At 41.0% G+C, this 71140-nt stretch overlaps 2 protein-coding genes and 1 non-coding gene across 8 annotated transcripts in view; all 3 read left to right on the plus strand.

Moving 5' to 3' along the window:
• The window catches only part of RSRC2 (arginine and serine rich coiled-coil 2), a 19703-nt gene extending 502 nt beyond the window's left edge, over positions 1-19201 (plus strand). The window contains exons 1-10 of one of the 4 annotated variants that reach the window (XM_035016913.1): positions 1-348; positions 4185-4341; positions 5711-5754; positions 8237-8427; positions 9278-9481; positions 11784-11906; positions 14368-14447; positions 16295-16527; positions 17002-17091; positions 18548-19201. The exon at positions 1-348 is cut by the window's left edge and continues 502 nt beyond it. In XM_035016913.1, coding sequence (XP_034872804.1) covers positions 343-348; positions 4185-4341; positions 5711-5754; positions 8237-8427; positions 9278-9481; positions 11784-11906; positions 14368-14447; positions 16295-16527; positions 17002-17091; positions 18548-18727 — 1308 coding nt within the window. In that variant the 5' untranslated portion in view covers positions 1-342 and the 3' untranslated portion in view covers positions 18728-19201. Of the gene's footprint in view, positions 349-4184; positions 4342-5710; positions 5755-6564; positions 6643-8214; positions 8428-9277; positions 9482-11783; positions 11907-14367; positions 14448-16294; positions 16528-17001; positions 17092-18547 lie in introns of those variants that run through there. The other 3 variants (XM_035016914.1, XM_035016915.1, XM_035016916.1) reach the window with 3 other exon arrangements.
• Positions 19202-25719: 6518 nt separating this feature from the next.
• On the plus strand, positions 25720-54133 carry ZCCHC8 (zinc finger CCHC-type containing 8). Of its 3 annotated transcripts, none has more exons than XM_035016909.1 (14): positions 25720-25994; positions 27698-27740; positions 31369-31443; positions 33044-33149; positions 34440-34517; positions 37877-37980; positions 38097-38162; positions 38750-38810; positions 39265-39407; positions 39667-39809; positions 43043-43164; positions 44632-44718; positions 44984-45101; positions 49397-54133. In XM_035016909.1, the coding sequence occupies exons 1-14, from the start codon at positions 25796-25798 to the stop codon at positions 50179-50181; spliced, it is 2130 nt and encodes a 709-aa protein (XP_034872800.1). In that variant the 5' UTR covers positions 25720-25795; the 3' UTR covers positions 50182-54133. The 3 variants fall into 3 exon arrangements, with proteins under 3 accessions (XP_034872800.1, XP_034872802.1, XP_034872803.1); XM_035016911.1 differs by having other exon boundaries at positions 25758-25994; positions 27703-27740; XM_035016912.1 differs by lacking the exons at positions 25720-25994; positions 27698-27740; positions 31369-31443; ... (1 more) ...; positions 37877-37980; positions 38097-38162.
• On the plus strand, positions 31879-32013 carry LOC118018723. The gene has a single exon (XR_004681470.1). It is a non-coding gene; the product is annotated as a small nucleolar RNA SNORA9 (small nucleolar RNA).
• Positions 54134-71140: the final 17007 nt, after the last annotated feature.

The following is a 71140-nucleotide window of genomic DNA, read 5'->3' on the forward strand; positions in this document are numbered from 1 at the left end:
TGCTTTACAATCGAAACAGGAGGTCGCCCCACCCTAAATTCCACCCGTTCCGATTTCCAGGCTACGCAATCTAGGGTGTATTCTTGGCCCCGCCCTCCTCCCTGGCTTTACCCGCCCCCTTCAAAAGAACAACCAATCACCTCCTCGAATCGCGTTGCTATAGAGACTCTTATCACCACCTTTTTTTTTCCCAGCAAGCCGTGCGACGCACCGGGCCTCATCCCCTTTGTGCCATCCGGGTCTCTCGCGCGAGCGATTTAGTCTGTGGTGAAGCGTCGGGGCGGCCGGTACTGTTGAGAGTGGCGAGTGGAGGCGCCGCCCTAGCGGCTACAACTCTGGACTATGGCGGTAGGTGCCGACTCTGAGTTTAAAACCAGGGATATTTTTCTGCTACTTTCCAAAGAGTGGGGGAACGGCTCTCAGAGCTGTTGTCCGCGCGTGTGTGTGTGGACAAAATGGCGCCGCGGCCTTCTTCTGCGCCCGCCATCATGGCTGCCTGCTTTAGGGAGGGGGAAATGAGGCGGTGTCGGTGGGGGTGGGGAGCCGCAGGGAGTGTCTTTTTTTTTTTTTTTTTTTTCCAGAACTTTCCTCATCTCTTTCCTAGTTCTGTATTCCGTTGGACCCACAGACCGGCTTCCAGTTTAGCTTACTCATTCTTATTAGTCGTTTACGTTGAGTTTCATTAGGGCTTGGGAATTTATGTTCGCTTTGGGGTAGGGTTGGGGAAGGGAAAAAAGGGACGGGGGTCTTTGAAAAGTATTGGGTCAGAAAGGCGTTGTCTGTAAGGCGTAGAACGGGAGAAGAGAATCGTCTTGTAACGTTTTGTTTTGTTTTGTTTTTGTTTTTTGCTTACGCTCAGTAGAATTCTGGTTGCATAATTTTAATTAGTGTTCTATCGGTGAAAACCTTAGTTTAATCCTTAGTACAGAGCTGAGGAAGGTGTTGCTTGCTCAAAGGGAGTAAAGAAATCGACTTAATTACGAGAAGGTTTTGGAACTACGAATTCCGACTGTTGTTCCCTTTCCGAAGCGGCTCGTGATGTAATCATTTTGAAGTCTTTGAGAAGCATTAAAATAAAGCCTTCTCATTGGCGTTGTTTCTTAAATTTAAGAACCCTTCTTTGACCCATTTAATTTTAAATAAGCACTATAGTTCTCTAAAAAACCTGCTCTGGGTATAAGATGCCCAATTCTGGTGGATCACATTATTGTGATTACTTAATTTTCCTTAACCGTGTTAAAAGAGAAATGCGAGCATCTTGTATTCCTTTCCGCTGACTAGAAAGTTCTATTTACTTACCTTCAAAAATAAGTAAGACTATAAATATACCGAAAAATTTGTAGTTTGCCCTTGCTAAAAATTGGGGTATCTGGAATTAGGGTGGTTTCTGCACTCCCCTCCCCCGATACCTAATTGAATTAAGAACTGATTTTTCATAAGGTTTCAAACAGTTGGAAGGCTATTTGGTGTTTGTGCAACTAATCGATGTAATGTTTTCCTTTGTTTAAATAGTGTTTGGGGCCTTCTAATGTGCTTTAAAGAATAGCGTTGTTTTACTTGGGCTCAAATATTTTAAAAAATGAAGTCAGTTCAGACGTTTGGTCCTTCAGTGCCTCCTTCAATAAAAAGACACAGTCCCCTGGAGAAGTGGCCTAGTACTAAATCCAGTGTACCTTCTTTGCACTGGGAAAAGATTTGTGTACTATGTCTTGAGCATCATTAGCGTTTTAAACAGGATGTAAATGTTAACAGTGGTGGCCTAAAAAAGCAGGTGCTGGAGTAGAAGACAGTTTTGCAGTTAGCATTTAAGACTTAGTAGTATGTACATCCCTGATAAATTGAAATAAAACTCACAAATTTTCAGAGAAATTTTATTCAATTGATTTTTTGGATACTTTTCATTATACCACAATAAAATAGCCTCATGGAAATAAAAGTTTTGTATGGGAGAAGTGGCCACCTATCACTTGTAGTCTGTTTAGTGATAGGATGCTTTTTTTTTTTTTTTCTCTGCAGTAGATTTTACAGGTGAAAATGGCTATTTGGTGTAAGTTATTATCTTGTATTGCAGGATGCCTGCCTTTAAGCAAAGGGCATTTGACTTCCCTAATGCCAGGCTTCTGCGATTTTAAGCATGTAAATAAACCATTGACTGAAAACTTGTACTGCTTGGTCTAGATGCTTTTTCCATGGAAGGTTTTTTTCAGTTCTCATCATGATCTCTGGAAAAGTGAATGAGATGTGCCAGTGATTCAGGAATGCTGGTTTTGGCAGAGAAGTCGCATGCACTGCGAGAAGTGATAGCAGAGCTTCAGTTTTGTAATTTTATTTTACCAAATGTAAGCTCTACCAGCACTTCACAACATCACAGACATGTGAAGTACATAATAGTGATAATGATGAGAACGAGAATTAAAAGAAAATGACCGGTGTTGTGAAAATCTTAAATTATCCTTAATTGTGTGTGTGATACAGCATCATTTATTTGATAGTAGACAGCAAAGAGCTAGAGTACCATCCTGGGAGAGGCAGGTAATGTTGCTGGATCTCCTTTGTAAGATCAGAAAGTTGAACTTGTTTCTGTGATGAAAGCTTTCATCACAAAAATTTTATGATTCCAGAAATCACCCATACATAGAAAACTGGAGAAGGAATGTGTGGTCACATGAGAGTCTCTCCAGTAATTAGTTGCTTCCTTTGTGCTTGATTGTTTTATTTTGTTTTTTTACCATTGTTAGAGGTTTAACACATTTATGTATTTCACCCTAGCTAAGTGTGTAAATTTCTTTTATAATCAATTTATTTTTTGAGTCTAGCATTGAGTTTTGCACATTTGTGACTCTCAGTAAATAGTTTCTGAAGTAATGTAATCTCTCACACTTCATTTGTTAAATTACTCCCTAAATAGTTCCCTTGGCATTTGTTTTCTGGACTGATTTTCTTAAGGGAAGGAGTTTGTTGTCATATTATTCCTCCTGAAAATCCCTATTTATCCAATCCAGATTTTTTGGTAAACAGCCTGGTAATAAATATTTTAGGCATTGTGGATCACATATAGTCTCTGGCCCATTCCTTGTTTAATAATCCTTTCAAAAATGTGAAAACCTTTCTTAAGTCAAGGGCCAAGTAGTCTACCTTCCACATACTACTGAAATTGATTCCCCTACCTTTTATCAAAATCTGACTTGGGAACATTCAGGTTTTAGCTTCTCAAAGCTTTTTTCTATGACTCATTTAAATCAGTGTCTTTCTTTGTGTGATACTCCTGTTTGTAATTTGGGCCACACCGTTCAACAGAGCCACAGAAATACTTCTTTTTTTTAATTGAGAACTAGTAACAGGAATTCATTTCTTCAATTGTTGATTGATTGCTGTGCTGAGTACTCAGTTATGAGCAAGTAAATGGGAAAACAGGGAACTATTTAGATGAAGGAACCTCCTTTTAAGTAAATCAGGACTCTTGGGAAAGAGTGTGTATACTTGATTATTTTTTACAAAATTTGCATTGTCAGGATTTATAAAATGCTTTAAAGCAGAAACGACTTAATGTTTCCGTAGCCCAGAGCATATGTGAGGAGAGGCAGACCATATTTTGCAGCAGCACTGTGCCAAGGGGCTGTTTTCATTAAAGAGGGTTGATGAAATTAAGATTGGGTTCTCAGATAGGTAAGTTAATTTTGCTTATTCTTTTATAATCTAGAAGCATTCTCTGCTGTTCTTAGATTTTACAGACTTAAGTCTCTTTAAATTTTACTAGTTCGTTTTAAATGCCTTTTTAATGTATTCTAATTTAAAATAAAAGTATTGGTAAAGTCAGGTAAATGACTTCGCAAATCTAAAATGGACAGCATTTTCTCTGCTTGAATGTTTATTGGAAATACTTGGAACCCCTACTCTTCCCCTTCCCCCATTGTTTTGAAAGTTATGAAAATAATGATTTTTAAAAGTTAAAGACATCCGCCTAATTACGTATGTCTCTTTGTTACTGAATTAGTCATTTCAATTTATTTGGACTGATCAGGTACAGATAATTAGCTACTTAGAAATTGGCCATTCTCATTTATTGATTTTTTTAAATTTTGTAAAACTCCAGGATGATTCTCTTCCCTCTTTCTCTTTTAAGAAATTAGAAACATTTTAAATGTAATTAAGAACTTAATAATCATTTCTCTTTAAACTTTTAGGCTAGTGATACAGAGCGAGATGGACTAGCCCCAGAAAAGACATCCCCAGATAGAGATAAGAAAAAAGAGCAGTCAGATGTATCTATTTCTCCTAGAGCCTCAAAACATCATTATTCAAGATCACGATCAAGGTCAAGAGAAAGAAAACGAAAGTCAGGTATGAATTGTTGGAAACTGTAATTACCACTATCCGTGTAGATGTGTGTATAAGACATAGATTTAGTTTTTGATATAATTAATACATGTTCTTCCCAGTTGAGAAATGAATAATGGAAGTACATTGGTAATTTTCTGGAGATTTTTTTCAGTTATGAGAAAAATGTCCTCATGCAGAAATTTTATGACTTGGCCAAAGGCCAAAATACATGTTTAAGTTTGTGTCACAGTCATTATTTGTTAACCCTGAGATGTTTAAATTTCAGTCTTTCAACATTGGTAAAGTCTTTTGAAAGCTGTGTCTGGGCAGTGGTGTTCTGAGCTTATTTAATGTGCTTTTTGATAAAAGTTACAAGACCATTTTTAACCTTGTTTTTCATTTAACTTAATGTTAAAATATTTCTGAAGAGAGGTTTTGGCGTTTTGAGATTTCTTACTCATTTACTTGAAAAAAAATTAGACTGATGTGGTATAGAAAGTAGGATGTTTTGCTGTATATTTTTTAAATTAGTATTGCGATTTAATGAAGAGGTTAACTGAGAAGTAGAATACTAATGAGTTAAGAGTTTTCTTTTTTTAAGATCTGGGCTCCAGTTATTTATGCTTAATGCCCACAGATAAATTATCTATAAAGTAGTTAAAATGTAATTTTATGTATATATTTGAAACTGTACAGTATAAAGTCACTTTTGAATAGAAATTTCTAAACTATAGCGGCCTGTTGACTACTTATGCTAAATACAGTTCAAACTGTTTATTCTCATGCATTCTTGTTTTGTTCTTTTTTACCTCTAATAAGCCCCTTTATAAATTTTTTATGCAATGCAAAACAAAATGGGCTAGACACAGTGTTTTGTGAATTAAGAATCTGTGACAGGGGCGCCTGGGTGGCTCAGTTGGTTAAGCGACTGCCTTCGGCTCAGGTCATGATCCTGGAGTCCCGGGATCGAGTCCCGCATCGGGCTCCTTGCTCAGCAGGGGGTCTGCTTCTCCCTCTGACCCTCTTCCCTCTTGTGCTGTCTCTCATTCTCTCTCTCAAATAAATAAATCTTTAAAAAAAAAAAAAAATCTGTGACAAAACTGAAAGACAGTATATATGTTTTTGATTTGTTGTGGAGGATTTTGGGGGGTTTTTTGTTTGTTTTGCTTACACTCAGTTACATTCTGGTTTTCAGATTGCTTGATTTGTTTCAAATATATACAGTGGTATTAAGTAGAATAATCCCACCCTGCCAAAAAATAGTCTTTAGAAGATATAAGTAGAATTTTAATTTAGTAAAATGGATTGGAAATTGTCTTTTGAGTATTGGAATTTGTGTTTGAGATGTTTCTGTATCTTGTTTATGGTGAATTTTTGTATGTATTTACAGATAATGAAGGAAGAAAACACAGGAGCCGGAGCAGAAGCAAAGAGGTAATTAACACTTTGTAGTGAATAGGCACTTTAAAATTCTTGTAAAGTATCTGGTAGAAATGTTTGTGTGAATATATGATATTATCAAGGTAAGTACCAAAACTTGAAATTTAAAAGGTTAATTGGGTTATAAAATAAGCATGATATGGATTCATCATTTTTCAAGAAGATAGTTGTTTATATGAAAAGTTCATTCAAAAACTATTAATTTTATTATGTTGTGAAAATATTCACAATAAAAATTTCATATGAAGATTATAATTGGTTTTTTTAGGCCTGTCACACAGAGCTTCCATTAATTTGAGGTCCCGAGTCTCCTTATACCTGACAACTGCTCAGGATTTTCATATAGCAATCATCTTTAAGTAGGAATATCCTAGATACCTGGGCTTTTTCTTTATGGAAGATAACGAGAGTCCTCTTCTCATTAGAAAACCAGCTCAGTTTCCCTAAGAATAGTATTGAATTTGGAAATAAAAGTGTCTGTGAGGGACAGCTGGAAAGGTGGCGGTGACAGCAAAACTTGAGGAAAAAGAAAGCAGCTGTATGAAAGAAAAGCAGGAGTTAACTTGCTCGCCCACCTGAGAAGACAAGGAATGAGCCAACAAGGAAGAACAGAAGTAGGAGCCAAAAAGGGAGGAGAAGAGTCTTGTGGGGGCTGGGCAAGGGACTCCTAAAAAAATGTGGGCAGGGACTTCACCTCTTCCCCTAATGGAAGCTCTGTTAAATTTTTAATTTAGGAGAGTTTTTGTGAAAATGACTATTTTGTTTAGCTCACATGATAACATTTCTATAATAAATCATACTCAGCGTGCTAATGCGCGAAGAGACTGAACTGAAGACGCTGCAGACTCAGATAGCAAAATAATAAGCCTACTTCATGATAAGGTAACTATTAGTCATTCAAACTCCTATTTCCCTTAAGTATATCTTAAATCAGTTAAGGGTTTTAATGTCTTTTTTTTTTTTTAATTAATAGTAATGTTATGTTTGGAAAACTGGTTTGAAATAAACTCTAAAACCTTTGGAAGTTGAACCACTTAAAGCTTTTCCAGTTTGCCACTATATGGCAAAATCAAGGAAATACTTTTATAAGCTCATATTACAGAGAACTGGCAATGAGACTAAAATTTAGCTGTGTCTCCAGGTCTCTTTATTTTTCTGCAAAATATTAAATAACATACTATGATTCTTTTCAGATATATCATGCATGTTCCAAAATGTTTGGCCAAGTTTTTGTTTTTAAGCAAAGTTAATCTTGAGTGGAAAGAAAAATGGAATGGCCTTTTGGGAAACATGAATTAAGTGTCCTGTTGTGGTAGAAAAGCAGAGGCCTGGGCATAAGAACAACATGGGGTCTGGGTTCAGCTGCTACCATGTAGCTTTGTGACTTTAGATCTTCGTTTAGTTGTACTTAAAGTAAGGGAAGTTTAGAGGATCTGAGTTTCCTTCCAGCTTTAAAATTGTGATTCTGAGATGTCCAGGTTTTTAAGCCTTAGCTAAAAGATGGATTTGACAACTTAATGTGAGGAGATCTAATGTTTATCACTTCCTAATTTGGTATGTGAGAGTAGGATGGAGACTTGATCATGCAATTAATTTTAGCTCAGTCTCTGCATATGTTGTGAAAGCAGAAACCTTGTTTTTTATCTTTCAGAGTATGGGGGAAGTATTATTGTATAATGGTATAGGGATTAATTATGTTATGCCTAGTGTGATTTCATAAAAATTAAAACAGATACGGTTGCCATTTTCTACCCTAGGTACATGAAATGTAATAGAACGTCTGCCCGTTGGGATATTGCAAGATGAAAAGTGATTGCTTCACAGTTTAGACATTGGGAGAAAAATCAAGAGCCGTCTTTTAGAGAGGATGTGGCAGTATAGCTATAAAAAGGACACTTCAACTCTGCGTAAAGTAATTTAAAATTGCAGAAAATACTAATAATTAGTAAGATTAATCTTATTTAGCAACCTAATTGAAATGCGTTTTCTGGTGCATTTCTTTGTGTCCTGATCATCTTCACTATTGTTAAGTTTTTAAACCTAAAATAATATGTACTCCGGTTACAGAAGTTGATGTGTATATGTATACGTGATCTGTTTCTCTAAAAGGTCTGTTGGAAATTTTTGAAAGTTTTGATACGTGTGTACTTCCCTTACTCCTTTAGATAAAAGAAACATCAGGGATTCCTCTTTTTTCTGATAATAATGGTTTTTTCAATATTATTTCAACATTGAAAATCATTGTTTTAATTGTTAATATGGGGAGGAAACTGCATTTGGGGGATTTATAAAGACAATAAGATTAGTAATACTCATCTGCAACATTTGGGTGATGTGAAACTAGATCATTTTTTTTATTTGCCACACACTCCTAAGGTTACTAATGTTGCATCACAACATTTTTGTCTACTGATACCCATACTAACTCTCTTTGTTGCACTATTTTCCTGAAAGAACCAACTTCTTCTTAAAACAGGCAAGAAGACATGAATCCAAAGATAAATCATCTAAGAAACACAAGTCTGAGGAACATAATGACAAAGATCATTCTTCTGATAAAGGAAGAGAGCGACTAAATTCATCTGAAAATGGAGAGGACAGACATAAACGCAAAGAAAGAAAGTCATCAAGAGGCAGAAGTCACTCAAGATCTAGGTCTCGTGAAAGGTAAGAAGTTTTATTTATGAGTTAATGTCATTGTAAAGAGCTATATTATGTAAAGCTTTTCATGAACCCAGCAATACCCAAACAATCTTAATTAGAAAATAGGTATTTTTTGCTAGCATACCTATTCCTTTGCCAACAACTGCTAATAGCTGAAGTCTTTGGGGCACTGTTTTCTGATAAAGGCAAAAAAGATGTTCAAGACTAGGGGATAAAGGATGATTATGATTAACATGCAATTAGTGAATTTTTTTTAATTTCATGATTTACTTGTCACTTGGCAGTGAAAAAAAATGTAGCTGACTTAGTTTAAGCCAATATGACAATCCTTTTACATTGTCAGTGTAGGATTTGTTTGCTGCTAAACTCTAATTTAGATTTTCCTTTGTGGTATTGAAAACTGGGTCATGGCAGAAAACTTATGGGACTTTTGTTAAAAGAAGCCAGTGTTTAATGTATGTTTGGAATTTTCTGTGGGAATACATATATGTGGTGTATCAGACTGCATCAAAATTTTTTGTTAGTGGAGTAACTTGTCATCTTTAAGTTGCAGAAATACTTCAATAGGGCAGTAATAGACTTTAAATTATTAAACAATCTTAAGGTGGGTTAGGATGCATTGGATTTTTAACATGTAGCTTTATTGTGTTCCCTCTGAGACATTATCAACAAGAATAAAGGCTCATTTGTTGTTACAACTGCTTCCATTAGAAGCCTCAATTAGCCTTTCTATACACAATACAGAGTAGTTTATTGCCTGGCTTGACAGCACATACTGCAGAAAATTCATAATGTCTGTAATTTGAAAAGACGCAGCTCTGAATAACTACACATTTGTGTGTTTTAATTTCAGGCGTCATCGTAGTAGAAGCAGAGAGCGGAAGAAGTCGCGATCCAGGAGTAGGGAGCGGAAGAAGTCAAGATCCAGAAGCAGAGAGAGGAAGAAGTCACGATCCAGAAGCAGGGAAAGAAAACGTCGGATCCGATCTCGTTCCCGCTCAAGATCAAGACACAGGCATAGGAGTAGAAGCAGAAGTAGAACAAGGAGTAGAAGTCGGTAAGTATTCATCATCTTGAATAAAATCAGATGGCTCCCTCACAGGGTCTGTTTATCTTCCCTCAATCTGAGAATATCAAAATTGTTGATACTGAATTTTATTTGAGTTATAAAATATTTTAACAACATTCTGATTAATAAAGAACAAATTTAAATACTTGCATTCTTACAGATACTCATTTAATCAGATCTGTGAGGTGCAGGTAGAAATAGTCGCTATTAAAATTACTTCAGTTGTTTTGGACGTTGAATTATGTTGTGTATAATCAGTAGCTTACATTTATTGAGTGCCTAACACGTGCTGTGTGTTATGTCACAGCTCTTTCCATGTACTAGCTCATCTAATTCTCAAAACAACTCTTTTGTGAGTCAAGACCATAGGGCTTAGAGAACTTAAGTAACTTGCCCAAGAAGCCTCAAATCAGTTATTAAATGGTACTGTCAGGACCAAGTCCCAAGCATGTCTGAATGCAAAGTCAGTATGTGCTTAACCCACCATACTGTATATGCTGTTTCAGGTATTCAGAAAGATGAGTTTAATTCAATATCTTGATTGAGAGGAGGCTTTAATTTGTTGAGACAGGAAGTACAATAAAGAACACGAGAAAAATTTTTAATAATCAGAATATATTTAGTCTGTACTTACTTACATCAGATAATTTTTTTTTTTTTAATTTTTTTTTTAAGATTTTATTTATTTGCGAGAGAGAGAATGAGAGACAGAGAGCATGAGAGGGAGGAGCAGACTCCCTGCTGAGCAGGGAGCCTGATGTGGGACTCGATCCCGGGACTCCAGGATCATGACCTGAGCCGAAGGCAGTCGCTTAACCAACTGAGCCACCCGGGCGCCCCAGATAATTATTAATAGTACATATGCACAGATACTGATATTAAATAATGGAAAAGCTTTTTTTTGTTAATTTGTTGCTCAAGTTTATAAAGACAAATACAGATACAAATAGACTGTTTATTACAGTTAATTTAGATTTTCATTTATTTGAGTGAGAGAGTGCGTGCGCACAGGAGGTAGGGGAGAAGGAGAGCAGACTCCTTGCTGAGCAGCAAGGGGCTCTATCCCAGGACCCTGGGATCATGACCTGACCCGAAGGCACATGCTTAACTGAGCCACCCAGGTTCCCCCAAAATGGTGGTTTTATTAAAGCACAGGGACAGCTAGGGCCCCCTGGGTGGCTCAGTCGTTAAGCGTCTGCTTTCTGCTCAGGTCATGATCCCAGGGTCCTGGGATCGAGCCCCGCATCGGGCTCCCTGCTCAGCGGGAAACCTGCTTCTCCCTCTCCCACTCCCCCTGTTTGTGTACTTTCTCTCGCTGTCTCACTCTCTGTCAAATAAAATCTTTTTAAAAGCGGGGAGGCGCCTGGGTGGCTCAGTCGTTAAGCGCCTGCCTTCGGCTCAGGTCATGATCCCAGGGTCTTGGCATCAAGCCCCACATCGGGCTTCCTGCTCAGCAGGGAGCCTGCTTCTCCCTCTCCCTCCCTCTGCTGCTCCCCCTGCTTGTGCTCTCTCCCTCTCTGTCAGATAAATAAATAAAATCTTTAAAGAAAGAAAAACACAGGGACAGGACCCGTGGGCAGAAACAGCTGCTATTGATCGGTTTTTAATCAATAGTTTAGTTTTTAGTAGTTTACTAATTTGAGCTTTACCGGTTAGGATTTTAGCGAATGTAGGTAAATGATAATTTCACCATTATCATTAATATTTTATTCTCCATCTGGGTATACGGGCCATTATTTCTGGTATTTCTAGGTTTTTTTTTATTTTTATGGCATTTCTAGTCTTGATCACTGCTAGTCTGTTTTATTCTGCTCAGTGCCTATTGTTTATCTTTTCTTAATTCTTTTGTTTTACTGATTTTGTGCTTGGGTTTTTTGTTTTTGTTTTTGTTTTTTTTTGATGTTTACAAACTCTGTAGATTAAAATACTAGGAACATTTAAACTATGGATCTCACTACTAGGGGTTTATCCTACATACTTACATGAATATAAAATGATTGATGTTCAAGGCTAGTCTTTGCAACATTGGGTATAATAGCAAAAGATTGGAAAACATCTTAGTCTATCTGTAACAGGGAACGTTAAATAAACTTACAGAAAAATAGCATATTCAAGGAACTTCCATACCTTGTGGAAACTGTAGGACAGAGGTGGAGAGGAAAGGGTCTAAAATATATTGTCTGCTGTTTGCACTTTTGTTAAACCTCTGTAAATACAATTGATTTTGATAAAATGAACTAATTATTACTGCTTTGCCATATTGCAACATGTGAAATATGATTTATTACAGAGATAGAAAGAAGAGAATTGAAAAACCTAGAAGATTTAGCAGAAGTTTAAGCCGAACTCCCAGTCCACCTCCCTTCAGAGGCAGAAACACAGCAATGGATGCACAAGAAGCTTTAGCTAGGAGGTGCGTATATTTTCTATTTGATGCATTTTTCCTTTTCAATTTGAAGTAGATACTCAATTCTGTGGACAAAGTGAATGCTTTCAGGGTTTAAGTCAACTAGTTAAATGTAGCCATGATACATACTGTGCCAATTTTGATCTAGTACTAAGTAGTTTGTTAATTCTCATTTTAAACATTTACCCATTTGTGCAACTGGAAAGATTACGATGTCTGCAACAGTTTCGGTTTTCCTTCATGATTGATTCATTTTTCTCAAATTTAAGCTCCTAAATATGTTTGGTTTGCAATAGAAACTTTTTTGGAAATCTTAAATCTGATTCAGGAACTCTTAAATTTGGCCTCTGAAATTGCATTGTCCTTTTGTTTTCCTTTTTCAAGAAGACAAAGTCTGAAACAATTCTGTCATCAGGTTTCTTATTTTGAAGGTGGCAAATAATAAACATTACAAGGGGATTTATTTGATCTTATAAATTTTACTGCTGTGATAACAGGGAGATCGTTTTATGTTTTAATTCTGTAAGCATTTCAAAGATGTTCTCTGGTAATTGTGGGACTACACACAGGGCTGTCTGGCTGAAATGTGCAAAACCATTGAAAGAACTGCCTCATAGAGAGGCAAGAAGTACAGTAAAATCCAAGTGCTTGTTTTCAGGTTTTCCCATATTCTGAAAACTATACTCTTGATTTTGGGGTTTTTTCCTTACGAAATTGAGTTTGTATTTTTTTTTCATTACAAAAATACAGTTATCACAATGTAACCTGATGGGCTGCTGCCCTGTGAACCCAGCCTGGCAGAAACTCCAGCTGAACAGCAGCAGCAGCAAAGGTGTGAGCTCGCCCCTTCTTCGTTCCATTCACCTTAGTGAATGGTGTTAATTCCAACCTGCAATGGCCATTTTAAATACGCACCAATAGTAGTGAATCATACTTTCTTTCTGAAACTAAAATCAACAGAATTAAATAATTTATTATATCAAGTAACTTATTAAGAATGGTCTGTTAAGTCTGACCAGTATTTTTTTTAAGCCCTAAAGTCTATTCTTTTATAAGTTCATTGCGCTTTAATTTTTGGCTTTTATTAAAGTTGAAGCTATTACTAGCATCTAAAACTTTAACTTAAAAAAATAATCTACTTAGTGGTTTTCAGATGACAAGTTTACATGAAATAACTCTTTTAAGAAATACCAGATTGCTCCTTGGCTACTTTGAAATTTGAAGGCAGATCTTTTGTTAATAAGATACTACGGTATATAGACCTTTTTGTTGTTCCTTTTTTGTTTTTAAATAAGGACAGTTTTTGAACTGCTTTGAAAATAGTTTTAATATCTGTGTCCCAACATTTTATTTTATTTTATTTTTTATTTTTTTGTGTGTGTACCAACATTTTAATGTTACCCCTAATCAGAAACTTATTCCCAAGGACAAAATCAAGTCTGTACTGTGTCTTTTCTTGCATGTGTGCTCAATAAAAGGGAATAAAATCATATTGTTTTATTCATTTTATGTAAATTCAGCAGTTGTTAAAGCCGATGCCATTTTCCTGCCCATAGTACCCCAAAACAAAAAACCTTTTCCTTAATCTTTGCCCCTTTATACCACATTAAAGGAGGAAGGGGTTGGCTTTTAACTTACGATTGGGAAATCAAGGACTCTTGAAGAAAAGAGGTTTCTCTTTCAGGAACTCATGAAGATGATACTAACAGTTTGCTGTATAAGAAGTAGATAATGACAGTACATTTAGTATATGTATTAGTAAATTTAGTGCGAACTACAGTCTCTCTTTTGTCTGAGGATGAATTTGTGTTTCATGTTTCTAGTTCCATTGCTAATGATAAATTTCTTAAGCTGCTAAAGGTTAATTCCCTAATAATTTTCCCCCATTTTATTAGATTATAGAGAATAGCAAATAGGGTTTATTTGCCCCTTTTTTTACATTTGGCTTTTTAATTTTTATTTAAGGCTATGATAAAGTCTTTTTACGAAAGTTGTAATTGTTACGTTTTGATTGGCTTTATCCTATATCCGCTTCCCCCAAGAAGCATGTAGGTAATTCTGTAAACATTGTTTACTACTTTTAACATACCCGAAGACTTACTCAGTTCTCAGTATGTCATTTGCAAGATGTAATTTTATCCTTACTGCTATAACCAGCACTGATAAAGTTTGAATAATTTTTATTTTTTAAAACTATTCTCTGTGGGAACTGTGTGTAAAAGCTATTCCAGTTTTTTGGCTATTCCATGAATTTAAAAATGTTTAAAACCAGTATTGAAATACTCTTTAACTGTGACTATCTTAAGAGTGAATGCTTTTTTCCCCACGTACAGATACCAATTTGTGTTAATCTTAATTTAAAATTCTACGTTAAGTGTTTTGTTTCTATACATGTGGAGAAATACAAAGATAAATATGGGTTTTATATTGAGCATTATTTTAAATTTATTGAAATTGTCTTTCACAGGTTGGAAAGAGCAAAGAAATTACAAGAACAGCGAGAAAAGGAAATGGTCGAAAAACAAAAACAGCAAGAAATAGCTGCAGGTAATTTATTTTCTTTACTATGGAAGTATGGCATTTCTTTGTAGAAAATCTGAAAAGCTCAGAAAAATACAGGAAGAAAATAATCCATGATCCTTGCTACCCGTCAGTGCACTGTAAACCTGTTGTTGTTATTGAAATGTGAACCTTCATACCTCATAAATTTTTTTTTTTTTTTTTTTTAAGATTTTATTTATTTGACGAGACACAGCGAGAGAGGGAACACAAGCAGGGGGAATGTGAGAGGGAGAAGCAGGCTTCCCGCTAAGCAGGGAGCCCAATGCGGGGCTCGATCCCAGAACTCTGGGATCATGACCTGAGCTGAAGGCAGACGCTTACACGACTGAGCCACCCAGGCGCCCCATACCTCATAAATCTTCATGCATATGTATTTCTTACTTGGTTGATGGCCTGATTTTGACAGTCACTGTTCTTCATATAACACTTCAGCCATCACTGCACATGTCTTTTAGTCATGATTTTATTAAGTTTATTAAAATGATGACTGAACTGGGATAAGAAATCAGGTTATTAGACATAACACAAACGTTGCCTGTGGATGACTGAAGGTGGTCAGAGAGAGCTTATTGAATTACATGAAATGTAGTCTGGAAGGTGTTTTTTTTTTTTTGACATTCCTAGTAAATCGGTGGTACTTGAAATAATCTAAAATTGTACAAATTGTGTATGGCTGGCAGACTCAGTTGGTAGAGCATGCATCTCTCAATCTCAGGGTTGTGATTAGATTGGGTGTAGATTACTTAAAATTTTTTTAAAATTTTAAGAAATTGTACAAATTGCCTTTATTCATTTATTTATTTTAGATGGGGGGGGGCGGGGAGGGTGAGGCAGAGGGAGAGGAGGGGAGAGAATCTTAAGTAGGTTCCACTCCCAGCTTGGAGCCCAGTGCAGGGCTTGATCTCACAACTCTGAGATCATGACCTGAGCCGAAATCAAGAGTTGGAAGCTCAACCGCCTCAGCCACCCAGGCACCCCCACCATTTTACTTTTAATACATGATTACAACAAAACTTTCATAACTGGATTCCCATAGTATTAGTAATTAAAAGAACTTTTCTAAGCTTATATTCTGGGATGACAGAAAAATAATCAGAACAGTCTTTCTGTTTACAAAAAATTGACTCCGTTCCTGACTGAATCACTTAAAATGGAAATACCAGGCAGGGCATTTAACTTCTGTAGGATTTGGGCTTTGGATTTGTTAAATGTGCATCATACTTGTTTAATATCTTAAATGTTTAAGAATTTCAAACGAATGGGGCGCCTGGGTGGCTCAGTCGGTTAAGCGTCTGCCTTCGGCTCAGGTCATGATCCCAGGGTCCTGGGATCGAGTCCCGCATCGGGCTCCCTGCTTCTCCCTCTCCTCCCCACTTGTGCTATCTCACTATCTCTGTCTCTCTCAAATAAATAAAATCTAAAAAAAAAAAAATTTTTTTTAAAGAATTTCAAATGAATGTCTAAAGAACCATTTTGTAAACTTAACCATACAAATAGTATTTATTTTTACAAGTTTAGCTACATACAAGTACCATAATTCATTTTCTTTGAAATCACAAATCTTTTTACTATTTGTAGAATTCTTACTATTTTTAGATATGTAAAGTATTAGTACATATAAGGGATCATATCTGGAAATGTCTATTATAAATATTTTCAATAAATTTTTCCTAAAATGTTAGTTGCTTTATAAACTAACCTCCTTATTTTGGTAAAAGTATTCTGCCTTTTTGTTAGGTTAGTTCTTATATATAAAGGCACTACTGTATTGTAAATCAGGAGGTTGGTTTTGGTTAGTCTTAAATTAAATCTATGCTTCTCTTCTGTCTTAGCAGCTGCAGCCACCGGAGGTTCTGTGCTCAATGTTGCTGCCTTGTTGGCATCAGGAACGCAAGTAACTCCTCAGATAGCTATGGCAGCTCAAATGGCTGCCCTGCAGGCTAAAGCTTTGGCAGAGACCGGAATAGCTGTACCTAGCTATTATAACCCAGCAGCTGTGAATCCAATGAAATTTGCTGAGCAAGAGAAAAAAAGGAAAATGCTTTGGCAAGGCAAGAAAGAAGGGGTAAGTTCTTTAATTCTCCTCTTCTGTCATTTATTCCTAATTAGCAGTTGCTTAGGAAAACAAACTTGGATTGAAAAAGATTGGTTTGTGTTTATTTTTTTTCTATAAACTCAATTGTTTTAATTTACCACAATTTAGTGTTGGAAAAAGATTGATCTAAGAAAACCAGTAGCCAGGGAGTCTGCTTCTCCCTCTGACCCTCCCCCCTCTCATGCTCTCTGTCTCTCATTCTCTCTCTCTCAAATAAATAAATAAATAAAATTTAAAGAAAAAAAAGAAAACCAGTAGCGATTCAAAGAAAAACAGTAGTCCCATACATTTATAATGGGGGAAGATGCTCCTTGGCTTAGGCTTTTCATAAACTGAAAATAATTACAAACTGCATGGCACAATGCTATAAATGTTATCATTTCTTTTAGACCTTATGACGTAGCTAAATTTTATGAATTGTAAAAGTTCAGTGTTTCTTTACAGGACAAATCCCAGTCTGCTGAAATATGGGAAAAATTAAATTTTGGAAACAAGGACCAAAATGTCAAATTCAGGAAATTAATGGGTATTAAGGTGAGTTACACACTTTGAATTAAAATTCATATTAACATTTTCAGGTTAACATTGGTCCTCACCCTAAAAGTTAGTTTCAGTAATATATGAACTCTGGGTACTTCCTGGTGGTTTTTTGTTTTGTGCTTCAGATTAATTTCACAGAATTATGTTGTCATCATTAGCTGACTATACAGATTATTAAATTTAAATTAATGTGGTTGTTGATTATAACCTATTTATACCTTAAATGAACCTTTTTCTAGATCATAAGCTTTTCTTAGTAAATAAAAATGAAATTGTAAATGGGAATTAATGAATTTGCTTTCTAAAAAGTGCTCATTTAAAGCTAACTGTAGGGATGCCTGGGTGGCGGCTCAATTGGTTAAGTGTCTGCCCAGCTCAGGTCATGATCTCAAGGTCTTGGGATCGAGTCCCACATCAGCTCAGCAAGGAACCTGCTTCTCCCTCTGCCTGCCGCTCCCTGTGCTTATGTGCACGTGCGCGCTCTCTCTGACAAATAAATCTTTAAAAAAAAAAACAAAAACTGACTGTACTTGGAGTCGGACCTTAATATTTAATGTTTCCAGAAAGCTTTTTTAAAGATGTAGGGTTTTTTGGTGGCTTTGTTTTTTGTTTTTCTTGGTGTGTGTGTTGTTTTGTTTTGTTTGAATAAAGTGGAAATGTACAGATTTCATATTAAATTTCATATAACACCCCGGAAGAAAGTTCACAAACGCTCAGGTATTGATTACTTAAGGGAGTTGGTTTTTCGTTGAAGGGGTATTTGGCTTAAACTAAGCTTCACCAAACTGGCTTTTTTGGAACATTGCCAGACAACCTTTGCATTTGCTGCTACCTTTCCCTGCTCTAATTCTTTTCTTAGCTCCCAGCATCATTCCTTCCTTTGGTCTCTCTCAAATGTCAACTTTTTAGTTCTTTCTCATTTGCCTTTTTAAAAATAGCAAGCACAGGTAGCCTGGGTGGCTCAGTCACTTAAGTGTCTGCCTTCAGCTCAGGTCATGATCCCGGGGTCCTGGGATCCAGCCCCGCGTAGGGCTCCCTTCTCAGTGGGGAGCCTGCTTCTCCCTTTCCTCCCCACTCATGCTGTGTCTCAGTCTCTCTCTCTCTCTCTCTCTCTCTCAAGTAAATAGTCTTTTAAAAAATAATAGTAAGACAAAAATAGCAAGCACACCGTCCCCATTTTCTGCTTTTCTCCTAGACTTTACTTACATATTGAATGGTATGTTCTACATTTTTTTCCTCATACCCACTGAAATGAAGTTGATTTTTGTTATATCCTGGTTTATCCCAATAGCTAGAAAGAACATTGCCTTGCACTCCATGGGTGCTAAATGAATGAATGGAAGGTAAATACATATCCTAAAAATGTGATTTATCAGTACTGTCAGTTGAGAAGAAGAGCCTATTCTCATTTCCATTTATTTTAATAATATATTTTTTATCTGAAATTTAGAGTGAAGATGAAGCTGGATGTAGCTCAGTTGATGAAGAAAGTTACAAGACTTTGAAGCAACAGGAAGAAGTATTTAGAAATTTAGATGCTCAGTATGAAATGGCAAGATCACAGACCCACACACAAAGAGGAATGGGATTGGGTTTCACATCATCAATGCGAGGAATGGATGCAGTTTGAAAAAGATCAGACTTTAATGTTTGGGACTTTATGGACTTCTGGTTCTGATGTCAGGTCCTTGTTCACCAAACAGCTAGCATTCTAGCTTGCATGGGTGTTGCATTGACTTTAATTTATTGAAAAATACGATTTTTTGTAAATATCAGATCAGTGATACTGGTGTTAGTGTTGTAATCAGGTTAAACACACTTCCATTAAACTTGACAGGACTATAGAAGGACAATATTTTTTAGTTCATGAATTCTACTTTTCAAATATATAAAAGCTGCAGGTGGGATAAAATCTCATACATGGATATTTCGTGTCCGCTGTCTTGTGTACTTTTGTACTTAACCTTGTACAGTTATTTTCATCTCTTGAAACATGAAAGAAATGTTATGTAGATGTTCTTTAGAAGATCTGGCCATTTGGTACATAATCCAGCACAAATACGCTGGGTGGTGATGACAATAAAAATGGTTTTCTCAACACTGGTGTTAATTTAAGTTACCTGGAATTCTTATTTGAATTTGTTTCATAGTTTTTTGTAGCATTTTGCAATTGCTATTACAGAACACTAGGTAGAAATTCCTTTTTTTTTTTTTTTTTTTTTTTAAGAACAGTTAACTGCTCTAGGTAATACCATGGTGAGCAAAACTGTAAAAGGGAGTTGGGAGGAGTAAACAAACTTACTATAATAATACTGTTTTCCTACTACTGTAAGGAACAGAATTGGTGTACAGTATTTGTTCATTATTCCATATGTTATTCAGGAAGTAGATTAATACATTAAAGGGATGTAAGCACTTTTATTTTAATAAAGTGCCTTATTACAAGTTCTTGGTATGCCCTTTGATCATTAAATCCTTTGAAGTCTTCAGTAGCACAAAGTACTAAAAAGTACTAAAATACTAGAAAATCACTTTGTCACTAAGTTAAATAGGGCATAAATTTGGTGGAGGGACTACAGAACTTAAAATTCATTTGCTTTTATTACTACAAAATTCATGATTCACCTTTTCCTAGAAAAATCCTACAACTCCACATTGTATTAGCACAATACAAGGGAAGTGTACTTAATGGTAAAACTTAACACCTTTATTTTTTAAATTTATTTTGAGAGAGACAGTTGGGGGAGGGACAGAGGGAGAGAATCCTTCACAAGCAGACCCCTTGCTGAGTGCAGAGCCTGACACGGGGCTCTGTACCACAGCACATGAGATCATGACCTCAGCAGAAACCAAGAGTCAGAAGACAAACCAACTGAGCAACCCAGGTGCCCGTTACACCTTTCTTTCTTTTTTTTTTTTTTTTAAGATTTTATTTATATGAGAGAGAGAGCACATGAGAGGGGGAGGGTCAGAGGGAGAAGGAGACCCCGCCGAGCAGGGAGCCCGATGCGGGACTCGATCCCAGGACTCCAGGATCATGACCTGAGCCGAAGGCAGTCGCTTAACCAACTGAGCCACCCAGGCGCCCTACACCTTTCTTTTTAAAATGAGTTCATTAAGTCTGGCCAACTTGCTTATTGGGCATGTTTTGTGATCAACGATGTGTGGTTGTACTATAAGATTTTTTAAGTATTTTGGTAAATGTTTACGCTTTCCTAGAGCCAATAATTTTATGAAGAAATGTCTCTTCATCATGCTTCAGTGACGAAGTCAAGTTTCTGGGGGAATGACACTTTTTTTTTCATTCTGGAGTCCCCACAATTCAAGTTTTTCAGGTTAGCTGTATCTTAAATCAATTTCATTAGAAATTTTCATGGGCAGGGTGCATGGGTGGCTCAGTCATTAAGCGTCTGCCTTTGGCTCAGGTCATGATGGGATCGAGTCCTGCATCAGGCTTCCCACTACGTGGGAAGCCTGCTTCTCCCTCTCCCACTCCTGCTTGTGTTCCCTCTCTCGCTGTGCCTTTCTCTGTCAAATCTTTTAAAGAAATTTTCATGGGCTGGGGCACCCGGGTGGCTCAGTTGGTTAAGTGTCTGCCTTCTGCTCAGGTCATGATCTCAGGGTCTTGGGATCTAGCCCTGCGTTAGGCTCCCTGCTCAGCAGGGAATCTGCTTCTCCCTCTTCTGCCCCTCCCCCCTGCTCACATGGGCGTGCACGCGCTGTCTGAAGTAAATAAAATCCAAAAAAAAAATATTTTTATGAAGATTTTTTTATTTATTTGACGGGGACAGAGAATGGGAACACAGCAGGGGGAGTGGGAGAGGGAGAAGCAGGCTTCCTGCGGAGCAGGGAGCAGCCCCATGCGGGGCTCGATCTCTAAAAGGCGGTGTGGAAATGAAAGCACTACCATTAACTGCCTGCTGTGTTTTTCCATAGTACTTGAGGTGCTGGCCATACATAATGAGTGATATGATCCATCCTGCACTCATCTAAAGCAGTAATTTAAAACACTGTAGTAGCCAAGTTTAAACAAATGAAACTAACTTTGCAATATCTAAAATAATTCAACAGGTAATCAGTTAATTTTGAGGCTCAGTCGGTTAGGTGTCTGCCTTCAGCTCAGGTCATGATCCTGGTGTCCTGGGATCAAGCCCCACATTGGGTTCCCTGCTCAGCGGGAAGCCTGCTTCTCCCTCTCCCACTCCCCCTGCTTGTGTTCCCTCTCTCGCTGTGTCTGTCTCTGTCAAATAAAATCTTTAAAAATAAATAATAAAATCTTTAAAAAAAGATTTTACATATTTTTAAAACCCAGGGTGTATGTTTTTAACACATCCCAACTTTGACTTATCAATAGCCAGTCCCACATAGCCTGAGACAACCAGATTGGACAGTGCAGATCTAGAGGGAGGCATGTAGGTAAATTTAAGTTGCATAATTAAACATGAATAATTTTTGGAGTCCTGGGGGGGGGCGGGGGTGGGTGTGTGGTGGAAACTATTTAACTGCTTAACATTTTGTAGCCCCCCCCCCCCCCCCCGCCCTTTTCCCTGGCTGTTACTGTGTTTTCAGTTTCAAAGCCTTGTACTCCATGATGGATATCTTGGGGTTAATCCTTGTAAGCAACATAGTTGCCAAGATATATTCTATTTTAAAATAGACTACTCACAACCTTGATCAAGACCTGAGCTGATGGGGAGCCTGGGTGAAGTGGCTCCTTCAGCTCAGGTCATGATCTCAGGGTCTTGGGATTGAGGCCAGCCTTGGGCTCCTTGCTCAGCCAGGAGCCTGCTTCTCCCTCTGCCTGCCACTTTCCCTGCTTGTGCTCTCTCTCTCTCAAATAAAATCTTTAAAAAAAAAAAAAAAGACCTGAGCTGTGACCAAGAGACGGACACCATAAGGAGGGCACATGATGTAATGAGCATTGGGTATTATATAAGACTGATGAATCACTGAACTCTACCTCTGAAACTAATAATACACTATATGTTAATTAATTGAATTTAAATTGTATTTATTTTAAAAATTTTATTTATTTGACTGAGAGAGACACAGCGAAAGAGGGAACACAAGCAGGGGGAGTGGGAGAGGGAGAAGCAGGCTTCCCGCTGAGCAGGGAGCCCGATGCGGGGCTCGATCCCAGGACCCTGGTATCATGACCTGAGCCAAAGGCAGACCCTTAATGACCGAGTCACCCAGGCGCCCCCTTTCTTTTTTTTAAGATTTTATTTATTATTTGACAGAGAGAGAGCGAGAGGGGGAACACAAGCAGGGAGAGTGGGAGAGGGAGAAGCAGGCTTCTGGCAGAGCAGGGAGCCTGATGTGGGGCTTGATCCCAGGATCCTGGGATCATGACCTGAGCTGAAGGCAGATGCTTAATGACTGAGCCACCCAGGCACCCCTGAATTTAAATTTTAAAAAAAGGTTGGACAGGGCGCCTGGGTGGCTCAGTTGGTTAAGCGACTGCCTTCGGCTCAGGTCATGATCCTGGAGTCCCTGGATCGAGTCCCGCATCGGGCTCCCTGCTCGGCAGGGAGCCTGCTTCTCCCTCTGACACTCCCCCCTCTCATGTGCTCTCTCTCTCTCGTTCTCTGTCTCAAATAAATAAATAAATAAATAAATCTTAAAAAAAAAAAAAAGGTTGGACAGTTAACCAACTGAACCACCCAGAAGATAAGTTTTTTAAAGATTTTATTTGAGGGGCGCCTGGGTGGCTCAGTCATTAAGCGTCTGCCTTCGGCTCAGGTCATGGTCCCAGGATCCTGGGATAGAGCCCCTCGTCGGGCTCCCTGCTTCGCGGGAAGCCTGCTTCTCCCTCTCCCACTCCCCCTGCTTGTGTTCCCTCTCTCGCTGTCTCTCTCTCTCTCTCTCAAATAAATACATAAAATCTTTAAAAAATTTCTTTTTATTTGAGAGAGCACATGAGAAAGCAGGAGGGCAGTGCGAGAGGGACAAGCAGACTCCCCGCTGAGCAGGGAGCCCAATGCACACACACAATTATTGGACCCACTCCTAGTTCTTTCACTCTGGCCATCACCACCAATTTCTGTAGTGGTCCTCAGTCCCAGCCCTTTGAATGTCTCAAGATTCAATCATAGACTCTTCTCACTCTGTATCCTTCATTATGCCTTTACCTTTTACTGTAGTTATATTTAATGTCCTTAAAAATGTGGGCCAGCCAGATGTTAACCTTTAGTTCAGACTTTTTCTCAGAGCTTTACCCAAAGATTCAGCTGCCTAGTAAACATCTCAACTGGGGCTTAGATTTTACCTTCAATATATCAATGTGTAGGGGCACCTGGGTGTCTTAGTCAGTTGAATATCCCACTCTTGGTTTCATCTCAGGTCATAATCTCAGCGTTGTGAGATCAAGCCCCACATCAGTCTCCATGCTCAGCACTGAGTCTGCTTGAGATTCTCTCCCTCTTCCTCTGCCTCCCTCGCCCCCCGCTCCCGCTCGCTCTCTAAATAAAATCTTTTTTTTCCAAAGCTTTTATTTATTTATTTGAGAGAGAGAGAATGAGAGAGAGCACATGAGAGGGGGGAGGGTCAGAGGGAGAAGCAGACTCCCTGCAGAGCAGGGAGCCCGATGTGGGACTCGATCCAGAGACTCCAGGATCACGACCTGAGCCGAAGGCAGTCGCCCAACCAACTGAGCCACCCAGGCGCCCTCTAAATAAAATCTTTAAGAAAAAAAAATATGTATCAATGTGTAACAAAAATGCTTCAAAAAATTTCTTTCACCAGTCCAGTTGCTTCTCTCTTGCCTCTGAGGATAAAATTGCCTCAAGGTACCACATAACTTCCCTCATTGCTACCAAACCTGGTCCACATCCATTGATCATTTATTCAACCAGTTTATCTATCTATCTATCTATCTATCTATCTATCTATCTATCTATCTATCCGTCTATCTATCTATGAGAGAGAGAGAGAGCACAAGCAGAGGGAGAGGGAGAAGCAGGCTCCCCACTGAGCAGGGAGCCCGACCAGGGCTCGATCCCAGGACCCTAGGATCATGACCTGAGCCGAAGGCAGACGCCCAACTGATTGAGGCAGGGACCCCTATTCAAACAGTTTCTTAAGTCAGAATCCTGAGAAATATTCATGACCTGTTTACTCTCATTTCTTGTATCCAACCCTCCAATTAGCTGTTGCTTCAATTTTATCTTCTTTTTTTTTTTTTTTTTAAGATTTTTATTTATTTGACAGAGTGAGACACAGTGAGAGAGGGAACACAAGTAGCGGGAGTGGGAGAGGGAGAAGCAGGCCTCCTGAGGAGCAGGGAGCCCGTCGCGGGGCTCGATCCCAGGACCGTGGGACCATGACCTGAGCCGAAGGCAGACGCTCAACAACTGAGCCACCCAGGCACCCCTCAATTTTATTTTCTAAATATTTTCTACTTCTAAACATCAACTCTCCACCACTATTCCCACTACCCTAATCCAAACATGTATTGGTTCCACTACAAAAACCCATCAACCTACTCGACTTGGAATTTTACTTTTGCTGGATTTTCAATCGTGTTTCTATCACAATCAAGACCATCTTACTAAAATGGAAATGTGTGAATCACAAACACACCACCTGTTTGAAACGTTGAAATGACTTCCCAATTTTGGGGATGGAGAGAGGATCCCTAACTTGGTCTGTGAGCACTGGCCTAATGTACCAGCCTCATTGTGCTCCACTCTCTTCTCATTTCACCTGCATATTTCTTCTAAGGAGGAGGCTCTTAAGTCCATCCGCGGTACTCTCACCACCAACTTTGCCCTCCTAACACTTCATGTTTTAGTTCAAACCTCGGTTCCTCAGTTCACTGATTCCCACAGATTCTGTCAAAGTAAATCGTTACATACCCGTAACTTGCTGTTTTTATTTCACATATTTTTTTAATATGATGGACACCTATCAACATCCACCTGGACCCTAGAGTGGGAGCAGTTAGGGTTATTTTGTTGTTGTTTCTTTCTTCTGTTAGCCTGTAGGTTCCACCAGAGCAGTAACTTATCTATTTTGCTCTCTCTTGCATCCTCGAACTCTGGAACAGTGCCTGGTACGTTGAACGTGGTAAATAAATGTTATTGAACGAATCAGTGACTGAATGAGAGAAACCACCGAAACCAGCAACAGACAAATCTAAAACGGTCTGATTTAGCTAGTTTTTCATGAAAAAGTGCAACAAGCTCAATAAACTGAAGTAGCTTGTCCAAGATCACAAAGGTAATCTGTGACAAAACTAGTGTTCCTTATTCTCTTGCTGCAATTTAGCACGCACACTAGAATCTGTGATAAGACATGCGTCGTGCTCTGATATTTCAGCCTTAGATGCATCACAGGGACAATACATATTGTTTTAACACATTATGATCTAGTCAGACTTTCTGCACATTTAAAAAGGACCAATCCCAGTACGCAATGCAAACAAGGAGTTAACAGTCGCTTAGAAACCACATGTCCCAGCATGCCATTCTCCCGAGCAATCTCGGAAGTGGCTCTGAGAGACGCCATTGCATCCTGGGAGTTGTAGTCTCTCGGGACTGGCCCGCCCCTTGTGCAGCTTCGGCGGCCTACGTCGGGAGAAAACCCTACCGGGTGGCTTAGCGCGACCCAAGCCCGAGCGAGCGGTGCCGCCCTACAACCTTCGCCCCCGGCCCGGCAGCCCCCTCCGCCTCTTCTCGAATCTTACCCACAGTCCAAGATGGCGGCGGAGGTGGATTTTGGCGACCTAGAGCTGTTCGAGGCGTTTGACCACCCAGAGGAGTCGATTCCGAAGCCTGTCCACACCCGCTTCAAGGATGACGACGGCGACGAGGAGGACGAGAATGGGGTCGGCGACGCGGAACTGCGGGAGCGGCTGCGGCAGTGCGAGGAAACCATCGAGCAGCTCCGCGCCGAGAATATCCTTCCCGCTCGCTTGGGCCCGGTCACCGGCGTGCGGTGGGCGGCAGGTCTGGGAGGGCGCGGGCGGAAATTCCAGGAGGGCCACAGTTCCGGGCAGTCTCTCTCTCGCCCCGCAGGCGGGCGGAGAATCGAGGGTTCGGTTTGCGTAAGCTGCCTCGGTGCCCCGGCGCGAACCTGTCCCCTCCGGGGATCCGTGTCGTGGACTAGACTCGCTCCTCGCGCCTCACAAACCGGCGCTGGTTTGGGGGATTATTTCAGACTGCTCGCTCGTAGGTTGGTCACCACTTCCTCTCCTCCTCTGAAGTCCTTATCCGATTTCGTTTTTTTGCAGCCAAGCTTAGGTTGATGCGGTCATGTTATAATTGTCTATGAGGAGACAGCCCGATACTCAGACCTTAGGGTAGATCTGGGTTTTTTTTTTTTATAGCGGGGCAGAAGCTAGTGGTTTTGGGATGCGGGAGTTGGGAGTTTAAGGATTTGAAGCATGCGGAGAGAAATGGTTAATTGCCTGATGATCGAGATTGGGGATTCGTTTTAAAGTTCTTCGACGTTGAACACCTTCCTTCCGTGGGGAGGGTGCGTTGCAAAGCCTTAGGAAAAAACGCGCCAAGTAAGTTTCCGTTTGGCTTAGTTACATGATTACAGCCTTTCTAGCAAGACTTGTTAGTCTGGTTATTTACATTCTTAGAGGTGTTTGGTGTTTTGTTTTGTTTTTTTTTAACTGTATGCAGATGATTTCGGTTCAAATAGTTCCCCGTTTAAAATGAAACCCTGAAAGCAGTTGGCAAATCATCTTTAAAGGTTTTTGAAGTCTGACTTTTTTCATGATGCAGTTTTCCTTTACATTTTAATATGTAAAATTTCCAAATACAGAAAAGTTGAGAGGACTGTACGGTGAACATAGTTCTATCCTGGATTCTTCGTCTTTAACCGTTTGTTTTACTGTATCACTTATCATGCTGCTCTTTATTTTTCTTTTTTCTTTTTGTTTTATTATTTTTTTGAGAGAGAGAGATGCATGAGCGGGGGCATGGCAGAAGGAGAGGGAGAGAGCACCTCAAGCAGACTCCACGATCATCATCGGGGAGCCCCTTGGGGTTCCATCTCAGGACCCTGAAATCAGGAGTCAGATGCTTAATCGACTGAGCCACCCAGGCACCCCCATGCTGTTCTTTCTTAAATGAATTGCTGTTTAGGTTTTGATGGGGCACCTTTGTTTGAATAACACTTTTGGTTCAGTCCGTTAATCTTTGTTTTTTTAAAGATTTTACTTATTTATTTGAGAGAGAGAATGAAAGAGAGAGCACAAGAGCGGGGAGGGTCAGAGGGAGAAGCAGACTCCCTGCTGAGCAGGGAGCCGGATGTGGGACTCAATCCTAGGACTCCAGGATCATGACCTGAACCGAAGGCAGTCACTTAACCAACTGAGCCACCCAGGCGCCCTCCGTCTGTTAGTCTTTTGAACTACATGACCCTGTTTTAGAATATCTATGTTGGAAGAGATGAGAAAACTATTTTAGTTTTTAGGTTTAAATGCCTAGCCCTGCAACAAAACAGGGGCTCAGTTAAGTGTGTCATCCTCAAAATATTTGCGGGTCTTTTAACGTTTATAACACTCTGACGCCGAAACGAATAGTTGAATTTTATGATATTTATGATTTTCTTTAATGAGGGCTTATATTCCTTAACAAGTAATAACATCAAGAACTTAAAAGAAAATTGAACATTCTGACTCGACCAAGGTATGAGATATTGCAATTACAACATTGTCCTTTATTAATATTTAATATTTAGCTATAATTTCTTTGTAAGAAGAGTAGGACTTTTGTATCTTTTTTTTTTTGTATCGTTTTTAATTGTTCAGCGTTCTGTGAAGAAATCAGTAATGGTCCTTTATTTTTAATTTCTGGCTGTAAAATTTGAATTCTAACTACACTAAATTTTTAATTAATTTATTAGTTTATTTTAGGGGGTGTTAACTAGATTTATTGCAGTGATCATTTCACAACATATACAAATATTGGATCATTATGTTGTATACCTGAATAACTTTTAAACTGACTGAGTAAAAATATTTGTGAAACATGTCCAGAAAATTTTGACTTAATGTCCAGAACAGGCAAGTTGCCAACCTAGCTGTTCTTATTCCACAAACATTTCTGGGAAGTTAGAATTAAGATTACAGTATTACTCTAGGTGAAGATTTATTTATACAGTTAAAATATATTTCTAAATAGAAATGATGGGAAATTTCATTTTAGAAAAAGAAATTAGTGTGCTTTTGAAGAAAGTACAATGAGTAGATTTGCGTTCAGACATCTGACTTTAAGAGATAGACGAACAAATGCTCATATCTTAATACAAATTTATCTAACAGGTTACTAAATCTAAAATATTTGTCAAACTACAGACTTATTATGTGAAATGGTATTATCAAGCTTTCAGAATTTGGGGGGCCGTGATCCAGTGTCACATGCACTTTTTTGTCCCTGGTACCAGCTGAAGTAACTAAAGGTTTAAAAATTTCAGAATTTAGATGTATTTTGATTTGTTTTTTAGGATTTTATTTATTTATTTGATAGAGAGAGACACAGTGAGAGAGTGAACACAAGCAGGGGGAGCAGGAGAGGGAGAGCAGGTTTCCAGTGGAGCAGGGAGCCCGATGTGGGGCTCAATCCCAGGACCCTGGGATCAGGACCCAAGCCGAAGGCAGACGCTTAACAACTGAGCCACCCAGGCACCCAATTTAGATGTATTTTGGAAACCTCCCCATGCCCTACCTTCCTTCCTCTATGTGAGCACACTTTGTGGATCTAAACTTGTTTATGGTTAGATATTAAGTGTACTGACTATAACTGGGATTCCTCAAAAATCATAATTTTTTTAATATTTAAAGATACTTAGATAAGCACACTTTCTAATAGTTGATAATTTAAACATTTACAAAGGGGTTATAATCAATCAAGTTTAAATGATAGCGTCATAGGCTTTACCAGTACATGAGATAGGCATTAGTATCCTAAAAAAGGAATAAATTAAAATTTTCTTTTTAGAATTAGTGCTCTTTGTGTTGTCAGACTGATAAAGCATTCTATAGAAAATTTAGAGGGCGCCTGGGTGTCTCAGTCGTTAAGCGTCTGCCTTTGGCTCAGGTCATGGTCCCAGGGTCCTGGGATGAGTCCAGCATTGGGCTTCCTGCTTTCTCTCTCTCCCACTCCCCCCTGCTTGTGTTCCCTCTCTCGCTTTGTCTCTGTCAAATAAATAAATAAAACCTTTTTTTTTTTAAAGATTTTATTTATTTGTCAGAGAGATAGAGAGCACAATCAGGGGGAGTGGCAGGGAGAGGGAGAAGCAGGCTCCCCGCTGAGCCACGAGCCCAATGTGGGACTCGATCCCAGGACCCTGGGATCATGACCTGAGCCGAAGGCAGTCGCTTAACCGACTGAGCCACCCAGGCGCCCCATAAATAAAATCTTAAAGAAAAAAAATTTAGAAACAAAAAGAAATAAAATTATATAGATAAAATCTGTAACCCCGGCCTCTTGGTTTAATCCTTATTTTTGGAACTGTCATGATCAGAAGTTTCTTTCCTTTTTGTCCAATAAACATTTTTAACTATTATGAAAAATTGCAAATGTATGGAAAATGAATAGTACAATTAATATACATGTTTTCATCCCATATGCACATTTTACCCTAAATATTTCAGTATGTGACTTTTTAAAAACAAGATTTTGTCATGCATAATCACAACAGCACTGTCACAATGACTGGCATGATTCTCTTAACACTCCCAGCTCAGTCCATATTCAGATTTCCCCAACTGAATGTCTTTATAGCTGATGGCTCAAATTGGACTCTAGTTAAGGACCATACAGTTGTGTGTGGTTTTTAAAAACATCATGGTTTTTTTGTTGTTGTTTTTAAGATTTACTTATTTATTTGAGAGGGAGTGAGAGAGCACGTGCTTGTACGTGTGCTCACAGGAGCGCAGAGGGGAGGGGCAAAGAAAGTCCTAAGCAGATTCCACAGAGTGCCTCAGTGCTGAGCCCTTCCCCCAGCTCCATTCCCAGAACCCTGAGATCTAGACCTGAGCCAAAACCAAGAGTTGGTCGTTTAACCAACTGTGCCACCCAGGCGCCCCCCAAAAAGTCATGTTTGTTTGTGGGTTTTTTTAAAGATTTTATTTATTTATTAGAGAGAGAGAATGAGTGCACTTGAGAGCGAGCAGGCGGAGGGGGAGAGGGAGGGAGAGAATCTCAGGCAGACTCTGCTCTCAGCCTGGAGCTGGACCTTCCTATCCCATGACCCTGAAATAACGACCTGAGCCAAAATCAAACCTCAGATGCTTAACCAACTAAGCTACCCAGGTGCCCCAAAACATAATGTATTTTTAAAAAAGAGAAGTTTGTACAAATTCAAACAAACTTCTGAACCTCTCCATATTTTACTTTTGGTTCTTGATGCAAGCAATTCCAAATATAGACTGATTTATTTCACATATTGTGCAGGTAAAGGAATAGGAGGCAGGTGGGGAGAGGCGGAATCTAAGACTCAGCTGGTCCAGGTTACCACCAGGATATTGTTCCGGTTTGGGGGCCACATTTTACTTTTTTTTTTTCTTTTTTAGCAGTATTTGAAAATCAAATCCAGGAACAAAATACTTCTTTTTTTGGTTAAGATTTTATTTATTCATTTGCCAGCACGCACAAGCAAGGGGAGCAGCAGAGGGAGAGGGAGAAGCAGGCTCCCCACCAAGCAGGGAGTAGGGAGCCCAATGTGGGGCTCAATCCCAGGACCCTGGGATCATGACCTGAGCCGAAGGCAGATACTTAACCGACTGAGCCACCCAGGTTCCCCAACAGTATACTTTTTATATCTCTGCTTTAGTATCTGGGATTTGAAATACTGGAATGTGCACTGCCCTCTAAGAGGCTGTCCATTTAAAGTGTTTCATTTTCCTATATATTTCTAAGCTAAGTTTACTCTGATTCTTTTAGAAATATCTTCTTTTAACCTGCTGGTTTATCCAGACCCTCCCTTCCCCCAGTATGTAAAGAAACTAGCCATTAGTTAAGGAATTTTTTTGGTTGAAAACTGAAAGATTAACTATAGTTTTAAATTTTTTTGTGAAATATTTGTAAAAATATGTAAGGGATACCTCTATGTAAAACCATTAAAGTAGGTAAAAGTTTGTGAAAACTTAGATTTTTTTTTTTTTGAGAAAACAAGAGTTCTTGGTGGTTTTTAATCTTATTTGTAAAATAATCTATGCTCTTTGGTACTTAATAATTACAAAAGTTGTGTGTTTATACATTTATGAATTTTACTTTAAGATCTTCTAAGAATATGTTTTAACTTCTGTTTTAGTGGAATATTGGTGAACAATACTAAGTTAGATGGACCTTTATTACAGATTCTATTTATGAACAATGTTATTTCAAAGTAAGTAATTTCCCCTTTTCTACGTATAATGAGTTAATGTGTTTATGAAACAATGTCTTCTATAAGTATGCTGTTTTCATTTGTATTTATTCCATCTTTATTCTTTTACTTAAAATTTAGAGAATCATGATTAAGAGCAAGGACATTAGCGTTTCTAAAGCTGAATTTGAATCTGGGCCCCTACTTTCTGCATATGTGAATCTGGGCAGGTCACAACCCTGTCTGCGTATCCGTTTTCTCACTGGAAAACAGGATACTAACGATAACCACTTCTTAGGTAGCTAAATGAGCACCTGTAATAGCCTCTGCTACCACTGCAGCAGGAAGTAACGTTAGTCGGTTCTCCCCCCAAATCAGGTAACTGAGTTTACCCTGTTGGCTGTCTTCAAAGCTTACCCACGGGATTTTGTGTGTGTGAGTGTGAGAATGCGACCTTAGCAAGCCTTCCAGCATGCTTGGGGCTAGGGTGACTCAGTGCATTCCTGCAGTGCTTGCTAGAATGTCCTGAAATGCTTTGAGGCTTTGCCCTGTCCCCCCCTGGGAGCGTGGTCATAGACATTTCAGACAGTTGGCTGCCCCTCTCCTGGCTCGCTGAATCTGTTGTTACTGCAGGCGCTAGGCAAGGTGAAGAAGGTAATGGGAACCATATAGAGCGTGTTAACTGTGTGGCAGGCCCTTTACCGCCTTTCTCTCAGCCCAGCTGGAACCTGAGGCTCTGAGGGGTGGGGACGCCGGTGGTGAGTGTGGCGGTAGCAAGGGGCCGGGCACAGCTGGCCACCAGCACTCAGCACTGCTGTCACCATCGGATTTGACTCAGCGTCTGCTCTGGCTCATGGCACTCTAATTTCTGGCACTGTAAATCTGCCGTTTTGCCGGCAGAAATCTTGGAGTGTCAGAGCTAGAGAGACCTGAAAGATCAAGTCTGGTGAAGAGCAAGTTGGCTGCGCCACCGTAGCCTCATCTGGTCTCCTTCGGCACCTCCGGAGCTGAGTGTTAACGGTTATAACGTGTTGAACGCGGTTCTTGACCTGGAAAGCTGGAGAAAGTGGTCCTCCGTGGTTGTGCTACTTCATTTTGTGTTTTTTTTGCATTTTTGGTTTTATTTTGTTCCAGTTTAACATTTAAATAGGTGTTTCCTTCTATGTGCATAGGGAATCTCTGGGAGGAAGACAGGGAAGAATGCCTTGGTTGTCTCTGCGTTGCAGAGATAGGTGGCTAGGACGCAGCCAGGAAGGAAGCTTTTCATTACGGAACGCTTTTACTTCTTTTGGATTTTGAACCATGTTTTACATGAATTATGTATTCAAAATTTAAATCTGTACAATTTATAAATAAAATCCATCTAGTCTCAGCACAAATGTTTGCCACTGTTACATGCCAAACACTGAGTTAGATTTTCATAATCATTTTGTTAACTCGGCAACAATGTATATTTTTTTCCTAAGAAATAGGTTCCTGAATATTATAGTCAGTCAGTGATTTATTAAACCTTTGAAAAACAAGATAACAGAATTTACTCCTGACGTCTTCTAATAATGCATAAGATTTCGGTCTATTCAGTGTTTACTCTGGGTTCTGACTGTTGTGTCCTCTCATGCAGGCAATATCATCAAGAAATAGAGGAATTTGTATCAAATTTAGTAAAAAGATTTGAGGAACAGCAGAAAAATGATGTGGAAAAGACTTCCTTTAATCTTTTGCCCCAGGTATTTCAAATTTAAGAGACTTTAAGATTAATAGGTTATGCTTTTCACTGCCAACTATTAGGCCACAGGGAGCCTCTTGTATCAAAATGAAAATGATTAAGTGGAACCACTATGTCCTGCACCTTAAACTAATATAACATTGTATGTCAACTACAACTTTAAAAAAACAAAAAAACCCCAAGATTGTTAAGACTGTTCACCTCCATCCTTCAGTTGGGCGTCCTTCACTGGTCTGCCAGTGCTGTCCAGTGCTGTCCAGTGCTGCCCAGTGCTGCCTCAGGGGGTTCTTTTGCTTTGTGGCTCCTTCTCTTAGGGGAGTCATATTCAGACCTGGCTTCCCTCAAAATTAGTCTTCCCCTTCCCCCCCATTTCCTCACTTGGACACATGGTTTGGGGCAGAAAATTAACTTGAAGCCAGAAAAAAAAATCTGTATTTCTGGAGTTTATAAAAGATGAATTCTTTTTCTCTAAAACCAACAGGTTCGCATGCCATTCTTTTTTTCCCTTCTCCTTGTTGGGAAAAAAATCCATAGCATGCACAAAGAAATCTAAAAAATTACACTATGTGACTATTAGAGCATGAATTTATATTTTAAAAAATCAGAACTATGATTTTGGGGCTTTTTTTTAAATTCCAAATTAAGGTAAGTAGAGTCTTTCAAATAGGGTTGTTAGCTGTTTATCCTCAGGTTGGAGAACAGTGTGTTCTGATTAATTAAATTTTCATCACCTTTAGTTTTCATGTATCATATGCAGTTTTTAAAGATTCAAGAAACAAAATACATTTAACAATAAAAACCATACTGATTACCTAATTTTTGATTCAGGGAGCGCTTCAGAGTTTTATAGCGGCCTGAGGTCTGTGAGAGTTATATTATCCATATTAACCAGTAACGTAGAATCACATATTTTTTAATCTTTCTGGTTATCTGACTTGAAGATAAAGTCTGCTTTGCCAATTTAAGTATTGAGAGTTTAAATATTTAATTCATTAAATTTAATGCATGAATTAGTATTCAGTAACACAAAAGCATAGCATACACTAATGCTTCAGAAGGTGCTGTCTTTTGTATCTTCTATAAAATTTTAAAATTTTTCCACTTGGTGAAATTTATTTCGTAAACATTTCTAGCTTCCAAATTTAGCTATCATGACAACAATGAATTAAAAGCTTAATATACCTTAGTGGTATGTATTAGAAAATAAGGGGTGTATTTAAATTTCTAATATTTGAAATTCGAAGTTGGTAAAGATTGGTTACTTTTTGTAACGTGTTTTTCTTTGCATTAGCCATCTAGTGTTATGCTAGAAGAGGACCATAAAGTAGAAGAATCCTGTGCCATTAAAAACAACAAGGAAGCTTTTAGTGTAAGTGTGGACATTTTAGTTTTGAATTCTGTAGATAACATGTTTCCTATCCTTTGTCATTTGGGTATTGTTAAGGTGGTGTAGCCATATGGCCTCAAAGAATCCCCATCCTTTCATGAAATTTGTTATAAACAATAGTGGAGACTTCAGCCTCTAAATAGTATAGTTTGCTTTTTAGTAACTATTGTATACACAGTAGACATACCTCGGAGGACTTTATTTTTGTCCTGACAAACCTCTTTTGGTTGATGTTCAAGAACATGGATGATGATCTAGAACGCGTGCATGTTGCACTTACAGATGGCTGAGGCTGAGAGGGGACGGATAAGTAACTAATATAACAGATGGCAGATAGGAGATTAAAAATGTTGACAAGCTCAAATGGTGGGTGAAAAATAGAAGCAGCATAACAGGGATGAGCCTACATTTAGGCCTTTCCGTACCTATGCGGAATCTCACTGTGTCAGTGCAATGGAGTGGTGTGATTTTGCAACTTAAAAAAAGAGTTCTTTTTTTTTTTTTTTTAAGAGGCTGATGTAATCCTGGATTCTGTTCAAGGCTGACTAGTTTTCATGTTTAGGGAGTATTGTGCCCCATTGACAGACCGCAGTCTTGAAGAGGTGGGGCTGCTGGGGTAATGAAGAGCCCCCAACATTGCTGAAGAGATTGACAGGGGGTATCACATCTCTGCAAATGTAATAAAGGCTGTTATTTGCAAAAGGTGTTATTTTAAATCACTCTGTGTAGTGCCAAGTGGCAGAACCAGGACCAGTGACTGGATGGACTATAAAGAGGCACATTGCAAGTCAACTTTCAGTGCAAATTTCTATCAGAGATGTGAAAATGAAGTAGTAGGTCTCATTTAAAGAAAAAAAAAAAGGCAAATTCCATGTCACTGTAAAAAGGCAAAGCCTGAGATACTGTCGAGGTGCTTTAAAGAAAGAATTGGAACTACATAACTTTTCATGTCCCATCTAACTCTAGGGTTCTGGGATTGAGACTGGCACCTGCCTGGAAAGTGGGAATTTTATGTATTATTCATTTAGTCCTTTAATAAAGAGTAATAAATATTTGCCAAATGCTCCCTTGTGCCAGGGACCCTTTTGGATTCCAAGGACACAGCAATGAAAAAGAAGGGCAAAGTCTCTGCTGTCACTGAATTACATTCTAGTGGGGGACGCAGAGCTCTGAAGAAAGTAAATCAGCTCAAGGAGTTAGAGGGTAGCCATGGGGCATTCAGTTTGTATAGTGAGTAGATGGTGACAGCCTCTCTGAACCAGCCCTGGATAAATTGAGGGCGTGAGCTGTGGTGCAGTTGGAATGAAGAGTACTCCAGGCAGTAGACAGAGTGGAAAGCCCTGGGGCAGAAGCAGACACTTAAACTTGCTCACTGTGTATCAAGTACTGTTCTAAGCTCATTACACATACTGCCCATGAAGGTACTGTTGTTATTCTCATTTTACATCTGCGGAAACAGACATGGAAAGCTAAGTAACTTGCTGTTGGTCCCTTGGCTAGTCAGGGACAAAGCCAGGGTGTGAATCCAGGCCTTCTGACCCTGGAACATAAGATGTAGATCTCTATGTTGCCTTATAAGCCATAGTGAGGGCTTTGGGTTTTACTCTGAGTGAGGTGAGATGCCATTGGAGGCTTTTAAGTAGAAATGTGACATGATATGACTTGAATTTTTAAAAGAACTGGCTTTTCTGTGGAAGATAGTCTGTAGCTGGTTTACATGTGGAAGCTGGAAGCCAGCGGGAAAGTTCTTGTGTTGATATCAGGTGAGGGAATATGGCAAGTTAGTCTAGAGAGCCAGTGGTGGAGGTGAGAAGTGGTTCGAACCTGGAAATACCTTGAAAATAGAACTGATCAAATGTGTTGCTGAATTGGATGTGTAGAACACAAAAGCGAGAGAGTAGTCAGAATGACTCAGGTTTTGGGCCTTAGCAGCCGGAAGAGTGTCCTCACCTTTTCTGTGATGGGAATAACTGGTGGGAGGAGCGGGTTAGGAGGGGAATGGGAATCCAGTTCAGTTTTAAGTAGGTGAGTTTGAGATGCCTTTCACGGGTCCAGGAGAGCTGTCAGTTGGCACTTGAATATCCAAGATTGGAGTTTAGGAGGCAGAACTGGATATTTGGGTGTTGTCAGCATATTCATCCTTCATTCCATGGGTCCGGATAAATCACCGCGAGAGTGCAGGTAGACAGGAGGACTGGGACCAAGTCTCACAGAAGATGGAGAGATGAGAAGGTCTGGTCAGCAGGGTAGAGCACGGTGTCCTAGAAGCAAAAAGGAGCATTTCTCTGAGGAAGGAGGAATCAGCTGTGTCGGTTGCTGCTCATTGGTTGAGATGAAGACGGAGCTGTGCAGTGAATTCAGTTGTTGGGGGGTCATAGGGAGCGTAGCGCCGTGGAAGGAACGGAAGCCTTCCCGGAGATGTTCAGGAGGGAATGGAGGGGCCATCTAAGAAAAAAAAAAGTGGGGGACTATTCCAGATTAAAAGAGACTAAAATGATTTAACATGTAAATGCAACACATGAACCTTAAATCCTGGCTTAGAGGGGAAAAAAGGCATTTTGGGGACAGTTGGGAAAACAGTAGAGATTGGATATAGATGATATTAAGGATTTATTAATTTTCTTAGGTGTGACAGTGGTATTGTGGCTTGTAGGAGAATGTATATTCTTATCCTCAGGAGACCCATCCTGAAGTGTTCAGGGGTGAAGGTCATGAAAAGAGGCTGCAGCTGGTTATGTGTGGAAGCTGGAAACCGGTTAGGAAGTTACTACGTTAATCTCCGGCGAGAGAAAATAAGGGCTTACTTTCTTCCAGTGGTTCAGTGAAAAGTATATGTGCATGTGTGCACGTGCATGGAAGATAGCAACAGTTGTTGAATCCAGGCGGAGAGGAATTAGCTGGGTGTTCACTGTACCATTTTCTCAACTTCTGTGTATGATATTTCCCCCAGAATCGGAGGGAAAAGAAAAGGGGAAATGGGAGGGAGGGTGGAAATAGTAAATACGAATTTTCTGAATTGTCTTTGCCCCTAAGGGAAGCAGAGTTGGGGAATCAGAGGGAAACATACGAGTCAAAGCTTTTATTTTTAAAGTCTGAGGAGAATGCAGCTGATAGTAATGATCTCCTGAGAGGGGAGCTCCGATCTGGGAGACAGGGGCGTTTAAAGAAGCAGCTCTTGCTTACGCTTCAAAATCTGGCTCCTTTAACTAGGGAGCTGATTATGGCTTCTAAGAATTTCCTCCAAAATTAAATTGTTAAAAGAGTTAATCATAGTCTTACATAATTTAATGTCTTTTTTTTTCCTGCTTAAATAGCAATATTTTTTGACTTGTTTTCTGCAGGTTGTAGGAAGTGTCCTGTATTTTACTAATTTTTGCCTTGATAAATTGGGGCAACCGCTACTAAATGAAAACCCTCAGCTTACCGAAGGATGGGAAATACCCAAGTATCCTACATAGTGAATGAAGATCTTTTATGCATCTTGCCATTAAGTTCACCTTTAAAAAAATTTACCAAATTTTGCAGACTATGATAACTATTCCTTAATAAAATTCACTAAAGGTACCAGCAAGTCTTCAGCCACATTGTTTCTCTAGAAGGGCAAGAAATACAAGTAAAGGCAAAAAGGTTTGTGTGGGGAGTTGTTTTGTTTTCTTCTTCTTTTTAAGACTTTTTTAACCAAAACCATAAACTCTTTTAGCTTGAAAAATTAATATTCTTCATTGCTGGCTTACTATAAATAAATTACAGATTAAGCTAGAATTTTAATATATAGACATTTAATATGTTTAAATCAGTCATCTGTTCATTGGAATTCGTTGGTTCACGCCTAGTACGCTTGGGGGGGTGGAGAAGTGTCATTGTTGTTGTCAGTTTGATTGCTGCCTGAGGACCTGCCCCCTCCCAAGTTACCTAAAGGAAACAGAATCTGTTTGCCTCGGTTCTTCTCTTATATTAACCACTGACAAAACCCAGAGGTGACAGATCAGTCGGGAACATAAGGGTCCTTGGTTAAAAGAGTTGGTTAAAAGTACTGTTTGTTTAAATCGCTGAGTACAGGAGGTGAAAGTGTACTCATGACTGCAGATATTAATAATCTGTGATCTGCGTGCTTTCTTGTCTCTCTGATACACTTCGCTGTCATAAAGAATTGCATTGATTTGCTTTTATATCTTCATTTACATTATGCACATCTTTGTTTTTTGACCAAATAGGCCAAAGCCTCACTGTTTCAATTGTGGTTCTGAAGAACATCAAATGAAAGATTGCCCAATGGTAAATTTTTCTCATATAAAAAAAAAATCTTTGAACTAGAACTTTCTAATGTTTTCCACACATTTATGGCATTGTGTGAGATAAAGAAACTTGCTAGTTAACTTTCTTTTGGTCCTCGAATTTGAAACCTTTCAAATTTGTACTTAAATTTTAAGACCTTATATTTAAAAAAGAATTATTACAGTGCTTTGTGTCTGAGATGAATGAAACATGAGAGTTACTTTTTAGAGTTTATTCTAAAAACTTGATTTTATGTTAAGATAATATCGAGGTAATAAAGAGCTTCTTTGCTTATTTTTCTAATATATCCCCTTTCTTTTGTACTTGTTTGTTATATATTAAAATTGGAAAAATCTGTTTGCTTGGCTTAAAACAGAGTGCTTATATTTATTCAGTTCCTAAAATAATTTCTAAACTGCTTGTTTCCATTTTTCTCAAATGCGTTGTGATCTAGCCGCGGAATGCTGCTCGAATAAGTGAAAAGAGAAAAGAGTATATGGATGCCTGTGGCGAGGCAAGTAGCCAGAATTTTCAGCAGCGATACCATGCAGAAGAGGTGGAAGAAAGATTTGGAAGATTCAAGCCGGGAGTCATTAGGTACCTCTGTGATTTTTTCCATAGACTGTCATTTCTCTGTCACCAGTATATGGAGCGTTCTCTGTGTCTTGAGGGTAATCAGCAGTATATGGGTATGCTCCAGCCCCGCTCTGGAGAATACGCATCAGTTCGTTCAGAAATATTCACTGGAATCTCCCGTGTGCATTTGTGAAGCATTGTTTTAAAACATTGGGGACCGTTTGTGTTTTCATCCAAACAAGACTACTATATTTCTTTTTCCTCTTTTGTTTTTCCTTAGTGAGGAACTTCAGGATGCACTAGGTGTGACGGACAAGAGCCTTCCACCTTTTATATATCGAATGCGCCAGCTCGGATACCCCCCCGGGTGGCTCAAAGAGGCTGAACTGGAGAACTCAGGGCTTGCGCTCTATGATGGAAAAGGTATAGTTGTTAAGTTAGATAAGTCAGCTTACATGTTACCTTTTTTTTTTCTCCTTAATTAGAGAATTTGAGTAATATCTGATGGAAATGGTAACAGAAGGGCGCCTGGTTGGCTAGTTGATTAAGCGTCTGCCTTCAGCTCAAGTTGTGATCTTGGGATCCTGGGATCAGGCCCCTCATTGGGGAGTCTGCGTCTCCCTCTCACTCTCCCTCTGTGCACGCTCATTCTCTCTCTCTCTCTCAAATAAATAAATAAAATCTTAAAAAAAAGAAGTGGTAACAAATCTATTCATCAGTGCAGGAGACCTAGAAATATAGATTACATAAACCCTCTTGCAATCTAGAACCCCCCTCTTAGGTATCTACTCTAGAAAAATATTCACACATGTGCACAAGGAAAGTATGTATATGTATTTTTGTAGCATTGAATATGACTATGAAAAGTTAAAAACAACATTAAGACCCTAAAGAAAAATGGCTATAAATAAACGATGGTAGATCTGGGCTGTGGAATCCCTGTAGTCTTTATTTATTCTTATTTATTTATTTTTTTAAGCGAGAGAGGGAACACAAGCAGAGGGAGTGGGAGAGGGAGAAGCAGGCTTCCCACTGAGCAGGGAGCCTGACGTGGGGCTCGATCCCAGGATCCTGGGATCGTGACCTGAGCCAAAGGCAGATGCTTAATGACTGAGCCACCCAGGCACCCCTCCCTGCAGTCTTTAAAGAGTGGAATGAATCTGTGTGAGCTGACATGGCAAAATCTCTGTACAATACTCAGTTTCTGCCTAACTTACCAATGATGCCATTCATCTTACATGGGAGGGAGGGAGGAAGGAAGGAAGGATCCCATATAAATGAAACCATGCTCTATGTTTTTTCTGAGGACATTTATGTAAAATGTATTTTTACAAGATGTTAACTGAGAACCATTTAGATTTTAGGATTCAGACTCAGAGAAGCCTTTCCTGACCATCTTATTTACTTATCTGTTTGTTTATTTAAGATTTATGTATTTATTAGAGAGAGAGCATGCACGCAAGCGGGGCGAGTGGGGAACGGGCAGAGGGAAAATGTCCAGGCAGACTCCCACTGAGCAGGGAGCCTGACTCGAGGCTAGATCTCAGGAGCCATGAGATTAGGACCTGAGCCAAATCCAAGAGTCGGATACTTAACCCACTGAGCCACCCAGGCGCCCCTGACCACCTTATTTAAATATATCTCTCCCTAATTGGCCTGCCAGTCTTTATCACTGGGCCCTCTTTGTTTCCTTCATACCGTATCACAATTTGTATGTATTTACTTCTTGGTTCTATTTCTCTATTTTCCCAGCTAGATGGTAAGATTTGTAATTGCTAAAACCATACCTATTTTATTCACCAGTATATCCCCTAGCATGTAGCACAGTACCTGCAATGTGGTAGATGGTAAGAATACTTTTGAAAAGAACTTCTAAAAAGTCTTAACCAATCTGGCAAGCTCAGCAGTGGTTCCCCCTGAGAAAGAAAGAGGATTGGACTAGAGACTGTAGTTTCTCTCCAATGCTCTAAATCTTTTAAAAATGAAAATGTTTCTGTATATTACTTAGGGAATTAAAAATATATATATATTTTAAAGATTTTTTTATTGTTTTTGTGAGAGAGAGAACACGAGCGGGTTTAGCGGGAGAGGGAGAAGCAGACACCCCTCTAAGCAGGGAGCCAGATGCGGGACTCGATCCCAGGATCCGGGGATCATGACCTGAGCCAAAGGCACACGCTTTACCGACTGAACCACCCAGGCACCCAGTAATTAAAAATATTTTTAAGAACTCACCAAGCCAGGGTGCCTGGGTGGCTCAGTTGGTTGGGCGACTGCCTTCGGCTCAGGTCATGATCCTGGAGTCCCGAGATCGAGTCCCACATCGGGCTCCCTGCTCAGCAGGGGGTCTGCTTCTCCCTCTGACCCTCTTCCCTCTCGTGCTGTCTGTCTCTCATTCTCTCTCTCTCAAATAAATAAATAAAATCTTTAAAATAAAAGAACTCACCAAGCCAGGGACGCCTGGGTGGTTCAGCCGGCGAAGCATCTGCCTTCGGCTCAGGTCATGATCCCAGGGTCCTGGGATCGAGTCCTGCATCGGGCTCCTTGCTCAGGGGGGAGCCTGCTTCTTCCTCTGCCTGCTGCTCCCCCAGCTTGTGTTCTCTTTCTCTCTTTCTCTATGACAAATAAATAAGTAAATAAACCTAAAAAAAAAAAAAGTTCACCAGGCCACCCCTTCTCAGTTAGTGCCGGAGAGCTGTTTGGGACCGGCCTTTCAGTATCTCCCCACATCATGCCAGCGTTCAGGTATCACTCACACCACTTTCTGTAGGTGCTTGCATTTCTGTTGTCTTTTCTTTCCCTCTCTTTTTTAGTTTGTTTGAGTAGAGATTCTTTGGACAAAAGGTTGTGGATGATGGAGAGTCTCTTGAATCTCTTGATCTGTAGGTTCACTTCCTTGTTTTTAACAAAACTGTATTTTGTCCTTTCGAGTTTTCGAGATTTTGGTGCTGCATCCTCATGGTGTGTTGCTTTAGCAGGTTCCTCTGCCCCTCTGTTTATTGTGATGGAACCTGTCACTGATGACCATTGCTATCTGTACCTGTTAATGATGGGTTGCAAAATGGTTATATCCTCATTCTTTCATTACTTCTTAGCTTATTAGCTGGGATACTTATCTAAAGAGAAACTTGTAAACTGATTACCTTATGTATGTAGACATCATAGGACTGGCAAAATAAATGCATGATTTATTCAGTAGTTTTCAAAATAATAAAGTGGTTCCCGAATATCCTTCTGTCATCTGTAAAGTGGCTTTAATAGTACGTACCTCTTAAGGTTGTTAATGAAGATGAATGGAGTTGATACTTATAAACCGTTTAAAACAGTGTCTGGTACATAATAAGAATTACTTGTTTATTAAATAAAGGCATTGGAATAGAGTATCAGGCAAGTCATCAGATCAATGCAGACTAGACTTTTAAGCAACTCACAGACGAACCCAGGTTTCCAAGATTTTAGACAGTTATTTTAATTAAAGTATCCTGTCTACATTGTTTAAAAGTTCTAATCTAATGATTCAGAAAAATTATAATCGAAGCCATTCTCAGAATGATTCTGTTGCCGTGGATATAAGCACGTGACCAGCCCACTTTTGGTCTGGAGAGGGATTGACCTTGGTATCCAGCAGTACGAATGCTCTTGATGGTCTGCTGCAGATGGTGCTGATGGGGAAGCGGAAGCTGGGGAAGCCCAACAGAATAAAAGCGTCACCTACGATCTCTCGAAACTGGTAAACTATCCAGGTTTTAATATATCTACTCCCAGAGGAATTCCAGATGTAAGTATATTGTTTTTTTTACTCTTCTGGGGATGGGACATTATTATAACAATTGTTCAAAACATTAGCTTATGTAGCAGTTACTGTTATGTAAAGAAGTAAATATGTTACTTGTGTGTTTAACTTTGTAACTTCCTTTTATGTTGACTAGAATCTTTTTTTTTTTTTACTTTTTTTTTATGATTTTATTTATTTGAGAGAGAGAGTGAGTGAGAGCACAAGCAGGGTGGAGGGGCAGGGGGAGAGGGAGAAGCAGGCGCCCTGAGATCATGACCTGAGCCAAAGGCAGATGTTTAACGGACTGAGCCACCCAGGCGCCCCTATGTTTGTTAGAATCTTAAGTGAAATCTTGTGTTCATTTAAAAAAAAAAAAGTTTTTTCTGATTTTATGCCTTATGAAAAGGAGCTAAAAAGAATGGTTAGATTCTGTAAATCTAAAACTATTCTAAAATTAAAAGATTATGTTTTTAAAACATGGGATCATTCTGAGGTAGTATTGTCAGTTCTATGGAATTACTTTGAAAGTAAAGCCTTTTATAAATCTAAGTTACAGCGACTCATTTTTCTATGTTATAATTCCTTTCTCTCCATTTTTTCTTTTCAAAGTAAAATTTCTCATTCTATATGAGAATGGTTTTCTACATTTAATCTCTTCCAACTTTATTTTATGTTTCAAGACTCGACAATGGCCTGTTGTGGTAGCGGTGGTGGTGGTGATATTTCAATAAAAAATGCCTTCGTAGGTGTTCTTAGGAACTGGGCAGCAGAGAAGAAGGCAAAGGTTGAACTTAGAGTCTAGGAAATAGATGTGAAGACAAGTGTGTAATTAATTCAGGGCTAAACTGCATGGCACGAGCCGTGCGTGCCTCTAGAAATGGTCCCAGGACCGACCTACATCAGAGTCACTGGGGGCGCTCAGGAGAAAGGCACATTGTTGAGTCCCACCCTCAGATTGAACTGACTTGGCCCGGGAATCTGTAGGTTTGACAAGAGCCCAGAGTGATTTTTCTTGACAACCAATGTTGCACGTGCTCTTGAGAAGAGAGAGAAGTGATGTTGAACCATAAAGATGAGTGCTGGGTTTGGAAAGGGAAAGAACAGAAGGTGGAAGCTTAGCGTGAGCAAGTGTGTTATGAGCGAAGGCGCTGTGGGCAGTGCGGGGCCTGAGGGGAGGGAGGCCTGCCGGGAGTCCACGGCCACTGCCTAGAACTTCTGCTTGGAGTAGGTGGGACCCTTTTGGGGCAAGTGATTTTGTCAAGTAGGCTTTTAGTATTCAGTGGGGATCATTTTGCAGGCAGAGTTGGTTGGGGTTTTTTTCCCCTTCAGTGCACCATCATTTTCATTAATTCCCCCCAAAAGGAGAAGTCAAGGATGAAGCAGAAATGTCATTTGAGACCTCCACTTTACAAAATCTCAGAAGTATGATGTTTTCCAAATCCAGGCTTGTTCTTTCCTTCTCTTCATCAGGAGTGGAGGGTGTTTGGGTCCATACCGATGCAGGCCTGTCAGCAGAAGGACGTGTTTGCCAGTTACCTTACTTCTAACTTCCAAGTGGTAAATAGCTTTTTAGGGTGTGGTTGATAAGAATGTATTGCCTTTATTTGTGGGATTTTGTAACTCATTAGCATCTTAGTGCTCTTTTGTTTTGTATATAAAGCACTCTGTGTTTTCTGATGAGTCATAAGGAAAAGGGTAGCTACATTCACCATTTACCTACACTTAGCTCCAGACTGGTTTTCTGCGGGTATTGGAGGGAAGGCATGGAATCTAATTCTTTGTCTACCCCATTAACTCCTGCTTGGCTTGGCTTCTCCATTAGCCAAGTGTGAGGTCTGGCGGCAAGAGGTCTTCGTCCCAGTCCAGCCCTAGCAGCCCAAAGAAGCAGAAGAAGGAAAGCGGCTCAGCAACCTCGCCTGCAGACATGGAGCTTGACTCGGGTAGGTTTCGTCCTGAGGTCTTGATTTCACTGAGAAGGTAGGGTGAATGTGCGTGCTCCTGAGTTCCATGGGGGCCGGCGGGGGCGGGGGTGCCTTAGGAGCACTAAAAGGCTTTGATTTTGTCCTTGGAGATGAGAGCATCACCTCTAGTACTGATACAGGGTCAGGTAGGAGACCTCTTGGAGTGAGGGCCGGCTTACTACGTTCCTGAGTCAGGCGGTCCTACCCACCCAGCCCCAGTGGTCCTGGATCTGGATCTGGACTGGCCCTCGAATAGGGGCAGTGCTCTGGGACAGGGGGTGGAAAGTGGTCTGCTTTAGCAGCTCCATCCCAAGAGGAAAAAGGACAGAGCCAAATTTCCCCGGTTATTCTTCCCATTCTTCTTGCCCCAACTCGGTAAGTTGCCCCTCCTTCCAGGGAAGAGAGGCCAAGTCGCCCCTCCTTCCAGGGAAGAGAGGCCATGAGGAAATTTGTCCTTTTGGAAACCCACAGGGGAACAGAGGCCTTGCCCTCCGATAGTCCTCTGGCTTTTTATTCTCTTAATCCTCTGGGCTTAACTATGGAAGCTGTGGCCAACCAGGACTGTGACAGGCCTCAGCAGGTCAGTAGTGGATCAGGACAGGCACGCACCCACCTTGCTGTGTCCCTCACCCCCTGATACCAACCACGGGTCCTTTGGGCTTCCTCTTGGGACTGCTGGTGAGTAGCCTAGATTTTGCCCCCAGAAAGCTCTGGAATGAATCTGAACTTCAGGTGAATTTGATAAATCTTTAGCAAAGCTACTCTGAATCCAAGACTGAAAAGTCACTCCTTGCGCTACCTCCTATCCCAAAGTATGCCCAGCTGTTTTGGTCCTTTTTCCACATCAGAGGTTCTAAAATGAGATTAAATGGCAACGTGAAGATGAAGTGCATTTAGATACCCTGATGATAAGATGCTAACAATACAAATTGCCCCAATGTGATTGTGAATCCCTTTCTTATTTGTAAATTCCCGGGGAGAATTCAAAGGTCACAGATTAACTTCTCTTAAAATCCAAAGTAATTAAAGTCCAAAATCAAAGCCCCCCCGCCCATTTTCCCAAAATTTTTGCTCTGCTTAGTCTCAGCCACCGGAGTTCTTGCTGCCAGAATCACGTTCACAGCCCGGGCTTTTAGTAACGGCAGCCTGATTTCAATATCCAGTCTCACTGTTCACAAGGTCAGTGAGTTCACGACAGAATTAACGACAGTCTTTGCCACATGTGTGAACTTTTGAAAACAAGCAATTCTCCAAAAGAATTACTTATTATTACTTCATACTTGTTGACTGATCACTTAAGTTGTTCAGAACCTAGGTGGGAAGGCAGGTTGCTCTTAGCAACCCTCAAAGACCCTGACCGGACATCTGGTGGGTTGAGAGGAAACCCTGAAGGGACTGACTGGGGATGGAGGGATGCATGGAGACACATGGTGGTCAAGACATGGGCTTTAGGCTTGAGCTTTAGTGTGTGGTCAGCGTTCTGATCCTGGTATTTCGTAGAGGTTCATGCTGGCTCATCTTTGAAGCCTGCGGTCTGGGCAAGGGAGCTCTTGCCATGTGGTCCTTTGTCCTCAGGAGGTCAGTGCATCTTTTAGCGGCTTCAGTTACAAGTGTGGTTCTTCTAAAGAGGCAGAGGCTTATCAGCGAAACCAGCTGCTGTTGCCCATGGTTGGGACCAGAGGGCCTTTAGCAAGTAGCCCGTGACCTTGAACTACCCCTAGCAAGTGTGTGCAAGCAGGCAGAAGCGCCAGCAGCGGCCCCGCACCAGGCCCGCCCTGAGGAAGGGATTCAGTTCGAGCCGCCGAGGCGAGCGCGGCCTGGCGAGCTGAGGCGGGGCCGGCAAAGCAGAGGTGAGGCTCGCCGTGGGCACCACCCCAAGTAATAATGTACCAGGTTATCAGGGCCAGATGTTAGAGCTGCTTCTGCGGGAGCCACGGTGGCCTGCTCACTGAACCAGGCTGACTTACTAACACCCAGGTGTGTGGTCCTAAAGCAAGGCAGGCCTTCCCACCCCCAGTCCCGGCACAGCCCCCACCCAGCTGCTTCCTGCCCTGCACCGACCGAAGTCCGGAAGGAGGAGCAGAGCCTGTGACCTCTGGGGACGGCTCACTCCCAAGAAGAAACATTGAGTTGCTGTAATTATTTTCCTGTGGAAAACTTCTGTCACAAACGCATGGGTTTAGCGATTTGGTTTGGAATTGTGAACCAGAGCTGCCTTCGTGTCTTTTCCTGGTGTACAAGGATGTTCTCCCGTCAAGAATACATACCCCAGGGCGCCTGGGTGGCTCAGGTGGTTAAGCGACTGCCTTCGGCTCAGGTCATGATCCTGGAGTCCCGGGATCGAGTCCCGCATTGGGCTCCCTGCTCAGCGGGAAGCCTGCTTCTCCCTCTCCCGCTCCCCCCTCTTGTGCTCTCTCTCTCACTCTCTCTCTCAAATAAATAAAATCTTTAAAAAAGAAAAAGAAAAAGAATACATACCCCAGTAGTCTATGCTAATCAAGCTCCCGTTACACTTTGGAATGGTTTGTTCTTAAACGCGTAACAGGCATTGGTTGTTAAAGACATAACTTACTGGCGGGTGTTCTGTCCTCCTGGCCGCCTGTCCCCTCCTCCTACATGGTGTTCATTGTAGTGAAGAGCACCAGTGGTATCCTTGGGATTCCCAGACTGAGAGATGCCGTTCATCTGTACTTGCATCCACTTGGCGCCATTTCTAGCCGGGTGCCCAGATCCCAGCAACACCTCAGTAATGGCGTCTTCGTTCAGGCTTCTCTCCTGACGGCTCTCCCTGCCCTTCTCACTGGTGTTCATCCTTCCTTTCAGCCCTTAGCTGTTCTTTACTCACCTGAGTTGATTTCTTAAAATCTAAGGGACAGTATGTTACCTCACAGATCTTACTGCCCGAAAGAGAAAGTTCAGGCTGGTTTTGCATAGCTGTCAAGATCGTGTTAATTCTGTTGAATTTGCCAAATTTTTAAAAACCTGTGCTGTTTTCGAGCCTCTACTAGACCCTGAGGACAGGAAGATTCGTGAGACTCAATTGCTGCCCTTAGTTTCCAGTCTGTGTCGCCGAGGGGGTGCGGAGGTATCAACGTCATTTTACTATAGATGTGGCCCGTGGTGAGACACACAGAGCCACAGAGCCGGTTACAGGCTGTCTTGGTGTCACACAGGAAGAGCCGAGCCGCTGTGCTGGATGAGGTCATAGACCCGAGCAAGGACAACTTGGAACTGCATCTTTAGGGATAAACTCAAGGATTTACCATGGATGTGAACAGGGCTAGGGCATTTGAGTCCATGGGAAACGTCGGTGCAGAAGCGTGAGACACTCCGGCACACTGGGCCAACAGAAGAGTGACACCTGGGTCTAAGCCTGCCCGTGAGAAATGACATGGTGGAAGCAGGCAGATTCTTGGTCATAGAGGGTCTTGTAAGGCACAGAGGAGATCAGCCTTTGTCCTGGGGGTGATGGGAGCACTGAAGGGTTTCGAATGAGTTGGGAAGGTTCATGGGACCAGATTCGTGCTTTACAAAGGTAAGTAGTTTGGAGAATGGATATAAGGAAGCTGAGTCCAAAGGCACAGATGACCGGGGGCCGGGGGGCAGAGGGAGAGGAAGGACTCAGGTGATGAACTGGTTCAGTTTGGGGGACTTCGACCAGACACCACCGGTGGTACCATTAGAACAGCATGTGGGAGCAGAGCCCAGGTTTGAGGAAAAGATTGTTTGGGGCAGGTCGGATCTGTTCTGTCTAGGACATAGAGGTGTGAGGACCTGTGACCCATGAGCCGCACGAACCCACCGTTCAGGCGGGCAGTCTAGACTAGAGGTGCAGAACTGGGAAATAGGCCAGGGGGCATCCCACCCTGTCTCCTCAGCTTCGTCTCCTTCAGCAACAGCTCACCCAGCCTGCGTTTCCCGCCATTGTCCCCTCCGCTTTTCCATGGACCCCAGTCTGCCATGCCGGCCGACTACCTGGAAATTCCTCTCTGCCTCTGTGCTCTTGTTCCTCACTCAGCAACGATGCACACAGCATACAGATGGATTTTTCAAGGGGTTTCCCTCAAGTTCCCGGTGCCGGAAGAGCCTGTAGCTCTTCTTGCAGGTGTTCTTCTCAGGTGGTGAGGGTTGTGGTACCTGAGCCTCCAGAGTGTTCCCCTCGCCAGCCAGCTTATTTGGCCACTGAATCCCTGGATACACCTGAGTTCAAATTAGAAATGTTGGTAAAACCAAATGCTGCGACGACTTCAAGTATCCTCACTGTTTTCTTTCAGATGCGGAGGTCCCGCACAGCTCTCCAAGCAGCGAAGCTTTTCAGTTTCAGCCCCCATTGCCCCCCGGCACCCCTCCCCCGCTGCCACGGGGGACTCCTCCACCCATCTTCACCCCTCCGCTCCCCAAGGGCACCCCGCCACTGACTCCCAGCGACTCCCCCCAGACCAGAACAGCGTCCGCAGCTATGGATGAGGACTCGCTGACTCTGGAAGAACTTGAGGAACAGCAGAGGCGGATATGGGCGGCCCTCGAGCAGGCCGAGAGCGTGAACAGTGATTCTGACATTCCTGTTGACACACCTCTCACCGGGAACTCGGTCGCCTCTTCGCCTTGTCCAAATGAGCTAGACCTCCCTGTTCCAGAGGGGAGAACCTCTGAAAAGCAGATGATGCCTGATGAGCCCGAGGTACCAGACACTTGTACAAAGAAATCAGAAGTTGAACGTTCTCTGAGCCCAGATTCTGAGCCTACCTTGCTTTGTCAGAAGGAAAAGGAAGAGTCTGCTCAGGCGGACTCCAAAGATGCTCCTCTTGATAATGGCAGTGTTGTGTCGGACTGTGACATTAGAAACGGAGGCAGTCAGAAGCGCCTTCATGTGGACACCAGCCCTTCAACGGCCACTACAATTCATAGTCCTGTACCTGACATGAGCAAGTTTGCAACTGGAATAACGCCATTTGAATTTGAGAATATGGCAGAATCTACTGGAATGTACCTCAGGATAAGAAACTTGCTAAAGAACTCGCCCCGAAACCAGCAGAAAAACAAAAAGGCCTCTGAATAGCTGCTTGACTTAGCACGAAGAACCATTTAATTATCTATAACTTTGTGTTCTGTTAATTAGTACCAAGTGGAGATAAAATTGTTTTCCGATTTGTCCCTCCCATGTTTAAATCTATCCAAAGCTTAATTGTGGCCTAAAGTCAGGCCTGTTTTAAAGAACAGAAAGACTGGGCTTGCTGGTTTACTCTATTTTATTCTTCTATCGATAAGAACTTGGCGGGAATGTAAGAGCTGGTTTAGAGATGGTTTGCTAAGGTTTCTACTACTTTTGGATTGTGTCTGTCGGGAGTGATGGTTTTTATCTGTCTTTTGTACATTGTTTTCCCTTTCTACATTTTGCTAATTATCCTGTATATAAGTTTAATATATCATTTTTTAAAAGAAAAAATTCTAACCATTTTAAATTCATACTTCAACTCTGACAACCAAATGAGAAAAATCAGGGATGAGCAGCTTTACCCCATTTGGGGTATTTTTGTAAGTGATTTACACGCATCAATTTTAATAACACTTTTACTTTTTTGTAACTTCATTCCTCATATAAGTTTGCTATACAGGTATGTTCATCTTTGTGTACAAAGGCTTAATAAATTAGCTTTCATATACATAATCTAAGACTTTGAATACAAAAAAAACGATTCACAGTTAAATTAGTGTATACAACCCTGTAAGTTTGGACGTAAATTATGTGGTAACAAAGAAAATCTAGTAAAATGCAAGTTTGAGGATTTTTAGTGTTCTTTCAGCCTTAACTATAGAGACAGCAGAATCTTTTAAAGTAATTATTTTGAAAAAAAATGGAGGGCAGCTAACCTTTGTACAAAAATAACTTTCTAGATTTGAACCCTAAGATAATTAATACTTAGAAATAAAAGGTAGACAGAAACAAATGGCTTTTAATTGTCAGCTATGTAAGATAGTGCTGGACTATGTGTTTTGTCTTTAAGTGGAATGCCATTACATTGTTACAGTCTCGTCCCTGAAAATCAACAACTTGAACTTAGTCTCAGGTAGTGTGATCCTGCTCTCAGGCCAGCAGAGGGAGCAAACTACAACCATTCCAGACCATTCCAGATTTCGTTTTCTTCGTTTTGAGGACTCGAATAACCACATCTACTCTTCCATAAACAGGAAAGGGAAAGAAAATCCTGGGAAAGAGGCAGTTTATTTTCAAGGCCCTTACAGAACGTGCTAGAAATTGAAGAAAATGTTAAATACTTTTGGCTCTTCTCTCTGAGTGGAAGTATATAATAAAAGTAATCCTAGGTTACGTAGTGTTTTTATGTACACTGTCTTAATGTTTCTGTTAGGGGCATATAATATCACATCACCACATTATGTCTGTAACCCGAGGAAACAGGTGGCATTGAGAGGTTCCAGGGACTTGTCAGCATGCAAGAAGTGGTTGTTGACAGGCCAGTCTTCCCCTGAGGACTTGACTATTCCCTAAGTCATACAAGTAGTGAAGGGCTCCTGTGTGGACTGCTGGGAGCACCGGGGAGAGACACCTGGCAGTTCTCTCCTTAGCACGAGCCACAGGTCTCACGTTCAGGTGTGTGCGTGGCAGTCCTCCGTGTTCACAGTCCCCATACTAGGCAGGTATGGTTAACTTCATGTTTTAGAGGAAGTGCCTAAAACCGGCTGCTGGTAAATCACCCAGTGACCCTAGCTCCAGAGCGCTCTGACCCCCCACATCCACGCTTTTAGCCACTGGGCTGCCTCCTCCTCAGAAGCTCTAGAAAAGCCCTGGCTTCTCCAAAATTGGCTTCCATTTTTAACTTGTTCAATTACTTACCGAGGACACACTTAACGTAGTTCGATGTACTTTGGGGCCGTAGAAGGAGAAAATGATGGAATCTGCTGCTAGGAGCTTACACAGTAGCAGAAGACGATGGCTCCCTCTTAGTCACGAGATCCACGGAGTGGCCAAACGGAAAGGACAAGGTACTTAGACCGTCTCGGGTAGTGGGAGAAGCACCTAGGGAGGACTGGCTTCAGATTCACAGGGCTGTGGGTTCAAGTGTTTATTTGAAAGGTACTTAGAGAAACATTGAGCTAAGCCTAAAGGGGAGGTAGGATTTCCATAGATGAAGCGAGCATTGAATGTACAGGAAATGACAAGAATAACACGAGCAGAAACTCAAGAAATGTAGAGTGGTAGAAAAAAGGACTTTCAAAAGGGCCGTTGATTCATCGACACTGAGAACTCTTGTTTGCTATATTATGGGGTTTGAATTTTATTAGGGAAAAGGATCTGCTTAAAGATCTTTCGGTGACGAGTGACCTCATCCAAGTGGTATTTTAGGAAGATGAATCCTAAAGCAGAACTGAGAATGAATTGGAGAGAAGAGACATTTCATAGAAGGAAGCGTCCCCCAAATGAAAAGTACTTGCCTTAGGAAGGTGCCCCATTTTTAAAATCTGCTCGACCTGCTGTATTTGAGCATGATGGAAAGTGCTGGGCGGAACAACAGGTTGTATGGACTTGTCTGCTCAGTGACAGATCTCGGGGTGTGCGTGGGTGAGGTCATGAGCAAACACTTGTACTTCAGGATGGACTTGGAGCTGGGCCGGGGACTGGTTTCTAATCTTTGCCTTGGGTTAGAAGGAATGTGGATTATAATACGGGTTGCTAAAAAAGACCAGGTGTCATCTCCTTGGGCAGGTAAGTGGGAAAAAGGCACTGCCCTTACTCAAACCAAATAACTGATTTCTTCTTTCAAAAGCTTGCATTTCCTTAAGTGGTCAAAAATAGCCTGCTTTCTACCGACAACAGGCTTTCTTCTAGTTGGTTCTATTCTTCAAGTTCTCTGCTGGAACCATTTTGCCCGTCTGTGTCATACTTTGTAGCTTGTCATTAGCACGCAAAGTCAACAAGGGTGTTACAACAGTTTTAAATACCCAAGTGGTTTGTAAGGCATGACTCAGTTCCCGAGAAACTGATGTGTCCACACAACCTGTGTTTTTCTTCAGCAGTCAGGAAAGTCCTTTTTCCTTCAACCTAATGTATTCATTGATTTAATGGTCTAAATTCACTTTAGAATGTTCAGGGTGAAATTATTTTGTTGAAGTGTTTATAAATTGTTCTTAATTACAGAGCCATTTCTATTTTAATAAATCGGAAGTTTCTGAACAGGCATGTTTTGTGAATTACCAGCAATCTAGGCAGAATGTTTATGGAATATTGGAGTGGAGGGAAAATGTGACAGCTGTCTAGTCTAAAAGGGAATTATATATATATATATATATTTAGGCTCCTAAAGAAAGAACTGCATTTGGTGGGGGGGGGGGGGGGATGGAGGGAGACTGTAAAATTAAATTAAGCAGAACGACCTCCCTCCCTATTTATTAGTTGCAGAGCATGTGTTTGTCATTCATATTTGGATTTTGAATTTGTGGATTTTATAATTTAGAAAACCAGCCCTCTGTAAAATTCACATCCCATACCCTTCTACTAGCTGATGTTAACTGTCTATGCGTTAGGTTTAACTTCTAGTGAATTTCCATTTGCAACTACACCCCTTAGTAACTATTTAAAGTATATATAAAGTGAGAGACTTGATTTTTCTTTAAAATCTTTACTTTTGGAATTGTAAGCAGAAGGAGTAACAAAACCATCAATCTGAAGGGAAAATCTCCTGTAAAGGAGACCCACGCCATTTTTCTTCGTACAGTATAGAAATTTATTTTTTTACCAATTTTCTAAACCCCCAACTTTTTTTTTCTTTCCCCAAATAGAAAGTCTTCATTTTTTGTTGATTATAAATGTAATACATATTTGTTTTATAAATTCAAACAAAACAGTAGTATAAAGCCCTTTATAATCACAACTTTCAGAGAAAAACCATCGTTCGTGGTTTGGTATACCTTTTTCCTGAGCAAATACATGTAACTAAGAATTTTTAAAAATGTTTTGTATACGTGTGTTTCAATAAAAGTGAGATTATACTGTACTCTTAAGTATTTGAGATCTAGTTAATTCTTTTTTTTTAAGATTTTATTTTTGGGGGCGCCTGGGTGGCTCAGTCGGTTAAGCGACTGCCTTCGGCTCAGGTCATGATCCTGGAGTCCCGGGATCGAGTCCCGCATCGGGCTCCCTGCTTGGCAGGGAATCTGCTTCTCCCTCTGATCCTCCTCCCTCTCATGCTCTCTGTCTCTCATTCTCTCTCTCAAATAAATAAAATCTTTAAAAAAAAAAAAAGATTTTATTTTTGTTTGGGAGTGCCTCGGTGGCTCAGATGGTTAAGGTTTTATTTTTGTTTTAAGTAATCCTATACCCAATGTGGGGTTTGAACTTACAACCCCGAGATCAAGAGTCCCACACTCCATGGACTGAGTCAGCCAGGCACCCCTCCAGTTATTATTCTTGATGGCTACATGGTAGCACACCATATTTATTCAATATCGTTTATGATACGTTCGCTACAAATGCTGCAGTGAATATATTTTTTTAAGTTTTTGGTTTTGTTTTAGAGAGCGAGAACGAGCATGTGCGTGAGTGGCGGTGGGCTGGGCAGAGGGAGAGGGAGAGAATCTCCAGCCGACTCCATGCTAAGCCTGGAGCCTGATTCAGGGCTTGATCCTACGACTGTGAAATGGAGCAGAGACAGAATCAGATGCTTATCCAACTGAGCCATCCAGGTGCCCCTGCAGTGAAGTTTTGTTTTTGTTTTTGTTTTGTTTTTATTTATTTGAGAGAGAGAGAGTGCACAGGGGGAGAGGGAGAAGCAGACTCCCTGCTGAGCAGGGATTTCCCCCCCCCCCACCGCCCCGCAATGCCGGGCTTGATCCCAGGACCCTGAGATCATGACCTGAACTGAAGGCAGACTCTTTTTTTTTTTTTTTTAAGAATTTATTTATATGAAAGAGAGAGAATGAGAGTGAGAGAGCACAAGAGGAGGGAGGGGCAGAGGGAGAAGCAGACCCCCCGCCGAGCAGGGAGCCCGATGCGGGACTCGATCCCGGGACTCCAGGATCATGACCTGAGCCGAAGGCAGTCACTTAACCAACTGAGCCACCCAGGTGCCCTGAAGGCAGACTCTTAACAACTGAGCCACCCAGGCACCCCTGCAGTGAACTTTTTTTTTTTTTTTAAGATTTTATTTATTTATTTGAGAGAGAATGAGAGAGAGAGAGCATGAGAGGGGGGAGGGCCAGAGGGAGAAGCAGACTCCCTGCCGAGCAGGGAGCCCGACGTGGGACTCCATCCCGGGACTCCAGGATCATGACCTGAGCCGAAGGCAGTCGCCCAACCAACTGAGCCACCCAGGCGCCCTGCAGTGAACATTTTTAAAGGTAAATCCTTAAGTGGCTCAGTTGGTAAAGCCTGCAGCTTGATTTCGGCTCAGGTCATGGTATCCGGGTTGTCAGGCCCGCATCCACTTGGTGCTCTGCATGGAGTCGGCTTGAGATCTCTCTCCCTCTGCCTCTGCGCCTCCCCTGGCTTGTGCACACACTCCCTCTCCCTCTTTCTCTCTCTAAAGATACATATATAAATAAAATCTTTTTTAAAAAAAGTATTAAAGGTAAATCCTTTTGTTGTTGCTGTTGTTAAAGATTTTATTTATTTATTTGAGAGAGAGACAGAGCATGAGCAGCGGGGAGGAAGCAGAGGGAGAAGCAGGCTCCCCGATAAGCAATGAGGCGGATGCGGGACTCGATGCCAGGACCCCGGGATCATGACTTGAGCCGAAGTCAGTCGCTTAACCAACTGAGCCACCCAGGCGCGCCTAAAGGTAAATCCTTAAATATTTGGTAATATGTTTATAGGATGCATTCCTAGATTATCAGATTGGATATTTTATGGGTGTGTTTTGGCAATTTTTATTCTGTAAATTGTCTTCATATCCCTTGCTCATTCTATTTGTTTACTTAATGATATATAATAACTCTTGATTAAAATGTATATCTTTTTTTAGGTACACTGCACAATTATGTTTTTAATCTGTCATGTATATTTTAACTTGTTTATGATACCTTTTGTAGTAAGGAAGTTTTCAGATTGTTACCAGTCAAATCTTTGAATCTTTTCCTTCATGAATTAACAATTTTGTTATGATGTTCTATTTTCCAGAAGACTTTTTATTTTGCACACTCACCATCTGATATCCAATAATGGGGTTATTGTTGAAACTGATATTGAAAAATTATTTCTTCCCCAGTATTTAAATTGTGTGATTGGTAAGACTGTCTCTCCTTGTAATTCTCTTGTTTATTTTCATGTGAATAAGTTTATCAATTACTATCCACATTTGGTTCATATTATGACCTATATATGTTACTATATTTGGGGTTTTCTTTCTGAATAAACTGGAAAGACAATGTTGTCTTTCCTTTTATTGGATTATTTTTTCACATATGGATTAAATGAAAAAAAAAACGAAAGAATGACTGTAGCAGAATGCAAAAAATAATTTTATAATTTAAACAAATAGTTTTTGTAGCACTTTTTTTTTTAAAAGATTTTATTTATTTATTCATGAGAGACAGAGAGAGAGAGAGAGAGGCAGAGGGAGAAGCAGGCTCCCAAGGAGCAGGGAGCTCGATGTGGGACTCGATCCCAGGACCCTGGGATCATGACCTGAGCCGAAGGCAGACGCTTAACCATCTGAGCCACCCAGGCGCCCTAATTTTATAATTTAACCAAAAAACCAGATCATCCAAAAAAATAGAAGAATTCTAATCCTTTTATTATATTTTATTTATTTATTTATTTATTAGATTTTTAAAAATTTATTCATTTGAAAAGGAAAGAGACAGCACAAGCAGGGGGAGAGGCAGAGGCAGAGGGAGAAACAGACTCCCCACTGAGCAGGGAGCCCGACATGGGGCTCGATCCCAGGACCTGGAGATCATGACTTGAGCCAAAGGCAGATGCTTAACCATCTGAGCCACCCAGGTGCCCCCTATTGTGTTTTATTTTTAATAAAATTTATATGGTAATGGGAAATTTTATATATCACAAATTCTAGATATCAGAAATGCATTTTTTAAACAATTAAGTATCAATGATCTGGCTATATTTGGAATTTTTATAATACAAGGAATTACAGAAAATGCAAGAGGTTTAACCCTGACTCAGCTTTCTATCATTCAAGACAGCTGAGATTGCACCTCTCTAGGGGTGACATCATACCAGAATGAGGTCTTAGTGTTTTCAGTGGCGGAGGCTAGTCCATTAGTCAGAAGCAAGAATGACAAATGAAACTGGATTAGGACAGGTTGTGGGATTAGACCCAGAGCAGATTTCTCACGGGCTCCTAACAAGTTTCTCTTTGTTCCTACCACGTGCCTTCCATGCCTGTCCTGATCTGTGGTTCCCTAAACCAGTTACAGTTCTATTCGTTGCACTGGTCCAGTGTAAAGTCTTCATATTCTAACACACGGGGAACTACTGCGACCCCACTGTATGAGGGTGGTTGAAACCTAATATGGTTTCATGACTTACAGCCTCAGGGATGAATACAGGGGTCACAGGCATATGAGAGGAGCAGAATGTGTTGCCTACATTCGTAACTGAGAGAAAGGTAAAGTTCTTCCGAATTCTCTCCGAAAGGCTTATGGACTCACCGGGAAGAACCTGGCATTAGACACCCAGAGGAGAGGTTTCTCAGGCCCTTGCAGGGCATTGGCTCCAGCTATTTCCGCCGCCTGGCCATTTTTCTCCTGAAATCCAGTTGGCTGAGGCCCTCATCACCGTGAAGTGTGGGCTAATATCTCATCTCAGTGAGACTACCCTAACCACCTGGTTGAAAACTCCACACACACACACCCCACCACCAAATTGCTCCTGACGTCCCTTGATCTACTCTCTCTTTTCCATAGCATGTTTCACTCTCTAACATATTACATAATTCCTTACGGTGTATCATCTGCCTTCCCCAACTAGAATTTCAGTTAGACAAGGCAAGGATCTCTCAGTCTACTGATATGTCCCATGTGCCTAAAACAGTGCCTGGCACATTAGTAAATGCTCAATGAAATTTTTTAAATTTTTTTAAGTGGTTCTTTTTTTTTTTAAGATTTTATTTATTTATGGGGGAGGGGAGAAGCAGAGCGAGAGGGACAAGCAGACTCTGCTCTGAGCACAGAGCCCAACATGGGGCTCGATCCCACAACCCTGAGATCATGACCTGAGCCCCAACCAAGAGTCGGACACTTTAACCAACTGAGCCACCCAGGCGCCCCAAAGTTTTGTTGATTAAGTGACTAGATTTGAAAGTTGAAACATCCCACCTGTTTATGATAATAGAGACTGGCTAACACCCTGGTAGAGACGTAGACTCATGTGCAGGTATGAGTTTGAATTTTGACCTTAGTCCCTGTGAACTCAGGAGTTTCTGTGTGTCATCCTCACTTAAGTGTCCTTCAGCATGAACTGCATTTCATTTTTGGTGAACCAAAGCAATTTCCTAATCTCATTCTTTATTCTGATATTCAGAGCAAAATTATCATCATATTTAATATGCTTTGTGTGACTGATTCACTCCTGGGTATATATTTATCTGGTGTATAGGCAGACGTAAGCCTCGTTGTACTCTTACGAAGAAGTTGTGGGGCGCCTGGGTGGCTCAGTCAGTTAAATGGCCAACTCTTGATTTGGCTCAAGTCATGATCTCAGGGTCATGAGATCAAGCTCTGCACTGGGCATGGAGCCTGCTTGAGATTTTCTCTCTCCCTCTCCCTCTGCCCCTCCCCCCCCCACGTGCTTGCTTTCTCCCTCTCAAAAAAAAAAAAGGTTGTAACCAAGTGTATTTACAAAGGAATACTTAAATTAACTGCAGGCACAAAACATAATTGATCTACTGAATATTCACCGGTTATGACGGGAATGGGTTGTGTTGATTTCCTAGTTGATTGTTTTCTCATGAGGTGGTGTTGAATTTTGTCAGATACCTCTACTGTATTGAGATCATTGGTAGTTTTTGTCCTTTATTCTCTTGATATAGTGTATCCCATTAATTGATTTTCAGATGTTAAGTCAACTTTGCATTCTTGGGATAAATACCATTTGATCATAATGTATAATCCTTTTTCTATATTGGTAGATTCAATTTGCTAGTTTTTTGTGGAAGATTTTACGTCTATGTTCATAAAGATACTGGGGTATGGTTTTTTGTTGAATTGATTTTTTTAAAGTTTATTTATTTAAGTAATCTCTAAAACCCAACATTGGGCTCGAACTCACCACTCCAAGATCAAGAGTTGCATGCTCCTCCAACTGAGCCAGCCAGGTGCCCCTGTTGTATTGATTGTTTTTTTTAAAAGATTTTATTTATTTATTTATTTATTTATTTATTTATTTATTTGTCAGAGAGAGAGAGAGCTCATGACCAGGGGGTGGGGCAGAGGGAGAAGCAGACTCCCCGTTGAGCAAAGAGCCTGATGTGGGACTCGATCTCAGGACTCTGAGTCCAAGGCAGATGCTTAACTGACTGAGCCACCCAGGCATCCCATGTTGTATTGATTTTTAAAGTACAAGGAAGATTAGTAAGTTTGTGGGTAGTAATCCAATTATCTGAGAACTTATATCCTTGAACAATTTTTAAAAAATAACTTTTCTTATCCTTTCATTATTCTGAGTTATTATTAATCCTAAGGGCAAGGATATGTTCCACTCCTAGTATAAAGTGATCATATATACATGCAAAGGGCACCTAGTAAATTTATTTCTAAATTTCACATACTTACTATCTAATTTAATTGATTATTTAAGTTCTTTAACTTTCAACTAATTTTACCTCAAATTATGCTTTCTGGGCATGTTACTTCTTTTTTTTTTTTTTTTTTTTTTTTTAAGATTTCATTTTTAACTACTCTATACACCCAGTGTGGGGCTCAAACTTATGACCCCAAGATCAAGAGATGCGTGCTCCTCCCAACTGAGCCAGCTAGGCACCCCATGCTTAATGATATATTAAAGATTGTGTCTGTGGAAGTTATCTTTCGCTGAGTGACAGATGATCCCAAAACTTAGTGTCTTATAACATCAATAATTTATTATTTCTCATGATTCTGTAGGTTGGCTGGGCAGTTCTGCTCATCCTACTTAGATTCACGCATGAGGTTGCATTCATTTGGTAGCTCGACTGGGCCCCTCTTTCCATGTGGTCTAACATCATTTGGTTGTCTAGACTGAGCTTATTTATAAGTAGCAAAAGCATTTCAGGAAGGCAAAAACAGACACCACAGGCCTCTTGAGGCCTAGACTGTAAAATCCACACAGTATCACTTTCACCACATTCAATTGCAAGTCAGCAAGACCAGCTCAGATCCCACCTCTTGAGGACTTGAGCTGCAAAGTACTGTGGCTATTTTTTCAAAATCTACTACTATGCAGATTTCAAGCAAAGTATTGTAAGTCCCTTCAGTTCTTTGAGAATTTTCATGCATCAGGTAATCACTTAGTATAATCTGTATTCTTGCACTATGAGAACTTTTTTTTTTTAAGATTTTATTTATTTATTCATGAGAGACAGACAGAGAGAGGCAGAGGGAGAAGCAGGCTCCCAAGGAGCAGGGAGCTCGATGCGGGACTCGATCCCAGGACCCTGAGATCATGACCTGAGCCAAAGGCAGACGCTTAACCATCTGAGCCACCCAGGCGCCCAAATTAATAAAATCTTAAAAAATAAATAAAATCAGAAATCACTGAGATAACAACGACAAATAGTAATGTTAACAAACCAACCTAATTTTAGTGCACTGAAGTTTTAAAACACTCTACTCTTATCCATTTGGCCTACAAGAACAGATCTCTCTTCCAAGGAATTGTTATATTATTGGCCCAAAGTACCATATTCAAGTTTAACATTGTATATTTTTGTGTCACAGGGTTCATGATAACTAATAGTCATTGGTTTGATAAAATTCAAAGTTGGCACAAATTGAATCCTATGCATATGAATAAGATAGGAGATGGAAGGGGCACCTGGATGGCTCAGTTGGTTAAGCATCCGACTGGATTTGGGCTCTGGTCATGAGCTCAGGGTTGTGAGATCAAGCCCCCTGTTGGGCTCCTCACTGGACCCCCAAGACCCCATTATACAGAGAGGAATAAGACCTCTCGCCCCCAGAGGAAAGAGAAAGCACATGATTAACTACTAGATGAGGCAGAACATGGTAAAAATCCTATGGTCACTATAGAGTACGACTGAAAATTTAAAGTAGGCTGAGAATACTACCACCTAATCAGAATGCCCTTGACTTAGGTCAAATAGAGATGAGAAGCCCAAGAATAACCTCAGAAAAAGATTAAACTTCCTGAGGCCATAATACAGTGGACGATAAGCTTGTTGAAATAAACATCTTTAGCAATTGGAATTGGTCGTTGGATACTGGGTGCTGGGCTGCATTCCTGGATAATATCCTGAGAGGGGATATACATAGTTGGTGCCAGAATCAGAGTCCATTTAACTTACATTTGAAGATGTTACCACTGACTTACCCACTGTACGGGGTTGAATAGTGTCCCCGCCCTCCCCCATTCATGTGATCCAGAAACTCAGCAGGTGACATTATTTAGAAATAGGGTGGTTGCAGCTATATTTGGTTAAGATGAGGTCATACTGGAAGAGAGTGGGCCTTTAATCCAATATGACTGATGTCCTTATAAGAAGGAAATTCGGACATAAAGACAAAGACACACAGGGAGGAGGCCATGTGAAGATGGAGGCAGGGATTGGCATGATGTGTCTACGAGAAATGCCAACAGATAGCAGAAGCAGAAGAGAGGCATGGAGCAGATTATCTCTCAGAGAGCCCATAAGGAATTCACCTTGCCGACTTCCTGCTTCCAGACTATGATAGGATAAGTGTCTGCGTTTAAGCTACCCAGTTTGTTGTACTTTTTACAGCAGCCCCAGGAGACTAATACAGTTAGTTGATCAGCATGCCTACAGACTTCCATTATCAGGGATCCACGATCCTCCGCTGTTGGTGCTCTGCCAGTCACAAGTAGTTTTCCATTTGGGGTCAGTATAATGATTGCAGCTCCAGCCATCATGTCTGCATTCCAGCCAGTGTGAAGTAGAGAAGAAAGGCAAGGGGTTGCTCTCTTCCTTTAAGAACCCTTCCAGAAGTTACACAGGCCACTTCAGCTAGGCCAGAACTTAGTCTCATGGCCACACCTTACAACACAGGCAGCTTGGGAACATAAGTCTTCATTCTGGATGTCCATGTGCCAGGGAAAATCAGGTGAGGAAACAGGGAAGAATGGCTTTTGTGGGGTGGGGGGGGACATTTCATAGTCTCTGTGATAGTCTTCGAAAACCAAACCAGTGTAGTGAATGTAGTGAATGCAGTATTCACTTTACCCTGATTATAGTATGTTCAGAATGGGCAGACCTGGGGCCCTGGGTGGCTCAGTCCGTTGAGTGTCCAACTCTTGATTTCAGCTCAGGTCATGATCTCGGGGTCCTGGGATGGAGCCCTGAGTCAGACTCTGTGCTCAGCAAGGAATGTGCCTCAGATTCTCCCTCTCCCTCTGCCCCTCCCCCAGCTCATGCTCTCTCTAAGATAAATAAAATCTAAAAAAAAGAATGGGCTGACCGGGGCCAGTATGGGCCAGTCAGAGGCAAAGAGAGGCATGCAGGAGGATGTGTGTGTTTGTGTGTGTGTGTGTATGTGTGCTTAGAAAGCCACATGGATTACATCCACTGCTCTGGCAACCATGTTACAACCAGCCTTAGGATGAAACAGACTCTGCAAATGGCAGGGAAGGAGAAGCAAAGGCTTTGTTTTGGGTGCTTGAGAAAATTGTCGAGTCATTGAATCGACCGACCCTGAAGCTCAACCCCACTCCAAACTTCCTGTTTGCGAGCTAATTATTTTTCTGATTCTTTAAGCCAGGCTCACTTAGACGGGGTGCTGAAATCATGCTCACTGACGTAAACGCTATTAAAATGTAGGAGAATTTTTGAACAGCAGAATATGAACGTGAACATCTGAGCAGCCTTGGCAAATTTAAGAACTCTTATCTTCTTTCTGCTTTCGGAATTTCATTTGAGACTCAAATAGCTTTATCTGGCAGGAACATATGCATAGTTATTTCCAGGTAGCCTGTGATGGTCTGTCTGTGATGGAGAAATGTTGGTTTTGTTTTTAGGAACAGTTCAAGTGTGGGGTTGGGTGGAGGCAGGGAGAGGCAGACATTCTCATGTATCATTGGTGGGGATGTGAACTGGTTCAATCTTTTTGGGAGGGCAATTAAAAAGAAATCTAGGGGCGCCTGGGTGGCTCAGTTGGTTAAGCAACTGCCTTCGGCTCAGGTCACGATCCTGGAGTCCCGGGATCGAGTCCCGCATTGGGCTCCCTGCTCGGCAGGGAGTCTGCTTCTCCCCCTGACCCTCCCCACTCTCATGTGCTCTCTCTCATTCTCTCTCAAATAAATAAATAAAATCTTTAAAAAAATAAAAATAAAAAAAATAAAAAGAAATCTAAATGTGCATCCTTTAGATTTAGCACCTATAATCTGAGAATGAATCCTACAAATATATTTGTATAATGTGATTGTTAGAAAAGAAACAACAGGCTCCAAATGGAGTCACTTGTGCTAAGTCCATGTCAGCAAACCAAAACTTAATTCCTAACCTGATTGCAGTTTCAGCCTCTCCCAGGGACACAACCTTTAACCACTCAGTCTGGAATTACCTGGTCAGCACTAGTGAGGTAATCTGCTGGAGAGACTCCTGCAATCCCCCATAGGAAAGTGACCTTGCCTGAAGCAATGCATTTTGTGCTAGAAACTTTCTTTTCCTACCCCCTTCTGCTTATAAAAGCTTTCCAGAGCTCTTTTCTTGCTAGATGAGATGCTGCCCGACTCATGAATTATTGAATAAAGCCAATGAGAGTTTTAAATTGTACTCAGTTGGATTTTGTTGTTTAGCACAAGATACATGCATACACTACTGTTCATTGCAGTAGTACATGTAATTGCAAATACTGAAAATAGCCTAAATGTCTGTCAGTAGGGGTCTGGGTAAATCAGACTGCACTCAGAATCCTTCAATGAAATCATCGGGAAAAAAAAGGAAATACTCTATATCTTCTTTTATTTTTTTTTAAGATTTTTAAAATTTTATTAATTTGAGACAGAGAGATACAGAGAGAGAGAGAGCATGAGCAGGGGGAGGTGCAGAAGGAGAGGGAGAAGCAGGCTCTCCACCAAGCAGGGAGCCAGATGCGGGACTCGATCCCAGGACCCCGGGATCACGACTCGAGCGGAAGGCAGAGGCTTAACCATCCAAGCCACCCAGGCGCCCGGAAATACTCTACATCTTCTGATGTGGAAAAAGATCTAACTATCTCCTTAATGTATGTGTTAACCAGAGAGCACGTGTATGAATGTATTATGTATGTACTGCACATAACCCCCAACTTACCATGGTTCAAATTACAATTTTTTGACTTTAGTGGAAAGGAATAAACATTCAGTAGAAACCATACTGTGAATACTTGAATCTGGATCTTGTCCTGGGCTAGTAAACTGTGGTCTCATCTTTTCCTGTGATGCTGGGCAGCGGCCGCAGCTCCCCATCAGCCACCCGGTCACGAGGGTCAAGTGCTGATACACTAACAGCCACCATGTACCCAAACGGCGTTATGTTTGTCACTTTCAGTACAGGATTCAGTAAATTACATGAGATAGTCAACACTTCCTTATAAAATAGGCTTTGTCGTAGATGATTTTGCCCATCTGGAGGCTCATGTCAGTGTTCTGAGCACGTTTAAGGTAGACCAGGCTAGGGGCGCTTGGGTGGCTCAGTCGTTAAGCATCTGCCTTTGGCTCAGGTCATGATCCCAGGGTCGTGGGATCGAGCCCCGCATCCGGCTCCCTGCTGGGCGGGAGGCCTGCTTCTCCCTCTCCCACTCCCCCTGCTTGTGTTCCCTCTCTCACTGTCTCTCTCTCTGTCAAATAAGTAAATAAAAATCTTTAAAAAAAAAAAAAAGGTAGACCAGGCTAAGCTATGGTGTTCAGTAGGTTAGGTGTATAAATTGCATTTTTGACTTACTATATTTTCGACCTACAATTGGTTTATCAGGATGTAACCTCATCTAAGTTGAGGAAGGTCCATATATATTTATATAGAAGTTAGTATATATAACGTATTATATAATACATATTAACTTTTATATTGTAACACTATACATGTTAACTAAATTATATGCATGTATGTTACATTTTATATTGTTAAGGAAATATGTATGTTGTTAGTTGTGATACACATAAACACACATGTTTAAACAATTTCGATTCTCTGCCTCACCCCATATATAAAAAATCTACCTGAGGAGAATGAAAGATTTAATGTAAAAAGGAAAACTTAAGACAAATTTTTTTAAAGATTGACTTACTCACTGACCTCTACCTCTGAAACCAGTAATACATTATATGTTAATTAATGGAATTTAAGTTTTAAAAAATGGAAAAAAAAGATTGATTTATTTTGGAGAGAGAGCGAGAGTGCAAGCAGGGGGAGGGACAGAGAGGGAGGGAGAGGGAGAGAATCTCAAGCAGACTTCCCACTGAACATGGAGCCCAACGCAGGGCTTGATCCCAGCACCCTGAGATCATGAGCTGAGCTAAAATCCAGTCGGTCACTTAACCGACTGAGCCACCTGGGCGCCCCTAAAAATTTTATATAAAAATATAGGGGAATACTTTGTGACCTAAACTTTTAAAAACATCTGTTCCTTGCAAAGCACCATTTATTATTTATTTATTTATTTATTTATTTATTTATTTATTTATTTAATTCATTTGAGACAAAGAGCACGAGCAGGGCAGAGGGCAGAGGCAGAAACAGACTCCCCGCTGAGGAAGGTGCCCAATGTGGGGCTTGATCCTAGGATCCTGACCTGAGCCAAAGGCAGATGCTTAACCAACTGAGCTACCCAGGTGTCCCGCAAAGCACCATTTTTTAAAAAGTGAAAAAAAGTAGCACAGACTGGGAAAAGATATCATTCATATATATATATATATGAATATATTAAGAATCTCTGCAATCATGGGGCGCCTGGGTGGCTTAGTCATTAAGCGTCTGTCTTCGGCTCAGGTCATGATCCCAGGGTCCTGGGATCAAGCCCCACATTGGGCTCCCTGCTCAGCGGGAAGCCTGCTTCTCCCTTTCCTGCTCCCCCTGCTTATGTTCCCTCTCTCGCTATGTCTCTGTTAAATAAATAAAATCTTAAAAAAAAAAAAATCTCTGCAATCCATTTAAAAAATGAAAGACAATCCAACAGAATAATGTGCAAAAGATATAAAGAAGCAATCCACATAAGAAGATACATTGAGGGGCGCCTGGGTGGCTCAGTCGTTAAGCGTCTGCCTTCGGCTGGGGTCATGATCCCAGAGTCCTGGGATCAGTCTGGCATTGGTCTCCCTGCTCAGCGGGGAGCCTGCTTCTCCCTCTCCCTTTGTCCCTCCCCCCTGCCCGTGCTCTCTCTCTCTCTCAAATAATAAATAAAATCTTAAAAAGAATCTTAAAAAAAAAAAGAAAAAGAAAATCGTGTCTTTAAAAAAAAGAAGATACATTGAGTAGCCATATGAAAAGACTCTCAAGCTCATTTGTAATCAGGAAAATGCAAATTAAAACCACAAGAGATTATTTCAAATCTTTCAGATGGACAAATATTTAAGCATCTGATATAACAATGTTGACAAGTACGCAGGGAGGGCCAGGGTTGGGGATGCCCCCTTAAGGGAGAATGCCTGAGCCCTATAAAGATCTGAAAATGTCTGGGGTGTGTGGTGGTTTTAAAATAGCCTATAAATGTTTAGACCTCCTCTCTCCAGAAGATAGAGCTTAATTCCTTTGAGTGTGAACTGGATTTAATGACTTACTACTAATGAGTAGGTTTTGTAAAGGGGTGAATTCCAGACCAGATTAGAAAAACCATGGCAGCTTCCTCCTTGCTTGCTCTCCTGATCTCTCATCCTGGGGAAAGTCCACCGCCAGGCTGTGAGGACACAGCAGCAGCCTGTGGAGAGGCCTGCCTGGCGAGTGTCCGAGGCTCCCTGCCAGTAGCCGTGGGAGTGAGCTCTCTCGGGAAAGGATCCTTCAGCCTTGTGTAACTTACCTGGTCTGTTATCATCACCATCGTTATCATCATCATCATCATCATCCCCTGCTATAGATTGAAAGTTTGTGTCCCCTCCAAATTCATATGTTGAAGCCCCAAGGTGTTGATATCAGGAGGTGGGATCTTTGGGAGGCAATTAGGTCATGAGGGTAGAGTCCTTATGAATGGGATTAGGGTCTTTATAAAAGAGACCCCAGAGAGCCCCCGTGCCCCTTCTGCCACATGAGGACACAGAGGGATGGCAGCTAGGAGCCAGGATGCGGGCCCTCACCAGACCCTGAATCTGCAGGTGCTTTGATCTTGAACTTCCAGCCTCCAGAACTGTAAAAAATAAATGTCTATGTTCTATAAGTCACCCAGCCTGTGGTATTTTGTTATAGCAGCCCAAAGGGGCTAAGATACCCCCTTAAGGAGAAATGTTAAGTTATATTAAACTTCTAGTATAATCATATTAATTATTTAATCTCCCCCTAAGAAGAGAAATTGTATACTAAAGAATAAGGTTTTGTCAGATAAGGGGCGCCTGGGTGGCTCAGTCGGTTAAGCGTCCAACTCTTGACACAGATCATTGTAATACCTAAGATTTGTTTGCTTTTACCCTTAAGAATAAATTTTCATCCCCTTGGGGGCAATAAAGCTCCCATTGAGAATGTATGCTCTAGCTCTAGTCAAGCCCACAAATAACTGTGAGACCTCATGAGAGCCTCTGAGCCAGAAGACCCAGCTAATCCCTTCCTGGATCCTTGACCCTCAGAAACTGTGCGAGATCATGTTTATGGTTTTCAGCCACTCAAGTTTTAGACTAATTTTTTACACAGCAATAGATTATTCAGACAAGGGGGACGTGGTTCAACATATAATGTGTAACATCTCGACTTGTCTAAGAGTCAAAGCACTGTGGAGGACCTTGTTTTGACTAGTGCCGTGAAGACAGGAGATACCCTGCTTTGGGTTTCACACAGATACCATGCCACAGTAAATGTGAGCAAATTTTTACTTGTTTAAACCATATGAAGTTGCCTTTTTTTTTTTAAAGATTTTATTTATTTATTTGACAGAGAGACACAGCGAGAGAGGGAACACAAGCAGAGGGAGTAGGAGAGGGAGAAGCAGACTTCCCGCCGAGCAGGGAGCCCGATGTGGGGCTCAATCCCAGGACCCCGGGATCATGACCTGAGCTGAAGGCCAACACTTAACCAAGTGAGCCACCCAGCACTCCACACTCATCAGTTTTGTAGGAAGACCTAGGCATTCTTTGACTTTCGATCGCAGTTGACTCCAGTAGCACTGAGCTTTTAATTTACCTGATCTCAATTCTCTAATCTGTGAAACGGGGATAATAACACTTTACTTCCTTTTCTCAGAAGAATACAGTATTACAACAAGTAATTAGCCGTCGCTCTTCAGATGTGGAGATCTGGAGCAGCTCATTACTGCTGGTTAATACTCTGGATGTATTTTTAGCTTGAAGGCACGGATAATGTAAGTGGCTGGCTTTCCTGGGAGGCAGTTTTCTAAGGCAGATCTTTACAGGAATGAGTAGCTGGAAAGCCAGATTTTCTGCAGGGAAGAGGTTGTATTTTTCTTCCCCTTGAGCAATACCATTTGACCATCTTCATTTGCTCTGTTTTGTGAAGGAGATGTCATATGTGAGTAAATTCAATTAGATAAAATTTGTCTATACCTTTGTGCATTTAGCATTAAAGCCTCTGTGTGTGTGTGTGTGTGTTTGGTTGTTGATCTTTTGTTTGTATTTTTATTGCCAAACCAAATGCACTGTATAAAGATTATATAATGGAAAAAAATACAAACTATTTTCTTTTGCCCTTAAGCTCCTTGAAATAAATACAGAAATGAGAATTAACTTTAGCAGCCTGAAGCTTTGCTCCATGATGACAAAAGGAACATTCTAAACTAAAATTAACTTCCTCACCAAAGGTGTTAATTTTTGCGTTTATGGTGTCCACATAGTTACAAAGTGAAAAAGCACTGTGGCGCAACATACAGAAAACTGATTTAGGATGCCAAGAAGACTCATGGGCCCTAGGGCTCTGTGGACAAAGAGTGAAATGGAAGATTTGATGTGATAAGTTCTAATCCCAGTTCATGATTTTTTTTTAAAGATTTCATTTATTTATTTGAGAGAGAGGGCGCGTGCGAGTGGACACAGGGAGGGGCAGAGGGAGAGAGAGAGAGAGAGAGAGAGAGAAACTCCAGTAGACTCCCTGCTGGGCTCAGAGCCCGACATGGGGCTCGATCTCATGACCCTCATATACCCCTCCACCACCTAGATGACTCCCAGTTTATGATTTTTGATAGAATAATGATAATTTTAAAAATGAAAAAAAATCTCATTAAACTCAACTTACGGAGTCTCTTCTAGAAGGTAACATGAAAATCCCTGACATGCATTGTCATCCTTAACATTTGGGTAAGGTGGACAAAATACTCTAACCATTCTGATGGTGAGAAACTTATTCAAATACAGTAGTTCTTATGACTGCTTTGAACTGAAATGCTTTGTTCTTAGAAGGGGAACTGGAGGGGGGCGCTTGGGTGGCTCAGTGGGTTAAGCATCTGTCTTTGTTCGGCTCAGGTCATGATGTCAGGGTCCTGGGATGGAGCCCCGCGTCGGGCTCCCTGCTCAGAGGAGAGTTTGCTTCTCCCTCTGCCTCCCCACCTCTGCTTGTGCTCGTGCTCTCTCTCTCAAATGAATAAATAAAATCTTTGAAAAGGGGGGGGAGCCAGACATTTTTTATTATTATTTTTTTTTGCTGCCTAGAATCCAAACACCATTCCAATTTGGGGAATCTTGAGATAAGTTCTGAGCCCCTTTTCCTGATACAGAACCAAAGAGGCAGCGCTTTACCCTCTCGTGGATCCCCAACATCTGTAGCACAGTCCTGTGACCCAGGCTGAGCCAGTCGCATGACCCTCTTGGGACTTAGAACCTTGAGGAAGGAATATAAAGGTCCAAGCATGGCTAAAAAAGATCCCCTGTGGAAGCAAGAAGGCAGAAAGTCCAAGAGTGGACACAAGCATCCGGTGACATAAGGCCAGGCCATAATTTTTTTTTTTTTAGATTTATCTTATTTATTAATTTATTTGTCAGAGAGAGAGAGAGCACAAGCAGGGGCAGTGGCAGGAGCAGGGAGAAGCAGACAGAGGGAGAAGTGGGCTCCCCGCTGGGAGCAAGGAGCCCGATGCAGGATTCGATCCCAGGACCCTGGGATCATGATCAGACACATAACCAACTGAGCCACCCAGGCGCCTCAAGCCAGGCCATAATTCATTCCCATCATTTGCAGTGCCCGTCTCCAGTGATGCGCTTTCCCAGGATCCTGCCCCTTATCATTGTCCCCTCTGAAGTTACTTTAAGCCTTATTCTCTCTAATTAAGGCAATATTCTACCTGCCTTCCAACCGCCAGAAAAATACCCCTGGGAAGGGAAAAAAATACACTGTTGGCACCTCTCCTGCTCTCTTTATCCTTGTTGGTTTTCATCTCTTCACTACCATTTTGGTAAGATTTAAGAAGGGAGTAGTAATAAACATATTGTGAGTTTTCCAGCCTGCTGGAAATTGAAGAAATAATACAATGAATACCTATAAGCCATCAGTTAGATTCAACAGTTGTGAATATTGTGCCACTTAGTTTTATCTGTGTGTGTGCATTGCTGAACCATTTGAAATTAAACTATGAACATCATGGGGACACCTGGCTGGCTCAGTCAGGAGAGCATGCAGCCTTTGATCTCAGGGGTTGTGAGTTCGAGCCCCACATTGTGGGAAGAGTTTACTCAAAAAAATAAATTGTAGGGGTGCCTGGGTGGCTCATTCGGTTGAGTGTCTGACTCTTGGTTTCAGCTCAGGTCATGA

Source organism: Mirounga leonina, unplaced genomic scaffold, assembly GCF_011800145.1.
Source record: "Mirounga leonina isolate KUSES-001 unplaced genomic scaffold, KU_Mleo_1.0 Mir_171, whole genome shotgun sequence".
Taxonomy (NCBI): Eukaryota; Metazoa; Chordata; class Mammalia; order Carnivora; family Phocidae; genus Mirounga; species Mirounga leonina.

Coding starts and splice junctions, on each gene's coding strand:
- ZCCHC8 (XM_035016909.1), top strand. CDS start 25,796: ATGGCGGCGGAGGTGGATTTTGGCGACCTAGAGCTGTTCGAGGCGTTT. Junction 39,408..39,666: donor TTCAAGCCGGGAGTCATTAG/GTACCTCTGTGA, acceptor GTTTTTCCTTAG/TGAGGAACTTCAGGATGCAC. Junction 43,165..44,631: donor CTCCCAGAGGAATTCCAGAT/GTAAGTATATTG, acceptor TCTCTTCATCAG/GAGTGGAGGGTGTTTGGGTC.